A 53,354-nucleotide genomic window follows, 5' to 3' on the forward strand; every position below is an offset into this window, starting at 1 on the left:
TGCGTGTGTGTGTGTGTGTGTGTGTGTGTGTGTGTGTATATATATATATATATATATATATATATATATCTGTACACTTTAATGGGTGACAGATAAGAGTGGTAAGGCAAAGAAATCAAAGATAAGACAGCATTTATTGGGCAAGAAATATTGTTATTTGTACTTAGTCTCATCTAAACATTGCTCCTCTTTATGTTCTGTTCAGTCTCTTAGCTTCTTGACATTGACATGAAAAGCCTATGGACTTCCAATTTTGTGCACAGTGTAAAACTTAAAGGCAAAAAGGCCAGAGAGTCTCATCCATCCATCGCTAATCATTGTGAAACTAATTATTCTGATGTTGAGATTTTTTTTTTTGTCAGATTAACTTTCCCTGTTGTATAATGTGATGTTATGGTTGCCTGTGCCTAGACTTTGTGAACCACCAGCGGAAGGGTTACATACCTTCAAAAATGAAGTAAAAGTAGTTTTTAAAAGAAAATGCTCTGTCCCTCCATTCCGAAATGTAAAATAGCTATTGTGCCTTTTGTGGCAAAAGCTTTCATCCCCTTTTATTAATTACCATATTTATTATTATTATTATTAATATTATTATTATTATTAGAACCGCAATAAATAATGCATAGAATTTGGTATTTGTTTTGTTTTGCTACTTAATAGAATGATTACAGCTATGCACATGCTGTGTCTTTTTAAATGAAATCAAACGTGATAACTATTTCAAAAATGGTAACGGTGAAGTAAACAGTTTTTGAAGAGTAAATTTTTAGAAACATTTGATAGAGCAAATTATTTTTTCTTAATGTCTGAATGGCATTCAAGTTACAAAGATTCTCGTAGGAACCAATCATTTTGTAACTGTGGTGCAAAAACCCTTTTTTAGGCTATTCAAAAGTAGCATAGAAGCAATATTCCAGTTAGTGTGTGTGTGTGTGTGGAGGTGTGTGTATGAAGTCTTTTCCCCAATTTACATTATAATGATACTTTGTTTTTAAGTTTTAGCAATTATCTCTGTAAAATGGTTTGTTTGCATCTTACATTTCACAGATATGTATAGAAGAGTATTTTATTTTATTTTTTTGCTGTTTCAAAAAGTGAAGGATGTTTTTAAGCTATAAACATTTCTGTTGCCATTAACAAAACAGATTGGACGCTAGAGTATTATAAATTACAAGTCTGACACTGAAGTGGCAAGGAGAATGAAACTTGAAGGTTACTGCAAAACACTTGATCTGATCTATAATTCTTCACCATGGTAATCTCCAGTTTACATGTACAAAAATTGTTTTAATTGACCCTAGAAATCTGATACATTTTCTAGTATACTGTATATAGTGAGTTACATATGTATACAGTATATATACAGAATGTATATAACTACATTTGGCCACACTGAAACTGATCTATCAAGTAAGTCAGATTAATTCATTTTTCTGATTAATGATAATGTTACACCCTGCCTGAATTGTCAGATACAAAGAGACAACCAGGCCTCCCTCTCTGTCTCTCTCTCTCTTGGATAGGTTTGTGCTGATAACTCGAATGACATGAGAAACCATCACACAGCTCAGCGGTCTGGGCAACCTGAAATTGTATTTTCAGTTCTAATGTGGGAGTTACGACAAAAACAAAAAAAAACACTAGTGCACTGGTGCCGTTTAGCTTTCCGTTGACCTCGGCCGTCCCCTTCAGCAGCAACTCAATTTGTTCAAAGCCAGCATGTGTTTGAGCTTATGTCGGTCTATTTATTTATTTACTTTATTTATTTATTACCGCTGTTGTTTCAGTGAAAGGATTAGACATCGTCACTTTTTATACACCTTTTGTTGTTCTTTTACCGTTTCAAGATTCACCTGGCTAGGTTTCGATTACCGTTTTCCAAAAAAAGAAACTTTAAAATAAAATATTTTTAATATGTTACAAAGAAACAAAGTGTACATTGTAATTCTGTTAGGTGTAGGGAGAAACTAAATGGAAAGTGTGAACATTGCTCTGTGTAAATTATACGTTTCATGGTATGTGAGAGATTACGTTCTCTCGCTGTTTTTTTCCCCCCTAGTGGTCTTGTGTATGTAAATATTAAGAAAAAGTGGGAAAACACTGCCTTTGTATTATTTAGCAATATGTTGTAAATAGCATTGTTATGCTTTTTTGTATGAAAAAAATGATTTTGTGCAGTAACTTCAACTGATATTGTCATGATTTCATATTATATAAATATGATATATAATATGATTTGTTTCATATTTGAATACCCATATATAGCTAATGATCTGGATTGTGGATTTTTGTTGTCATTTTTGTCATGCGGATTTTGCATAATTTATTGGTTTAATTTATGCTAATTTATTTAATGAAGGTGTACATTTCTTTATTACCAACAATGTACTGTAATACCATACAGTAGAATTCAACAATATGAAGCCCTTGACGATTACGTAAGTGCAAGCAGCCAATGGAATTTTTTTTTAAAAAAAAGCTTGTTCCAAGATGAGCTTGGCAGCTAGTAAAGTCAAGAAGAAGAAATGTACAAAGTTTTTTTGAAAGTCTAAAAAGTTTTTGTGTTTTTTGTGTGTTTTAGGCTTTTGTATACTATAAGACTTTTTCCTTTGCTTTGTACCATCTACACAATACAGTAGTTCAATTGCCTCGTGTGCCTTCCATCTTCTCTGAACTGAATGTATGTGCAGTATATATATGCAAGCTTGTGCAAAATAAAAACAAATTCCAAACGTCTGATCTGCAGCGTTCAGTTTTTAAATAGCCTGTTCACCAGGTGCCAAAATCCAAGTAAGGCATTAAGACTCAATTCTTTATGAAAATCACAAGAATACAATACAAATAAAATCTTAAGTATTACAGGCTTCAGAAATGACCTTGGTAAAGTGTTTGATCAAGGCCTAATCACTTTATGTGAGTTAATTATTATAACATTTATAGAAGTGTCATAAGTAACAAATTCTCACTGTTTGCATTATTAAATAGCTTTGTTTTATCAGGAGCAGGGTCTGCTCTCTGCAAACCTAGAAATAGTAGAAGGTACAAATAAACACAGTATAGGTCAACATTTTGTAGATGTGAATTATTAATTTGGCAGTATTATCAAAGTCAACTGAAAAAACATGATCCTAGTGTTGGCTCAGCATTTTGAGTTCGATTATTGATACTATGTCACGGATCTGACATTTTCTTTATCAGGAAACTTTGTTGGACCTGCAAGTTTGGTTCATCTTCGAGATGGACCTTCGTTTTCTCTCTAATTAGTAAATCTGAACAATGGTCAAATTTGAGTACAGGAATCCATGTCTATTGTGACATCCTTCTGTTTTTACAATTACCGTACTGGGCTTTTAAAAGTGTAAGGGAATCAGAACATAATAAAATTGGTGGTAAGGCAAACTTTGAAAGCAAGTCATAACAGTGATTCGCATGTCAGCTGTGGATTTTCGCATCCAAAATCATCTGTCTAATACCTGATTAACATGTATAATAGTGAGGCAGTAATATATCTCTGACATCTGCATGTGGTGGCACAAGTGCCAAGAGAAAAATGGATTTATATATGGAACTTGAAGCTATTTTGGCAATACTTATATTGTATTTGGCATATATACATTCAGAACACATCAAAATGGTACAAGAGGTAATTTTTAAAAAGTAGCACATGTTGGATAGCATGCTGTATTATGAATGTATCTCAGTAGTGACACAAAGTATTTTTCCTATAATCTTTGGCAGCTATACAAATTTCAAAGGTAATGACTCATCATGATCATTCAAAATTCATCTCTGTGCCGACACTGTATACTTGGAGGATGATTATACACAAAACAAATGAGGGAATCTACACTGGTGCCATGTTATGTGACAAAGTATGTTGTGTGCTATTTGTTGTATATGCTGTCTTTTACAGAACTAGTAATGGGCTCAGTCACTGATACCTAAATGGTATATTTTGTACACTGCATAACTTAGAATATACACTGAATGTAAAAACACACGTCAGTTTCCTTCTGTACAATGTCAGCAAAATGTGACCTTTTCTTTGATTTCCATATTTTGAACATGCGTCCTCGCAAACTTATAACTTCAGACACCAAAGCACCAAGAGCAGGATTTTGTGGCAGACAGGGCGATGCCTCTGGGCGTATCAGAATCGCATCATCAGATCACATCGCAAAGCCTTTTTTTTCCGCGTTTCTTCAACCAAATCAAAGGGTTAAACAACTCGGAAGCGCCGCAAGAACGAGACCGAACAAAATGAGTAAATATTGAGCCATTCAGCTGAATTTACAGGGGGAAAAAAGGCGGATATAAAAGGTGAGCGAGGGAGAAAAGAAAAGAGCAGTGTGTGGTATTGTGATTGCGGTTGCTGTGGGAATGGATGGCCGGCGGTGTAATTTATAGGCCGATACAAAGAGGCACTTTAGTGGGCTGAGCTCTCCTGCGGTAGTTCTGAACAGGAGGTGGGGTCACAATTCCCCATAATGATGAGCCGGGCCGCTCGCGGTTCCCCTTCTGTTTGATTTCATCGCGCCTTTGAAAAACCACTTCTTAACAGCACAACAATAAAACAGCTGTGTTTGTGTTGGCCCGTTCATTGTTTAAATTTTACCACCCCCCTACTCCCCCCTCCTTTAAAGAGGTAACGCTGCTATAATATTCCATTTGTATTTCCTATAATTGCGACCAAATTTTTTAATTTTTTCTTTAAATGCATGCAGATTATATAATAAAACAGTCTCCGATAATCCATAGCTGTGTTTGCATGTATACATAAAGACTTGCTTCATAGTGTGCTGTTAGTAAAGAATTCAGTTAAGAGTCATTCATATTGCCATATAATTACTTGATTATTTAAACACAAAACAGGAAGAATCAGCAGGGAGTCATACAGAGAATCTGTGGGGAACCTCATCATGCAAAGGAACAAAGAATTTGCTTTGTAGTGGGTGGCTATACATTAACTTTGATTGTATAAATATCAGTTTATCATAACTGGTACATGTAACCAGTGTTTAGACTGAAGTAGTGGCATAACTTTTCTCACCCTTTAGAAATGAAGTAAAATCCGTATGTTCTTTACGGATGCACCTATGCAGACCCACAGGAACAGCAGCACATACAGTCATACAAAAGTTTTGTTTCCTATCGTATGGCCAACTTTAACAATGGTCCTGAGTCTTCATTAGCACAGATAAGGTGCTCGCGTCTTTGTCTTGAGGGCAGGCGGAAAATTCAAAAGTTATCTTGAGGATACATAAACTTCAGGCGTGAGCTTCTCCTCTTAATCTAAGGCTGTTTTGGCAGCTTATCTCGCATTCCTTGCTTAGCAGGATTTCATAATGAAAAACTACTTGTCTGTTTTAAGTATTATAACATAATTTTGTGATTTGTTTCTTGATGTATTTTTTACATTACTATTACATTATTTAATCTATCTATCTATCTTTATCATCATGAATTTTATAATATGTATTGTTTTCCCTGTGTAATGGTATTATTTGCACATAATTATTGTACTTATTATCTTATTATTGATTTTGTTATGAATGGATGGATGGATGGATGGATGGATTTTGCTTTTGTGTCCTCATAGTCTTAAGAGTTCTTCCCACTTATCTATATAAGTTTGTACAAAGAATTATCCAACATAATCATGGGTGCTCCTTTAATTATACTGAGAATAAAAATAATCCTGTAATGTCTGACCTTGTCTCTGGGAAGAGACACCATAACTTCATGACTACCCTCTGCTGTTACAGACGTCTGCAGATGCTGGTTCATCTGTCCGCATCCCGGGATCGACACTGCAGAATGTGGCGGCAAGCAGACATATAATATTCCATCTTTTAACACCAAATGTGACAGCAAAACAGCGCTAATTAAGCAAACTCGCATGGGGCGGGGTGGGGTGGGGGGATTTGGTTATGGGTGGTGTGCTGGCTTATAGTGCTACATCAGTCTAGATTTTGTTTCCCTCTCTCTAGCAACCTCTGGGAGCACCTGCCTTTTCCAGCATCCCTTGCACAGAGCGGACACCTCCTTGTGTCGCGCTGAAGCAGCATCTTTGCATTATACGAACAGGCTGCTTCATAATCAAATACCATCTGTCACTACATCTGAACCTGTTTTTAACATCTGTGCTTGCTGGTCTTAACAAAGCTTTAAAAACCAATTCACAACTTTCACAGCTCACTGGCTAGATGTATATATTTACTAGCTTTAATGCACGATGCTTGCTCTTGTTATGGAGAGACCCTCTCCCTGTCGGCCAGCCACCATTCCACCCCAGGCCTTGTAGGCTGTTAAAGGCCTGCTACTGGGAGAACGGGGGGCTCCTCAAGTGCTAATTGTTCTGCCATGAGTAACCAAGTGCAAAAGAACGTTACTTGCCCGGGCGCAGAGGAGACTGGCCGTCGGGAGGGGAGGACAACAGACAGAAAGCCGTTTTCCCGTGCCAGCACCATCGCCGCTCGTCCAATGAAGAGCCTGGAAGCAGCTTAGGCACCGATGTCCTATTACTCTAAATGACACTACAGACAGAATGGCAACCGGGGGTGGAATCGGCAGCAATGGCTGCTATGGCACTGAAGGGTATTTGAACAAATGGCAGCATGAAGGTCCCTCAGAGGAACAGGCCCACCACTTCTTCTCCCTTGCCCCCCAATGTTTTCCGGAGTGGTCCGCATCAACTTTAGACCAATCCAGTGCCAGATGTACCAGAATGTCACTGGCTGCAGTGAAATTAAATCCAAGATCGCTGATAGCTGGCAGCACGGATGCTAGCCTAGGGACCTCCATCCATCGCCTGCTTCATGCCTTCTTTTCTCTGGTTTTGGAAATTATGTCCATTTTGTTTGCATCCTGTCCAGGTGATGAGCATTAAGAGCTGCCAAAAACAGGCATTATGCAGTGTCCTAGAGCTACAGCTTCCTGGATTTTTCTTATTCGTTTAGTTTTTAGTCATATCTCACGTACTGAAAAGTTGATCTAGTGTCAACATTTTACTTAAATTCACAATTACTGCAATTCATGGACGAGCTTCATTTTAATTTCCTCTTTATCAGGAGGTTTTTCTGTCATTCTGAAAATACACACCAGACTACTTAGATGTTTGACAGGCATGTTGTGTGTTTGAAGCACACGAGGGTACCACACTCAGCTCAATTATATATATTTTTCCAAATTGCAAAATGAGACACCTCTCCAAGTGGTTCCAATTAGTACCTTAATTTAAAGGGTGGATGTATGTTCATGTGTGTTACTAAAGGCCCTTTGACATTAACACAGGTCTACAGAAATGTCATACGTAAATACTAGCTTACTTGTGTCTTATTGTTAAATTTCACCTTTGTCTCCTAGCTTTTTTTCGTTGTTATACTTATTTGCATCTAGCATATTTTAAGCTAAAAAAAAGCATGCAGTTAAAAAACACTCCTCCTGGGGGAGTGGTACGGTAAACCACTAATGGAACTGATATTAAATCAGCTAGTGACACCTAGTGGCAGGAGTGAGAGCACAGCTCGAGTCCAGCTAGTCCTCATTTAAACCACATTGGGGGGTGGTTAGACCACAAGCCTCCCTTTAATTAACAGCCCAGTAAGACCATTAAAAAAGTCAATAGAGCCTTTCTAGCGTGTGAGGATTGTCAGCTTGCCGGCACTCACTCAGACCTTTAAAAAAAAACAACTAGGGAAAATAGCCTTGAGCGCTTCCCTTTCAACTGGCTTCTGTTGCACTTCTGCATCCTTTTAAATTAGCATTTTCATGGCAGCGCAGCAGGATTCTGTTGCGCACTGCACCTACTCACAATTATGTATCGATTCATGGCGCGCTTATCTCGGTGTAAGTGAAAGAGGGAGATGCAAATAAAAAAAAATATATATATATATAAATATAAAAATATATCACAGCTACAGAGGCCCTTGAATGTTTCTCAGCTTGACATCTTTAGGACTGCTTGTGGCAACAAAGCAAAAAGACCCACTTGCTAAAGAGGCTTCGCCCAGGTCCGTCCCCCACCCACCCACCCCAGCCCCCCACGTTTCCACTGAAAGCTATCAAACAAACAAGCCAACAAATAAAGACGACACAAAAAACTATAACTATGATGTGCGTGTTAGTCTGTGTGCCTGTGGGTGTGTGTGTAGCAACGGTGAGAAGATTACAGGTGTTAAACGCAGCGTGAGGAGCCAGGAGCGATTAGGTCACATGACCTAATGCTAATCAACGAGGAAAACAGGATCACAGAACTCATGGACCCACAGGGGGTATGTGAACGGTTCATCTGACTGAGGCATGTGAGACAAAAGGGTAGAAGGGTATATTGCGTGCACAGGTGTGTCATCTGTTACCCAGAGGAGGACACTAGTTGAAATACTCCATCATTATGTACTAGATCAATCCTTCTTGAACAAAACACTGCAATGAAGATAAATGAAATCCATTGAGATTCGTCACTATAGTTCCAATTCACATCGAAAGATTCATTTTCCTCATAAATATATTCTTGAGTCTCTTAAAAGATTCCAGTATTAAAACGCGTTCAGTTTTTAGAAACATGGCATTATGAAAAGGGAATAAAGGACCATAAATTCGGTCACATGAAAACCCTCCTCATTCAGATCAGAGGATTTGTACAGCTAGGGTGAATTGGTCAGAGAATATTCATGGAGGGAAAAATTATTAGAAGATATTATATTTAGCTTAAACCTACTTGAAGCAGCTAGTGGTACTTTTACAGCAAATGGGTGAAGTCAATCTCAAAACATAAGGTGACACAAAGAAATTAAAGTGAATTGAAAGCCTTGACATAAGGATCCCTTAATAGTGCAGATTTGCTGGTCTTGGTGTCTCACATTGTAACCCAGCTTTTATTACAACTGAGTTCTTTAATAGGCTTGTATTTAGTGGTTTGTTTAAAAAATTCCTAAAGGACATTATTTTTTTATTTTATTTTATTTTAACTGGATATGTATTAGTTGAGGAACACTGCAATTGGTCAAACGACCTCCTGACACAAAATTTGCCTTTTTACATTATTTATGTGACCAATTATTCCAATGACTTGGTTACATTATAAAGTAGAAATAGGAATTTGGTCTCGTATTATGCTAATATAATAATGTGTGCTCACTTTATGATGATGATTATTATTATTATTATTATTATTATTATTATTATTATTATTATAATACACAACACCTCCTGGGGTCATAGCCAGACTCTTCATGGCTCAGTAAATATGCAACTATTGAAGATTGATGACTACAACATAACTATTAAATTCATTTATTAGCAGTCTGATTATAGCACAAACCACAATAAACTTTCTTTTGGATTGAACAGCCTAATTGTGAAGAAGAGTAATGCACATCTGATGTCAACTGACTGGACCATATGAGGACAACATGAAACTGTCAATATTAAACGCGTTGAGGAAATTAAGCTCCTGTTGTTAGTGATAACAGTAATGTTTTAATGTTACTTTTTAATCCATATTCCACAAAGATAGGAAAACACGATATGTTTATGTGGAAATATGAAGAGAAAAGTTAATTTTCCTAAAAATTTTGGAAAATTCAGATTAAACCCAAGAGATGAGGCGGTGAAACATAGAAGAAGGACGTGAGGATATACACACCAGGGGAGATACCAGAGATGGAGTACTGGGTTCTGTTGTGTCACATCATAGGTCTTGGGCTGCAGCCTTAAATCAAGTCCCTGCTATGAGTTTTATATCAGTCATTCTTATTTCTTGCTGAAACGAAATTCCCATCAGTGTGTGACTGTGAGTGAATGAGTTTCTACATAACAGGAACTGTCATGAGAGCTTTTGTATCTCTGTACCAATACTTGTACCTTTTTAAACTACAATAATCATTTATTTTTAAATCTATTCTCTATTCCTCTCTGTTCTGGATATTGTGTACAGGCCAGAATAATGTACAGATGATGCAATTCCCATACACACTCAAAGCACTGGGACTCTTTAATGATTGTTATGATAATCCCACTATCAGATATGTCAGAGATGTCATAGCCTTTGTGTCAAGGAAATCGTTTGACAGTTTATTTCCATTACTTTTGACACTTGTCACTGTGGTTTTCCCTCATGACGCCTGACATAATGATATGTAATACCACCTGCTTATTTAGCATGACATTTAAATTGCTAAAGCATAGCTGAACAGAGCCGAAAACAGTGTGAAATAATGAGTGACAGAGTGCGGCCAGCACACATACGCTGGACGAGTCTGGTGTCACAAAATCCCAGTCATGGCTTCACATTTACCTCCGAAAATGTTTTGATGTATGACTACAAGGTGAAGGAATCATTGCAAGTAACCCAACATCAAAACAGTAATGTGTAAGCCATATTAAAATGATTCAAATCAGGAGCGGTCCCCAGATGGCAATAAAATGATTAGATACAATGACGATAATTTATAATATAGTAAGAATGAGAACGACTGGTAGAATCCAAGGTGACTGATACCACTGTCTGAGTGCACGCCTGATATTAAATGTCACATTATAGTTATTGTAAAGAACATTGCAGTTCTTAAGCAAGGACGATGAGTGGGAGGCAATTAAAAACGTATGCGGCGCGCTCATGGATTCATATGATGCTTCATTAATTGAAACACACATGAATCAGAATGGGGAGGGGGTGGTGGTGACTCTATAGAACTGGGACCCTAATAGCTGGATTATGGAAACATTTTCTATAACATTTAACATTTCATATCACATAAATGCAATGGTTTCTTCGCTACGGTTGGGTTTTTTATATTTTATCTTTTCAGATGTTCTAAGACGGAAAAAAGCCTTGGTAACCGGGAACAAAAAACATCATACTGTATATGTCATTAAAAACATTAATGGGCCAGATCTGATATAATATGCAATAGAGATTATCCCAGGTGATAGAACAGAATGTCTTATGTGATGATTGTTTAAACAAAATAAGCCACGTACACCCTAAATCCAATTAGAATAACAGCTTTTATCTCTTGATCCATTTGACTGTGACTTAAATTCTGGACGTACAGGTAATGTACTAAATCTGTCTGTAATTCTGAGTAATTCTAGTATAATTACTTAAAAAGACAGTTAAAAAAAATACCCAAAACAGACAAAAGGCCAAAGATATCCACTTGTGATCTAATCCATGTGACCCAGCAAACAAAGAACAGAGGAGCTGAATAGTTTAATGTCGAATAAGATGCATAATCCTTTGGAACAGTGGCATCATCACTGGGCCCGTAAAAATGCAGATACTATATGCATGAGCTTCAATATGGAGCATCAATTAAGAATAAAAGTTGCAGATAATTCAGCAAAGCTTAAATATACAAGGGAACTGTCATTGACAATGTCTGGCTGCACGTATGCCAAGATTTAGTGACCTTTCAGTTAAACAAATAAAATCTCTTTAACTGCCAAAAGAAAAAAGAGAATGTAATGTGTTAATTAACACATCAGAGGAACAAATCCTAATCCTGGTCAAGCCCTGTATGCGTGTCAACTCTAAAAACATAGATGATTTGCTTCGTTATAATTATTTTGTCAAATGGGAAAAAAAAAAAAAAAATTTAAACTGCTTAATGTAAGACTTTAGTGGGACTTATTGTGGTGGATTTTTCTTAGACAAAGTCATACACAGACTGGAGGACTACAGTAGGCTGGTGGAGAAGTCATAAGGCAGGGTATGACAGCCAGTCGAACAGCTGCGTCACCCTAACCCTTACACTGGCAGCCCATTGTTCCTGGTAGAGCCAAAGAATTCCATCCATCACAACAGAAATACCAGTCACTAACTTGCCTCTTGAAACTTTGCTATAATTAACTGGTTGCTGCCTAAAGTGGCATCCAAGGCAAGATAAGGAAGGTCATGGTTGCAGCAGGACAGACTGAGGTGGGGTAAGGAGCATTTTTTGCTTTTGTCCACCTCATTGTAGTCAGTCATCAAGTCAGGAGTAAGCCACTGCATTGCTTGTTGTACGCCACTGAAGATGATTCACAGTGCATTGTCATAAAAAAAGAGGAAGATATGTCTGTTTAATGCCTTTTACAGGGTAAAAATCCTTTGGAAGAATGCTTGGAGAGTAGACCACTTGGTGTTAATCACATGACACATGAGTCATCTGTAACAATGGATTTGTCCTGGAATCTATATTAAAGCTGAATTGACAGATAGGCGGAATACACATTGCCTACTCAAGCCAGGTACTTAACAGTTGCTGGGTAACAGTAAATACAAAGCAATCCACAGAAGAAGCTAAATGCCACTTTTGGTCAGTCTTCCCTGGTTGTTTCTCGATCATTCAAAACTTTGCTCAGGCCATTAAAAAACATTAGCATTTCCCGAAGATGACCAGATAAAATCCATGTGTCACAGGATTTGTTTGAACTATGATTTAGGGATGTGTGTGGTTCTGCAGTCTTTGTGGCACATTTATTGTTATTAAAGTCCCTTAAGATATCCGGCGTCTTAAAATGCTGCAATTAAACTTTACAGTGTGTAATTTGTATCCATTTTATACATTTTCCTGTGTTTTTTGTAGAAAATTTTATTGTACAATTTGGATGTCAAAAACAAAGCCCATCTTTAAACATACTTATGATATTAATAACAGTATTTAAATCTAGAATTAAAAAAGAGCATTGAAGTGACAGATGGTTTGTATTATCAATGTGGCTATATTATTTTTTACTTATTAAAAATATTTATGTAGCTCACAACTTCAGAAAAACTAATTGCTCAGAGTTTGAAAGAATTTATGTAAGTTTAAAAAAATTCTGCCCATGTTTAGTTTTAGAGACTTTCAAAGTTAAATGCTTCCCCTGATTGAATTAATCCATTTCAAACAAAGAACTGTGGATGATTTTTAAGGGACAGACTGGTAGGATTGTTCAGAGAGGGTTAGGTCACAATCTAATACGATCTATCTAAGAGTCTGAATTATTCTTTTTGGCATAATGTTTATGGTGGCATTTAGTAATAGTGTGCCAAAGACTTTGGCCCCAAAATATGCAGTCAGTCCTGCTACAACGTAATACATGGTATTGGTGCTATGTGCATGCCTGGCCACATGGTGGCTGTGGCTCTCTGCTCCCAGCTAATGAAGGAAAAACAAAAACATTTCATGAACCATTTGCTGTATTTTCTGACCCCACCCCAAAGTAAACCACTAGTGGGGTCATAAAATACAGCAAATGATTCATGAAGCATTGTTTTGCCATTACCACTCCATACTCTCTACTATCAAGGTAGCGAGTTCAGCACGTTCTGTTGAAGTGGTTATTAGGCATGTGAACGTGAAATTCTGAAATCGTTAATGTCACACTAGAAGTAGCTACATCAAAAGTGTTGGGGAAGTCTGCAAACCCCACATACTGTTTACAAGATGCTTTCCCAATAACCTGGAAACCTTGAAAATTTCCAACTGCCTATTTCAAAAAGTATCATAGACCGATAAAATGGAATGGATTCGTAATGCAAATTTACACAAGCTAATGCCAATTCCGCTAGTGTTTGATGCTAACATAACACAGCAATTCTCTCTGACGTGGTAGCGGAAAATACCAAATAGTAATATCACTAGTTATATCACTGTCGTTCTACACCTTTACTGGGCTGATCCTTCTGCAGTGGAAAATTGAAGCGAGCTGGAACCGCAATGTAACTAGTGTCTCTTCATGGTATGAGGCAGGTACAGCCTGGTTCTTGTATCCCAGTAGAAATCCACCAATAGTGGACATGTTGAATGCAAAAGAAATGGGCAGGGATAAAGATCTAACTGACTTTGACAAGGGCCAACTCATTATGGCCAGACAACTGGGTCAGAACATCTCAGAAACAGCAAAGTTTGTGGGGTGCTCACAGTCAGACATGGACAGTACCTAATGAGAGTGGTTTGCAGAAAGAAAAATCACAAGGTTGGGCAGCCAAGATTAAGTCTAAGTGAGATATGAAAAAAGGCTATTCCATGTGGTACAAACCAACAGAAGGACTACTGTGGCAGAAATGGCAGATAAGTCTGATGATAATCATAGAAGTAATTTTTCACGACACCGTGCATGAAGCGCTGCTGCGTATGGGGCTATGCAGACGTGGATTGGACTTGTCGATTCTATGCATCCCCTGGATGTCCAACATGTACCCGACTTTCCACATGATGCAACAGATAATGGGATTCATCAGACCAGACGACCTTCTTCCATTGCTCCAAGGTCCAGTTCCAATACTTGCATGCTCATTTTAGGGACAGGGCCATTCTGACTGGCCTGCAGCTATAGGCTCATCAGTGTATATGTAGATGGACAAATCCTTGTCAAACGTGGCTGCTTTTTGCTACATTAATGCACCATTTAGTATCTGTTGTGAAGATTGCTACGTGAGTGACTATATAAATTTGGATAAAATAAACTCTTATGGACACAAAAAAGCATCCCACTTTGTACACATCTCCATATTAAAAATGTCTTTGAAATTCTCTCAACAAAATAAAAGTGCATCAAAAATACTTAAAATCCATCTTGTAACCACTTATCGTGGTCAGGGTCACGGGGGGGCACAAGGCTAGGGTACATCCTGGATGGGATGTCACTCCATCACAAAGTGAATACTTAAAAGCTCAAGTGAATTTCTAAAGATGAATTAGACAAATTGGAAACTGAAAAGAGCTTTCTATGTAATAGCTATAAGCAAAATAAACCACAGAGGAATAATACAAAGATGGTCTATGAACTTAATAGATGATGGGCTTGAGTTCTCATAGGATGCACGTGGATGTCATCCTCCAGGGGAAAAACATCACAAAAACCGAATCTAGACCTTAATACAATTAAAAATGGGCAATTCGCTCGAAAACCCAACCCCCGGGTTGGAAAATTTTGTCGTCAGGATCCCCCCAGCCCCCCCAAAGACTTCACCCCACACCATCCCCCTTTTCATGCAGCTTGACCACCGTGCATCCTTGACAAGTATTTTAACCCCAAAGAAGTTTCTGGTTCATCTTCTAGACAAACGTATTGTAGAAAGCTTGTAGGTCATCTTTAAGATATGGGCAAAATTGCTCTAAAAACTGAAATTCCGCCTTTATTGATAGCTTGCCGCCAGCAGAAACTAGCAGGGGCACAAACAAGAAAATCAACAAATTATGCAATACTCACACTCAGGGTTAGGCTAACAAAAACATGCACTCCCCGGCAAAACATTACACAGGTACATTTAAAATTTTCAACACATTGGCATATGATCACACATCTATTCACAAGATCCTAAAGAAAGCAACAATCACAGGAGCAAATAATTCCTGTTTTTGTCTAACATAATATGATATTCTGTTGTATTTTGTTTGCAGAGGGACTGAGATACAGAATTTTCATTTATCGATTGGATTGCTTTGTTCTGCAAGAAAACATCACCTGTGCAAAGTACAAAATGTTGTTGAACATAAGGAAACATAGTTAGCAGCTATGGTTTTGGGAAACACCCCCCAGGCTGGGTATGGATGTTGGGTGATCAGGTCCATTTCTGTGCATTTCTATGGCCTACCACTTCTCAACTGAACTTGTTCTCAGATGTTTCCACTTCACAATCATTTCATTTGCGATTGACCAATGCAGTTCTGGCATATCAGAAATTTGGCAAATTATTTGTCATCCTATGATGATGCCAAGTTGAAAGTCACTATCCTCTTCTGTACAACTGCTATTCTACTAATGTTTCGTGCTATACTGTAGATTGCAAGATGGTTTGCTCAATTATACACCTGTGCCCGCAATGAGTGTGGCATAATTAACTAATTTGTCTAATTAATAGGGGTCTCCACATACTTTTGGTCTTATAGTCTAGTTGTTCACGATGGCATGCTTGGGGGAAGTACTGACGACATGGAAGGGTGGGACATTGAATGAATACCATAATATTCTTCATAAATATATTTGTCCAATTAAGTAAATTAGTTTTATTGCGTTGACACCAAAAAGTCTATGTTTTCTATGTGGTACTTTTGCTTTATTAGTATTGCAACCATTTCTCAAAGTTGCTTTCTCAATGAAAAACCTTTTCTCTTTCAATCTTTTTCAGCTCATGAATCATTGCTTCAGCATTGCATAGAGAATAAGAAATCAATTATGAGTGCAGCAAACATTATGTTTAGCTTTGGAATCACTCAACAGCTATGTGTCTTTGTGTTCCACTGAACTACACTGCTTGGCAATTGTCTGCTTGCAAACAGGTAAGTACAGAGTTTCACTGTGAAACACTGGAGTACACAGGACACGGAGCTGACTGATGCCAAAGAAGAGTTAACAAAACGAGAAAGCATACTGTCAAATCAATGTGATACAGGCACCATCTTCTAAAGATTCAGAACACAGCCCTGGAATGTACTGTCTGCTGCACCCATCTGGTCTGAAACAAAGATGCTAGCAGACACAGCCATGTCTAAATGGTATGAGCTAAAGCAGAAGCAAGGAGCCAGACTACATGCATTGTAACTACACATCCTGTCAATTTCAGGAATTTTAAGTCAAATAAGCAACCACTGGGGGAGTACAAGAAAACTCCAAAATTTACTCAGTTAAAGCAGAAATCAATCAAGGAGGAAGACAGTGCAAGAAAAGAGTCTTTAGATCTCCTTTCTCTGTATCTTTAGTTGGACCAGTGTTTCTCAGCCCAGTTCATAAGAAGCCCCAGACAGTTCGCATTTTTCCTCCCTCCCAGCTCCGAACAAACCTGAACCAAACAAGCAGTCAAGACCACAGAGTACCTGGTACAAGTGTGTTGTTAATTGAGAGGGAGGAAGAATTTGGACTGTCTGGGGGGCGCCAATGGCTGGATTGAGAAACACTGAGCTACACAATTAAAGTAATAACAAAGGCATTTTCCATAATTATGAAGCATCATTTCTGAAAGCAAGAAATCAGACCAACATTACGGTCCAATCTGAATTAGCTCAGGGCACTGTTAAGCTATGTGTGCTTGCTGTGAGATTTAAATGTATAAAAATTGTAGCCCAGTGTTCTGCAACATTACAACATAGCAAAATCTCCTTGAGACCTAAATCTACTTATGATTACTTAGCAGTGCCTTTCATTCAAAATGTCAATCTGGACCATCTAATCCATCTTCTTGATTTATTTATTTGTTTTCAAAATAATATCATTACAAATGTTCCACCCTCTCAAAGGAAAATCAAATTTCGGCACAAGCTTTGGGGAAATTCCAAGTCTCACAGTGAGAGAGAAAAAAATCTCGTAATAATTAAAATGAGATAATCGTGGCATAAATTTTCTCAGAATTGAAAATATCCTGCACATGTGGCATGGAAATTTAAACAATAAGAAATTAATGTCTGTATTGGAAAGATTTGCAGCATTGGAATTAAATGTAAGACAAGCGGTTAGATACAATATTAACAGTTCAGTGAATGTGAGAGAATTCTTTGGAGTCATATGGAGGTGGTTTTATAAAATAGATTTCCAAAGACAAGGGGATTTAGAAGCAGGAATAATTCTTATGTTTCGTATTATTTACACTGACCGTAGCCAGGGGAGCCGTAAGGGGCGGGGGATTCCAAAGACTATTCCAAGGGCCCCTGAGTGACAGGGGGGGGCTAGAAAATGTGGAAAATAACTGCATTGGTCTGGACTGGAGGACCCAATATGATATGTCTTCATGGGGCCCAAAATCTCTAGCAAGGCCCCTGACCGTAGCATGTAGTACTACAGTAGATGTGCACTATAGTATTAAAGACCAGTTCTTTGTTACCACAGACACATACAATGGCCTCCATGATATTTGGCATCCCTGGTAATGATAAGTGTTAAAGGTTATAAGAAATTCAGCTTTTAGTGAATTATCTTAGTCTCACACTGAAAAAAAATATTGGAAAAATCCAATCATCTAATCATTTAGTTGAAGTAGATTTCTTCCAAAGAAAAAAATACCCTTATCAAGAAATAATATTTTTTTAACAAAACCATATGTGCCAGGATTATTGCAAAGGACTTTATACAACCCCCCTTTGCCAATGAAAGCATTCAGCATTCAGCAGTCTTCTCCTATAACATCTTATAAGGTTAGAGGTAATAGAGCAGGGAACCAGAGACCATCACTCTTTGCAGAATCTTTCCAGATCATCCAGGGTCAAAGCTCCTCTCCATGCTCATTTGAGTCTCCTCAACAGCTCACCTGATAGGTTTGGGTCTTGGGACTGAGATGGCCATGACAGAAGCTTGATTTTGTGTTCAGTTAACCGTTGTGTTGATTTGGACAAATGTTTCAGATTATTGTCCTGCTGTAAGATCCAACAATGACCCAGTTTTAGGTTCTTGGCAGAGGCAGCCAGATTTAGATGTAAAATGCCCTTGTATTTCATGGAGTCCATGGTGCCGTGCAGTGGTGGGCAAGGTTCTGTTAATCCGCTAACTGCTAATTAGCGAAGCTCACTTTTTCAATAATATACGGCTGCAGACTCTCAACGCCGCTCTCAAACCCCATCACTCTCAGGCCCCTTTGGGTTGATGCATGCGCAGAGAACATGGGCTGTTTCTCAATAATACCGAACTTCACACACCAATCGTATCACTGCGCAGAAGATATAGCCAGGGTGCTTGTGCTCTTATCTTCTGTAAGAATGCCATTCAGTCCCATTATATTCGAGAGAAGCCCAACATTTCTACGGCTGATATCGCCAAAACTAGGCAACACCCAACAGAACAACCTAGATGGATAGATAGCACTAAAACCCCTCTAAAACATATATTGTTTATCAGCCTGTAATCAGAAGGTCACCGGTTCAAACCCAGTCTCAGCATGTCTGCGGGCGGGTCCTTGAGCAAGGCCCTTAACCCCCAGCTCCCTGGGTGCCCCAACAGGTGGTTTCCCTTCACGGACAACTTACTCTACAAAGAGCAAGTTGAGGGAGGCATAAAGATAATTTCCCCACAGAGATCAATAAAGTATCAATTATTATTATTAAGAGCCATAATAAAAGTTAGTGGTTAGCAGTTCTCCTTATAGCTTCCAATAAATTTTTGTGATTCATCGGTTTAGTGTAATGGAATTACACCTTGGAGTTAGCGGATCAGCTGTTATCGAAGCTAACTTTTCAGTTAGCTGTGCTCACTACTCATGCCATGCACCATACCAGCCCTACAACATCACAGAACCTCCACTGTACTTAGCAGTGGGGAAAAGGTTATTTTCAGTAAAACCATCCTTTACACCACACCCACCATAAAATTTGGTTCTAGTCAAAGTTCCAGTAGCATTTAGCAAACTCCACATTTGTGGTTAAATGACAGGAAAGACTTTTTTCTGGCATGTTCTTCCAAATAATCTGTTTGCATGGAGGTGGCATCTGATGATGGTTTTGAAGACTTGGTGACCCCAAGATGCTACATTTTGCTGTAATTCCTTTGTTAATTCCTCACTGTCCATGGGGGCAGAAATAATCTTGGGTATTGCAGCAGGTAAATTTGTCACAATCTCAATTGATTTGAGCTGTTCAATTATTGCCAACATGGTAGAAACGGGAATTTTAAAGTAAGAAACTTTTTTTTCCCCATTCCTTATGAAAGCCAAGACAGCTCTCCCTCAGCTGATTGGTGTGTTCTCTTACCTTTCACATGTTGATGTGGAATTTGACCCATCACCTCATATTTATACCCCAGTGAAACAGGAAGTCATGGATTACTGGCTGAAAGTTTCTACACACTCTTCAAAATGTAGGACATAAATGGGGGGAATGGTTCAGTTACATTTTGTTCATATTAATTGTTAGGGGTGCCAGAAATTGTGGCACATGGATTTGGTTAAAAATCATAATTTCGAGATGAAGGATTTTTTCAAATAAATAAATTTACTTGAATTAAAGAATGGATTTTGCTCATTTTTCAAAGTGGGATTAACTATCTTTACCAGAGGTGCCAATAATTGCAGAGGGGACTGTAATTCATTCTTTCATCATAATCTTTAATATTTAAAGCCATAGTATTATCCTGACCTGTGTGTCTTCAATATTAACACATTCACAGCATTATGAAGTGAGATTCAGATTTCATCTTACAGGTAGACTGAAAATAAATTTAGAAATGTTCTAAAAGAAGAAACATACCATAAATAACATGAACCTGGAGATGTGAAAATAGGTGTCTACTTCATAATTTTTTAATTCTGATGTGTCAATAGAAATCAAGGTATTTACGGAAATCACTACTTCGTCTAACTGTTTATTCTTGGACAGATACAAGTATGCAGACCCTCTCATACAATCACACTATATGGGCAATGGGCAAAATGGTTCCGCAGCAGCAGCAGCAACAACAACAATAATAGTGGCATTTCCTTTTACTTGAACACTAAATTTAAATTACACTTCAGGCAAATTAAGCTTTATGAGCCGCGCACAATAAAACTATGTAAACAGAGACCGTATTCAAAATTAATAATAAGTAAACTTTATGTCACGTTCGCTGGGGAGGCGATCCGGGAAGCAGGGAAACGGAGCCGGGAAGAAGGGTAAACGGGGTTTATTCGGATGGGATCCACAAGACGGGGAAGAACGAAGGGTAACATCAATGACAAATCTAGGGAAGACTGACTCAGACGAGGACTAAATACACAAGACTAGGCAAACGGAACAGGCAACAGGTGAGAACAATCAGGGATGAACACGAGGTAACGAGGTGGGCGTGGCACACATTAGGATCGGACGGAGCTGGGCGTGACACTTTACATTGCCTGCAATTACTTGGTGTCAAAAAAGCATGAACAGTGAATTCAATCATCCAGAAAATGTTTCTTCCTTATGATCACCACTAGATGGAACCAAATCAAAATAAATCGTGTACCAAGCTATTCTTCTGAGCTAATATCTGGCTTTCATATGCAGAAGTTCTACCAAAACGTATTTTCGTTGTCAGAGAAGTATCAATTATATTAATATATTTAACGTACTGAAAAAAATATATTTGTAACAAATTAAACTGCTCATTTGAGTTTTGCTTCAAAAGATGATAGCAAATTTCGACATATTGTAGCCTACTTACGGATATCAGTAATATTGCTATATTGCTGATGTTGTCCAATGATGTGAATTCTGTTTGCAATTGGAGCGGAAGTGATTTCAAGCATACAAGTAAAACCTCGATAGTTGAATATGCATTGTAGATTTGTTACAAGTTATTGATGTTTTTTATCAAAATATAATGCTATTATGTTAATTAGCCAATGCGTGATAAATACGGTTCCCAAACGTGTTCGGATACAACGGACCAATTCCCTTCTTGAGATCCAACTTCACCCATCTACCCATTGACTACAAACATAATTTATACATTATTTATACCGAGCCAGCCACTCTGCGTGTAATGCTTCCATACACTATTAGCTTGATAATCACTCTGACTTCAGCATTGCTGATTAGCGTCTTACTTCGTCCTTGTCCGTAGCCTATACTTAATAGATGCAACCAACTTCTTAATAAGGATGAGCAATTACCTGTTCCTTACCAAGTACTTCCCATGAGATATAGCAGTACATCTGCACAACAATCATAGCATAAATGCCCGAATATGTGTGTCTGTTTATTTAAGAACTGAGTTATATATCGTTTGACTGCATTGCAAGTTCAAATTCAGTACGAGAACAAAAGATATTTTCACTGATATTTGAAATTATTACACTGATGGAACTATTGTATTAAGCTTTATGTTATTTATTTTAATGTTCTGGAAACAAAAATGTCATTAGACTAATACATCAAAACATGTAGGCCTATACTTTAATGTTTTAGTGTTTTAAGATATAACAAATGTGTACCTAGGTCATATCCGTATGTTTATACTGTGCATCTTGATTCATGTATTCGGAAATCAGTCACTGTGACGAAGAATTATTAATAACGATAAGGTCCAGAAAAGGGTCCACCCTAGAACAATGCGGCAGTCACGCCATGAAAATGTGGCCATGATAATTAAACGGGCTCTAAGACCACGCGGAATCCTTCTGTACTGCCGTAGTAGAGTGAGCTGTCTGAAGCTACCATTTATGTAGTTCATAATGAGGGCGAAGCTGGTCTGGTAGTCGCCGAGGGTATTTAAATTGTCCGGATCAAAAAAAGGATTCCTCGGTCAAACCTTTATTTTATTTTATTTTCTATTTTATATATTTTTTTTACAAACCTCGCGGTGTCAAGTTACCTCATTTCACTTGCATTAAACGCCAGTCCAGGAAATCGAGGCAAACACGAGGAGAAAAGAACCGCAAGAATAAAGAAAAAAGAACAATGAAAACAGAAGGCATTGAAGGAACGGAGCGGTTCATGAGCCCCGGCAAAGGGAGAGGACTGAGGGCTTTGAAACACTTCAAAGTTGGCGATCTGCTGTTTTCCTGCCCGGCGTATGCATACGTGCTGACTGTCAACGAAAGGGGCAGCCACTGTGAATTCTGCTTCACCAGGTGAGCCTGAGTCCGCAACTTTCAGACGTGATCGCCGGTAAAAAGGCTTACTTAACACCCTAAGGAAGTTACTGATTGTGTTAGGGGGCGCTTCCTGTTTGGTTTCCCATTGCATTTCATGTGTGCATTGACGGAAGATGGATGAGACCACGCTGAAGGAATGAATCAAGAACCCCCCGTGCTTTGCAATGGATAAATGTAGCTAAACTTTGCTACTGGAGGGGGGTGGAGACTCAGATCAAGTTAAGCACTTTAGTTGTGGTGACATTGTATCGCGATGGCGTGTTGCTTCACGCTTATCTTTGCATTTTGTTTGCCACATTTATATAAACATAATTTGTATAAATATATTTTGCTACACTTTTTGTGGTTCAACAACCCCGGGGATCGTAAACTGCAAACACTTAGGCGACCCTTCTGCATTACGATACGACAGCTTAAGGCTTGGTAAAAATAACCTCATGCACGACACATTTTTAACTAGGTAGCCGGACTGCGTAAGACTTTAAGGATCCATGCCAGAGCTGACCTGCGTTCAACCTGGGCCTGTGCCGTACAGTGTCTTTCATCATAATCTTTAATTGCGATATGCGAAAGGCACCCCCCAGCTTATTTGACATACAACGGCTTGTCAGCATTAATGATCGACTTTAAACTTCTCTAAGTCGGTTGGTTTGTTTAAATCGGGAACACAACTGTGCAGTGACCTGAACCTGATCTTTTCAAATTTAGTCAAATAAGAAACTGTTAGCACCTCCCTATATACAGTGTTCAGTTCGTATTTACTGTAAAGATTACAGAGAGTTTGATATTTGACTTTGTATATGATATGGCAGTTCAGATTGGGCATCCATTAGTTTTTTTAGTAGCAATTTGTTAGGCCCTCTTATGAAGGAAGCTAAAAATGAAATAGTTTTTCAAGTGATGTATGTGGTTTGTCTGGGTGCTGGCGTGGAATGGTTTTCTGGGATAGTATACATAAGATACAGGGTTACCACCTAATCCATATCAGTAAAGACACTGAGGTGTTAAGACTGAAAGGCTCTGGTGTTCCTGGCTAAATAGTTGTTCTTGTGCTTTGACTTGTTTGTTTCCTTGGCTGAAAGACTCATCCAGCTGTTTCACATTAAATTAATGACACGTGTATGATTATAGGAAATGGACCAATCAGCACACAAGAACTCAGTGCTTAAGTGAAATCCAGGACCTTTTCTTTTCTTTTCTTTCTTTTGGTTTACAAATCCTGTCCTAGATCGAAGTGTTCTCCCTGATATGGATTAACTGATCAGACTAGCACCTGCTCAAACTGTAGATGAATGTTTTTCATAAGTTGACTTGTTACTCATATAACTCAACAACTCGGTGAACAATTTCTTTAGGGCTTATCAATCATTTTCAGAGCAGAGTGGTATGATTTGTGAAGATTTTCTACTCCTAAAGTTCTATAATGTTTTGAAGTTTCATTTATAGCCATGTAGCATATTTACATATAGAACATAAGAACATAAGAAATTTACAAACGAGAGGAGGCCATTCGGCCCATCAAGCTCGTTTGGGGAGAACTTAGCTAATAGCTCAGAGTTGTTAAAATCTTATCTAGCTCTGATTTAAAGGAACCCATGGTTTTAGCTTCCACTACAATAGCAGGAAGACTATTCCATACTCTGACTACACGCTGTGTAAAGAAGTGCTTCCTCAAATTTATTTTAAAATGTTCTCCAGCTAATTTCCACTTATGGCCACGAGTTCTAGTATTTAGACTAATATTGAAATAGTCATTTGGCTGAACAGCATCCAGACCCGTTAGAATCTTATATACCTGAATCATATCCCCCCTTAGTCTCCTTTGCTCAAGGCTGAACAGATTCAGTTCTGCCAACCTCTCCTCGTAAGACATTCCTCTAAGACCAGGAATCATTCTCGTAGCTCTTCGTTGCACCTTTTCTAAGGCAGCAATGTCCTTCTTGAGGTATGGTGACCAAACCTGCACACAGTATTGTAGGTGGGGTCTTACCAAGGAATTATATAAGTGTAACATCACCTCCCTTAACTTAAACTCCACACATCTAGAGATATAACCCAACATTCTGTTCGCCTTTTTTATTGCTTCCCCACATTGGCGAGAGTGGGACATGGAAGCATCAACATACATACCGAGATCTTTCTCGTAATCAGCTACCTTTATTTCAGTGGAACCCATAAAATATCTGTACTGTATATTTCTGTTCCCTGCATGGATTACCTTACATTTATCTGTGTTAAATTTCATCTGCCAAGTATCAGCCCATTCGCTAATTAAATCCAGATCCCGTTGAAGCCTCTCTGCTGCTAGATTAGTATCTGCTACCCGGCCCACCTTAGTGTCGTCTGCAAATTTAACCAGTTTACTGTATGTATTCGTGTCAATATCATTAATGTAAATTAGGAACAATAGTGGTCCTAAAATTGAACCCTGCGGTACCACACTATAAACGGAGGCCCACTGTGACATAGTGCCTCTAATAACTACTCGCTGCTTCCTATCAGTTAGCCAGTTTTTGATCCAAGCTGCCACAGTTCCTAAAATTCCTGCAGCTTTAAGCTTTAACAAGAGCCGTTTGTGGGGGACAACATCAAAGGCTTTCTCGAAATCTAAGTAAATCACATCATAGGCCTTTTTGTGATCAATTTCACTTGTATTTTCCTCAAAGAACTCAAGCAGATTCGTTAAGCAGGATCTACCTCTCCTAAATCCATGTTGGCTATCCTTTATAATGTTATTTGCATCTAGGTAATCTACCATTTTCACTTGAATTATAGCTTCCATTATTTTTCCAGTAATGCTAGTTAAACTGATTGGCCTATAGTTTGCTGGATTACTTCTATCCCCTTTTTTGAATATGGGTGTTATATTAGCATGCTTCCAATCTGATGGTACCACACCCGCAGATAACGATTTCTGGAATATTAAAGTCAAAGGTTGGCTAATAATATCCCTCATCTCTTTCAAGACTAAAGGTAAGATGCCATCAGGCCCCTGCGATTTATTTATTTTGAGTTTAGCTAGGCTTAGTATCACATCAACCTCAGTTATACATATATTGGTCATAGACGATGCTGTATTCGTATTAATTGGTGGTAAGTTACTTGTGTTCTCTATTGTGGACACCCTTGAAAAATAATCATTAAACTCGTTTACCATATCAATTTCGTTATCAATTATAAGGCCCTTACTATCCTGCAAATTAGTGATTTCAGCTTTTAGTGCTCTCTTGGAGTTAAAATATTGGAAGAAACCTTTACTGTCATGCTTAGCCTCCAATGCAATTTTTCTTTCTACATCCCTCTTTGATAGCCTAATGTCATTTTTTAACTCTGCCTGTAGACTTAGATACTCCTGCTTGATTTTGAAATCATTAGTTATTTTCCAGTTGTGGAACAGAGCCCTTTTCCTCCTGACTTTATTCTTAATTTCCTTAGTAAACCACCTTGGTTGTCGTTTCCTAGATTTAGTTTTGCTGGAAACGGGTATAGATCACCCCTGAGAGGTAATTTGTTTGCATACAGAAGCAAAGTGCACAGAAATAACCACATAGCATGAACGCAAGAATACAAGATGTGCAAGAGGCACTTTCCTGAGGTGGTTGTTTTCATCAGCTGAACTGATCTTGCTTTTCTCCAGTAGACCACAGCCTATATAAGTATACTGGCTATTGTGGACTAGGAAAATATCTCAGCAGCATACTCATTAGACAGCAAAATCTGCTCTGTTTTCTGTTGTTGACCACTGTGTGGTCCACCCAGTCCAGTGTTCTATTCAGGTGAACCCCTGGGTCCTTGATGGTGACTGGTCTGAAGGGCTCCTTGACATACCAGAAGTCCACCACCAACTCATTTGTCTTGATCCTGATCTGCCGGTGGTTCTCCACCACCTTACTATATGCTCTTATTCATCACCATTGTCAGTGGACCTTACAAAGTGTGATGTTGTACTGGATGTTTTTTGTGTAGAGTGTGAACAGATAGAGAAATGGATTAGTTTCCTGAGGTTCCAATGTGTTGCTCAACACTACTTCCCATACACAGTCCTGGAGATCTCTTGATCAGATAGTTAATGATCCAGGAAACTGGGGGCATCAAGTTGCAGTGGCCTTAACATTGTCCCCAGTCAAAGAGGCTGGTGATGTTGAAGGCACTAGAGAAGTATAACAGGATACTATGTGTGGTGCCAGGATTGTCCATGTGGGATTAGGTTCTGTAGAGTATGTAGACCAGAGCATCATCTACACCTATATGTGCCCTGGAGGGCAAATTGCAGGCGGTCCAGGTAATCTTCGACCAGCAGTTGGGCTGTTTCAGGAGCAGCCTCTCATAGATCATGTGTGAAATGAGAACAATTGGTCTGAGGTCCTTAAGGGCATTCTAGAGTGCTTTCATTGGCACCAAGACCACACAGGATGTCTTTCAAGGAGAGGGTGAACAGGTACTGAAGGGGCTCATTGAACCGGCTGGCACGTGACCCTGGGGCTGATTCCATCATGCCTCACAGCCTTGTTTAGGGTGGAATTTCCCCCATTCTCTCCTCACCTGGTCAGCAGAGACAGACGGTCTAGGAAGCGGAGTGAATATGAAGACCTCATGTGTGATGTCCCCAATGGGGACTCATAGGGAGGTGTGGAGGTGGTAGAGGGGGCAGTGAATAGTCAAAAACCCCTCAGGCAGTACTCTAGGACTGGTAGTACTGGAGGAGGGCTGGACTGCTACATGAGTGTCAAATCTTGCAGCCAGTGATGGTCCAAACTGTCTTCACACTGTTTTGCTGCAGCTCACTCTCCATCTTCTCCCTGTAGTGGTTTTTCATCTCACAATGCTGAGTCTCCTCTCTATACACTTGATCACCTTCTAGTCTCCAGACTTGAAGGTCCTCTTCTTCTAGTTCAGTATGTCCATCAGGCCATTTGTGGTCTGCAGTTTGTAACTGTCATCCTCGTGTGTCTCACTGAATATGTGCTAGTTCGTCACCCCCAAGCCATCTTCTGAAGCTTTCTCAGTCTCCTTCTCTCAGACTGTGGTCAGATTAGCCTTAACATTAGCATTAGCATTAACAGGTGCTAGTTCCTTTTTGCTTAATTTACATTTCACAAACTGGTCAAGAACTGACGAGGGTGGAGGAGAGCGTATCACGACTGAAGTCCCCAGAAGTTGCAATTAAGGAGTATTCTTGGCGATCACTGATCATAGAATATATAATCTCCACTGTGCCTGCAGCATCTGCCGAGGGGGGAGTCGTGTAGAGCCAAAACAATGGCGTGTGAAATCTCCTGCTGTATGTAATATGGCCACAGTCCCACAGTGAGCAGCAGCTGTGCTTCTATTGTGATGTGTTCTGAGTTTGTCATTCACAAAAACAGCACGTCCGCTTTCGTTCTTCCTACTGCTTTCGCCTGTTCTTCTGTCCTTCACGCGTGATATGAGATCCATCCAGTGTGACTGCAAAGTCTGGAGTTTCGGCATTCAGCCAGGTTTCCATGAAGCACATGAGACTACAGTGTTCCTGCTCCCCATGACTCCCGGTCAGCACCCGTCTTAGCCGCCTGTCATCTTGCATTGCCCTTCTTTATAGACGCTAGGTGAGGCCTATGCATTCACCCTTTGTTAGGGGGATGGGCTCCTGTTGTCTTCCCCTGGTGGTCCCCCCCCCTGACTGTGTCAGTAGCTCGGCCAGTAACACTCACTTCAGCCCCCAGGGAAATGAAGGATCCAATTCGAGCAGTTTTTATCGCATGTAGGTTATATCCAGTCCCTCCAACACTGCAAGGGACTGCACACAATTTTCGTTATACCTTTGTATAATGACAATAAAGTTTCTGAGGTTACTGAGGTTACTCCTGTCTGGCTGAATATAGTATTCTGACTGTGCGAAACAGCAGAAAAATAGCTCTGCCCATGCCTTGTTAATATGGTAACTGCAGTATAGTATGTTTTTTAAAAGTCTTGGTATACATAATATATAGAACAAAAACAAACACAAGTCATGGGAGCTGTTGTGGCCGGTTGGGCAGCATTGGATAGATGAAAGTGAAAGAAAGATAAAATTAAGGATATAAAATATGATTTGCATCACACAGATGAGCATTGTGCCGTGGCATCAGTGAGAATTAACACGCACTGGGACTATCTAGGTTCCAAGCCTTAATCCTGCCTGGGCCTATTCCAGCCAGCATAGGGCACAAGGCTAGGGTACTCCCTGGACAAGATGCCAGTCCATTGCAGGTTATGAAGCAACCCCTTACATGAAACGATGAAAACCAGTAACAGTAGGTCAACAACAACAGTAAAGTTGAGAATACGCAGCGTAAGCATTGTGGAAAGCCTTATTTACGCCGTTGTCCCAAAGAATTTATTGAAATGCCATCTTAATTTGAAAACGTGTTAAAGGATCTATGTGAATTTAGTTTAAACCCTTGCCTTTGCTGCAAAACTGCACTCGTCAAATCCCTGCCTCCAGTGAGCAAATTTACTCAAGCTGTATGAAACGGCTGCGTGTGGTGAATCTAACAAATGGGTTGGTGCACCAGATCCTTGTGGTAAAAGTATCTGTACCACTGCTTGAAAGGGAAGTGAAATGTAGTTTAGTCTGGTGTGAGGCTTTAAAGACATCTGCAATGCAGGTTTAAGTTTAAGTTCTTCAGCTGCAGACAAGTGACAGTGTAGACAATGGTTAAGCTATTGACTCTGCTATTCCTTCAAAGCAAATCCTCCTTTTGAATATAAAAATCTGTTAAGAAAGAGTAAATGTCCTTCATGCAAGAATCTGGTAGGGCAGATTAATTAAAGATATCTTCACAATATTAAATAAAATCATAGCTTTTTATTTACTCACCTGGACACTGCAGTACAGAATTTTAGCTGTGTTTCAGTGGATCTGACTTTGTGTGCATGGTTTTCAAATTATTCAAATATGTTCTGGCTGCTTGCTATAGTTGCTTTCATTGCACAAACTTGACCCCTTCCTCACTGCTGAAGTAACTCAGAAGTGTCTGGCTTAATCCTCAGTGTTTGTTAGGTTCTTATAGAGCAAAGCTTGATTATCATTTAATTCTCAAGAGGCTTCACTGCCATGAATCAAACTATTTAATAACCACTCATTATCAGTTCTGTGGTATTGCTTAATACTTATTCTTTGGCTTCAGAAAAATATTAATCTGTAAAATATTAATGTTGATGAACACATAAAGGTCATACAGTATTTTATGGTACAGCAGAAGTGCTGGCGATTTTTCTGATTTAATGAGACGCTATGAATGAAATTGTGTTCTTTAGCGCTTACATCTTATACAGCTAATACTATATTATTTGTAAACAATATACAAATGTATAGATAAAATCAACTGGCTTCGTTTTTTGTATTATTTATTTGCATATCTATTACTGTATGGTTTGGGTGGAACAATGTATTTTATTTTCTGCTCTTCATGCAGGTTTTTGTTTTAGTAGCTTTTTGTCTGAAAGGTCTATCACATTACTTGCTATAGTTGCTAGAATAGACCATGTAAATGATTACTGAACTTGCTAGCAGCGCTTTGCATTTTTATTTATTTTTTTGGCCTGAATTTTTAGTACTTTCTTCGCTAGTGGCATCCAGATTGAGATTTGATTTTGGGCTGTTGTTATTTGTAATTTTAAGTGCTAAAGCTGACTTTTTCACCGTCACCTTCCGGTGTAGTTTCACTGTTAAAAAATGTGATAAGGGTCATTCCATAATAAATAAAGATTTCTTATTTTAATATTAATAATAAACCATTAATACATTTAATTATAATAATATTGTTGTGCCGAACGGGGACGGAACGGAGACAAAGGCGCAGACGTCAGGGTATCGGGGAATACGGGGTTTAATTACTGGTGTAAGGCAGGCAAAACGCATTACGGACAATACAATGACCGGACTGGGGAAACAAACTGAAACGCGGACTAAATACGCAGGACTAATGACAACAACCAGAAACAGCTGATCACACGGGGATTCTACACGGGGTTAACGAGGGGGCGTGGCACACGGAAGGAGCGGACGATCGGGGCAGGACACATTTTTTTTATTTTTTTTTAACTTTACACATTGTTTGGATACATTTATTTTCTTACTTTACAAACTACTGTTTTGATAAATGTGCTTAGTACAGTATATGCTCTTCTTGTTTTATCCTGTTCATTTTGTGTTTAAATGCTAAAGAAAAAAAAAAACATTTACCTGTAGGTGTAATTTTTTTGGGGCCGGGAACCAATTAATTGGTTTTCAATTATTTCTTAGGGGGAAAATTTGTTCAGAACTCGAACTTTTTAGGATTCGATCCGGAGTTCTGAAGGGATTAATTTCGAGTTCTGAGGTACCACTGTATATGTGAAAGTTCACTGCCGCTGCTTTTGCATGAGCTCTGCATGCGCTATCCCAGACATGGGCCTCATCATTCTCGTCCTTGCTGTTGGACTCACTCATAGATCTTGTGCTGCATTTGTGAGAAATAAAGGAAAAGCGAACAAGAACGGGTCACAAAATGACATTTGTCTCCTACTGTATTGAAATATTTTGTATTGCATAGAGATGATATTGAGCAGAACAGATTTGTCGGTGCTGCTTGGTGTATGCTGGCACAACTCAAGACACCACCAACTTAAATTCTGTTTGGCTATATAGTTAGTTTTCAACTCCTAAATAATCGCAAGAACTTCAAATATCACAATGTGAACTTTTGGTTCTATGTAGTGTATTTATGTAACATGATGTGGCTAAGCGACAGAGCTAACCTTTGTTTTAGCAGCAACTATTTGAGCTTTGAGAGACTAAGTGGCGCCTATCATGGGGTAACCTCGCATTATTGGGAGAGGTCATCAAAGCACTGTAGCATTCTTTGTCTGCTGCTGGTTTTGAAACACGGTGCATCAGCACATTTTCACATATTATAATAAAGTATTGGCAAAGAAACGTTTTTTTATAACACTGATTGTTGTTTACTCCTGCAAGAACCATATACATAGTGTAAATAAGGTGTAATAATCAAAATTTGCATACATATGCATTACAGCACATATAACATCAGGTAAGAACAATAACGGCATATATATTTTTTTAATGTCAGTGTGATCCATAATAACTTTATTACATATTATGTATGTTCATATCTTACACATTTCCATCTTCTCCACATTTCCATGTGACTTAAGGAAGTGTCATTCTTGTGGAGGATTTTTAAAAATTTTAAATGTAAATGATTTTTATGATTAGAATTTAAATGTGCTAAAGTCGGATCTATTTAATGTAAGTTTTAATTAAAAAAAACCCAAATATTGGCCTAATTGTCCCAGTGTGGAGTTTCCTTTGTCACTTATATAAACCTGAAATCATGTGGAATATTTAGGATTTCTTCAGTTTTAAAGAAATAGGCTGGCTGGTTTCACCGCTGGTTTCACCTCTGCTTTCTTCAGACAACCTGTAGGACATTCATGGAAACATTGAACGCTGTCTGATTTAGTGTTAGATGGGACCACGAGAGAATTGTGCTTCTTTCATCTTCCCTTGAGTCTTGTTGCTGCAAATTTCCATCTGCTACAAGTATCCTCAAATTCCCTGATTCCTTGCTATCAATAGCGGAGCCAGAAATCATCACGTGGTTGGGCCAGCAGAAGATCAGGTGGCCCAGTCCCATAACAATTTCCTTGGTGACAAAACCACACTACAGACGCAACTACATATTTTGTCAGTTGTTAAAAGACCCGTGGCATTACTAAGACCAAATGAACAAAAACTTTTCTTCCAGTTGATCTAAGTGTGCACACACAGACAAAACATAATACTGTATTGCACGCTGTGAGCCCTAAATGGCCTCTGCTGGCACGGTAGCTCAGGGTGGATATGGATATTTTTCTATTATGTTAAATCTTCTTTTTTAACTCTCCTAATGAGAAGTACCTGTAACATTTAAATCATCAAAACATATTCTAGACAGGGGAAATTAAATGAATCCTGACAATGGGGGAACCTTGTGACTTTCCCCATAAACTCCACGTCCCCCGCTGATGGAACTAGCAACACCAACCAGCAATATGTCATATCGGCAGATTTTAAATGACTCGTTGTGGGATTAGGGGCAAATCTCAATCAGGCGCCACTTGCTAAGACTGCAAAAAAAAAAAATTGTAAAGCAAAAGCCTGCCAACAAGTTCAATATTTGTATCCCTGGAATTTTCTCACAGTTTATGACAAGACTGTGTCAACAGGCAACTTTCAGACAGCAAGTTACCAATAACATAATTATGCAAGACGATCATATACGTTGTTGCACCCAAAATGTACAATAATGAATATATAAATTAAAATTGTACTTTCTAGTTTAATTTTATGTATTTTTATACAAATAATATACTTTTAAGTATACAAGACATAAGCAATAAAGAATGGAACTGTTTCATGCATAATGTTTTGTTAAATCACAATCACCGGCACTTCTGCTCTGCCATCAGAAAAGGCATCAGAAAATATTTCGATATTCATTTGCATTGATTTTTAGGGTTAAATATTCTCTGAAGACCAAAGAATAAGTATTAAGATGTACCAGAGAATTTAATTTATGAAGTGTAATCTGAGTGTAATTATAAACTATGTTCTGGAGCTATGCTGCTTGAAAGAATGTCCCGGTGTTTCATACCGGTCACTTGCACATGCTGCCTGCTCTGTGGATGTGACCCGCTTTGTTTTGTTTACCTGGCTGTCTCCAGTGGCCTGTACTGCGAAGTGGGGTTACTGGCTTATCAGGGTAACTTATCGGATTTAAGGTACCACAGTTTAAATGGACTTCATATTCGTTCACATACATTTTGCCCAGACTACCTTAAATCCGACAAGTTACCCCGATAAGCCAGTAACCCCACTTCGTAGTACAGGCCCCAGGTGCTGAGTATCTCCTTGCTGTATCCTAAGCCTGTTCTCTTTCCCCACAGGAGAGAGGGCCTTTCCAAGTGTGGGAAGTGTAAGCAGGCTTTCTATTGCAATGTGGACTGCCAGGTAAGCGAAGGCTTGAACTGGACGACAGTATAACTGTAGATATGAAACATGATGTTACATTTCATGGAGCAGCAAAAACAAAACACAAAACAATATTTTGTATATATTTATATAACCGCAAATTTAAAAGGCTGGATTCTGCTGTTAATTATTAAGCTTGATGATGGATTGGTAGGGAATCAAACATTTAATTTTATTATTTTTCTTTGTCTTAATGCCAAAACATGTAGTATGTAGATATGAACATTTACAGATTGATGCCCTTAGATATTTCACTGCTGTGTAACATGAACTGCAGTCAGCTTGTGATGCTGTAAAATATAAAATACAAATTAACTGTCTTAATGAAATCCTTCTGAAAATGAACATTGTCACTGAACACTACTAGTACCAAAGTACAATAGGGACTCGCTCTCATACTTAGCCCTGCTTTTTATTGTCTTTGTATTGGAAGAATGGGTCTATTCACTGCTGTGTCTTTGATATTAAAGAGGTCATAATTAGGTTTAGCTGCCTTTAGAAAGAACACAATGGAAATATCCTTTGGTGGGTTTTTGAATTGAAAATGTCGGTCATCCCTCCCTGTTAGTCATGTCTGTATATCTGGATTTTAGCACGTGCATGAGAAGGTGACATCACTGAAGACAGATTTCAAATGCAGGCAATTCAAAAGCTATTTATTTCAGTGAGTGTGTTTGATTGTGATCATGCTGTTAATAGAGGTTTTCTTTTCATTTTTGCCCTTTGGGATTTGGTTCTGGACTGTGCTGTGCATAAAGGCCTTGCTTAACACCATGTATTGAACACGAGTGAATTAAACACTATGAAAATAGCTAAAATCTTGAGTTGCACATCAACTGAGAACATATCTGTAAAAAATAGTTCGGTTATTAGTTAATTTATGAATTAGTTTTTGCAATTAAACATTCAGGGAATCCAAATACCATATGGCACGAGCAAGAAAATGTCTTGCATTTAATCATAGGTACCATTAGTGCTGGGCAATAAAACGATCTCGATTTATTTTATTTTTTTTATCGATAGAAATGAGGACGATCACGATGATACACCCAGACTATAAAACTTGATCGACCAAGTTTGCTCCGTTTTAGAGAATGCGCTGAGACAGACAACTCGATGGCCTATCGAGCAGAGGTTTACTGAACGCCAGCACAACAGCTAATCACTGAGTACGGTGTAATTTTGCCCATCCTCCCTTAAAGACACAATGGGTGCGTTCGACTTGGGCTTTAGGTCTGTCTGCAGCTGACGCGACGTGGAGCGCGGTCTGCCGGTGGCTGCAGGGGTGGAGTATAAACTGACTGCAGCCAAGTCGGACAACTTCTACTCCTCGTAGTCTGCGAGACCTGACTGCAATGACAGCACTGCCAGAAGGGTGTAGATAAATCTATACAAATATCACCTGCATACACATTACTTCTTTTACAATAACCAACTTCTGATACAAACTGTTAGCAGTTAGAGCCACTATACACAATAGTTTTATTGTGTAAAAAGATAGCTGCCACGAAAAAGATCAAATACATGTATTTCAGGGATTCAAAGTTTTTATTGTCATGTACAGAGTACAATGTAATTCTTACTTGATTGCCTTCTTCACAGACTGGACGATTAAACAAATAAAGCAGCGCAACATTACAGTAACTAACAATAAATAAAGCACTAACTTACATGTACTGTTAGAGCATTTATGTAATGTATTTAAACTTTATTGTACCAAGTAAATGAACTGAAAACCAGTTTACTTGCTTTTCGGGAAGAAATAGCAGATAACGCATTGGAACTTCCTGGGATAGAAACGTCATGTGTGTGACTAAAATCTTCAGCCAATAAGGGGAAAGTTGTGTCGTCACGGAGGCGGTTCAAGTTTGTGCTCCAGGATCTGTCTCAAGTTCTCTTGCTCTTGCGAGGATTTTGTACCTTGTGACGTGGTGACGCGTCATGACGTTTTGCAGCGCTGGACAAAAGAATCTAACCATGATTTGGCATTTTTTTGAATGTGTTTTTTGCTTGGTTTAGATACTTTTCTACCTCAGAATTTTAAAAAGTTTTTAAGAGACCAAGAATAGAGGAAGATACTTGTTGCTGTCCTGCTTTATTTTATGTTTGCCCTTTAACATATTTGCAATATTATACAGTTTTGCACATTGTTACATTGTTATATGGTTTTGTTCATTTAAGCTATGTTTTTTTTGAATACTTGAAAATCAATAACCTTTTATAATTTTAAGGGAATTTTTTATGTAAACAGTAAAATTTGTTGGAAAATAAATATTTGTTTACTAATATTGTTTATTTCAATGTATTCATTCTATTTGTTAGAATAGGGTTATTTTTATTATTTTGATTATTACATTATTACATGGAACAGCATTGTGAAACTATGATGTTGATAATTATCGATATCAGTCAATACAGGAAAAAATTTTGTGATTTTTTTTTTTTTGCCATATCATCCAGCTCTATTTACCATTGCAGTTTGGGATTACTTGATTTCTGTACAGATCTAACTGTCTAATTTAAGCTTCGTAGAGCAATGATATAAGTGCTGTTTTTGCCCCTGAAAATCATGTTATTTAGAGTAAACTTCCCACAATTTGGTCTCATAGCTTCCGTTACCTTCGTTAGACTACTTTCCCTCAAGTCAACTTAATGCTTTTAAATATTGCAACAGCAGTGGCGATTCCAACAGCACGTGTGGGCTCACGGATGCTGCAGTGCGGTATTGATGCACCTGCCTCAGCTGTGCATTCCTAAGGGTAATTAAGTGCTAATCGATGCACAACAAAATAATGTAATTGGTTGACATCAAGATGCAAGCCTGTCTATAATGGATTATTTCGTAGGATTTGGGGTAAAAGCAGCAAACACAGAGATAGCCACTATGATGTAAGCTCTTAGGTACAATCCTGTTCTAAAAATTGAGCTGGGAATATCTTGTGGTCTCTTGCTGTTGCTATGACAATCCATTGTATAGCACAGGGGATAAATTGCTGTCTCCTTGCCAAGACAGAAGATTTTTTATGTCACCCTATTTTCAGCTGCAAGGTAATGCTAATGCATTATCTAGTCTTCCTTTTGCATCATTCATGGTGTATATCAGGGTATATCAGTCTTAATTATTTCATTGACCAAAAAAACGAGCCAATTGCATTTGGTTTTCCTGCATGATTTTAAATTTGCCTTTACATGTACTGCAAATAAGACTAGCATATAGCATAGCCATAGTCATGCTAATAGTGTAGCAGGATGAGGTAACGAGCCGTGTGTTTCTTCACAGAGGGGGGATTGGCCCATGCACAAGCTGGAGTGCTCCTCCATGTGTGCCTTCGGCGAGAACTGGAACCCGTCAGAGACTGTAAGACTAGCTGCCAGGATCATCGTGAAACAGGTGAGGGGAGGGGGGGGGAGGGGAGGTGCCAGGATGGTGGGGGAGGGATGAAGCCTGTAGATTTCGACTGGGGAGTAGCGAGGCATCATGCATCATGATGCCTGATGAGATCTGTGAAATAAAGGGCACCTGACCAAACCTCGGAGCGTGACTTTTCTAGCTGTGTCATACTAAGCCACTACAAGGTGCCATTTTGTAACTTCTCCATGCTGGTCAGCAGAGATGGTGATTCGGCTAGCACAAAAAAGGCAGTGTTGTCAAAAATCACACTTTTGTACTTAAACACAACAAATCAGTCCTACACATTCTGCACTTGATTCACCTGGCCAGACTGACCTAAGTGGTATTTTTGATATTCCTATTAGAACATACCATGATGCATCACCTTAATGTTTCAACTCTTCACTTCAGTTCTGCCACCACCTACCTACTAATGCACTATTTTAAGTAAGCCATTCTACCAGTGGGAGTCAGTACAGAAATAAAATGCATATGTGTCAGGAGAGGGGAAAAAAAGTCATTTATCACTATTATTTAAATGTAGAGGCTGACACCTTCATGGAGAGTCCGTTTTGCCTTTGTTATATTTATTGGTTTATACCACGCTAAGTACTTTTTCATTATAAAAATTCCCTATTTAGAAAAAGTAACTTGGCTGTCATAGATCTAAGATCTTTATTGCCATATTATTTGCTGCCCTCCAACATGATGCTGCATCTCATGGCATTTCATTGGCTTTGTGTGTGGTTTTTTTATCTGGTCTATGGTGGACTTCTGTTCGTCTTTTCTGAGATGCATGTTTGTATCTTCACCCGAGGTGAGGAAAAGAACATGTCAAAACAAAGTGTCATAAATATAAGCCCTCTGAAAGATATATATCAAAACATCTGAGAAAAATGCCCCCACTTTCCTGCCTTTGCATTCTCTACCTTGTTTTGTGGGTTCCAGAATGTCACGTTCTATGAACCACAATAATTCAAACAAAGTTTTCTTCATAGGCCGGTTTGGTGGCTCAGTGAGTACCACTGCAAGTCGGAATCGGCATGGTTCTGGATTCAGCTCCCACCTTAACTTGTGTGTGTGTTTGTGTGTGTCTGTCCATGTCCAGTTTGCATGTTCTCCCCATGTTTCACCTTGTTTGTGTGCTCTGTGATGGACTGGCATCCCATCCAGGGTGTTCCCCTGTCTTGTGCGTTGTCCTACATCCTAACAAGTTTTAGGTCTCTTTGTGTCCCTGTAGTTACAAATCATTATGGATGGAAATTTGCTTAATGGCCAAAAGTTTGGAAAAGCCATTTTCTCAGTAGCACTGAGTGACATGGGGTCCTATTAGGTAAGGAGAGGCTTGACATTTTAATACTGTTGTTCATTGTTTTTTTTTTCTTTTTCTTCAGTAAATTAGGCAGCGTATGAATGTAGGCACTGCACACTTATTGGGTCATTATTTCAAGTGAGGAGAAGGTCAGTATAAGAGTTAGCATTTGGGTGCAGCCTGTTCTGTAGCATCACTTGACAGAGTCTGCAATCAACCGGCTGTTCTGATCCCTCGTAAAGTGCAGCTCTGTGGCTGAATTGGCCTCTCCTGGCTTGATGGGGTGTAGCTGGAGTGCATTCAGTGCTGCGTGTCTGTGCCGAAACACCACACGTATTCCCTAGCTGATCCCTCTGCAGGTAGCTGGGACATCGTGTACGAAGTGTGTACGAGCAGCCGAGTGTGGGCAGGGTGGGGCGACACCAGCAGCCGGGTTTGTGCCAGAGGAGAATCAGAATCAGGTTTATTTGGCCGAGTATGTTCTCATACGCAGGGAATTTGTCTGTCTGTCATTGATCGCATGCGTACAGTCAAGACAAGACAACGGTCACATTCGGTTCTGTTGATTTTAGTATCTAATTACATTCAGTTAAATTCAGTTTAGTGCATGCTACTGGGGAAAAAGGGATGGGGGAAGCAGGAAAGGAAGGAAGCCAGAAGACAACAGAGGAGAGGGACTAAAGTATGGAGGAAAAAAACTCTCCTAGTCTAAGGTTAACTGGCTGCCCAACACCCCCCCATCCCCCCCCCCCAACACACCACTTGCTTACAGAAAAGGAGACAAAAGACGGTTCACTTACTTTATGATGCGCTATATTTCATGTAATACTAGTTGCTAATTTTGCTAATTAAAACACCTGCATATGCAAGCGACAGCATTACATAGGCTCAACTGTCACCCTGAAATTACCATGTAATGCGCAAAATTGGCTTGCATGTTAAATGGAACAGAGTCGAAGGTTTCATCACATAATTAAATGCCTATCAAATACCAAGGACCAATCCTTCATTATAAAGGTATCATTAATAATCATGATGGTAAGCCTGGAGGGTGTATTTTTTTTCCCGTTATCTTAAATCAAATTAATTTCAGTTTTGAGACATGACCGTGACCAGGATGAATTTGAGGGATGGGATGGATGTGTGTTTTAGCTGAAGATAAATGGGAAAACACCAGACTGTCTGTGAAAGATATTTCCAGTAGCCTTAGCTAAAGGGTCAAGAAACCTAAGAGGCTACAACTGCATTGTTTAATATGGTGCCTCTTGTTAACTTCCCCCATGGTGAAATAATGCCCTTCGGAAGAACATAATGGTAAATAACCCTACAGTTAATGCCCCCCGTAACAGCCGTTTGTTTTCTTGTTGGGGTTTGTAGCCTCTGACTGAAACTTTTTATATTTGCATGAAATGTAAAGCAAATCAAACAACTTGCTGCAACTTCAATGACTTGAATTGAATCAAACTATATTGATATATATTGATATACATTGCTCAAATACAATAAGATTAAGTTTTCAGCTTCCATGCATAGTGCTATAAAAGACAATAAAATAGAACAAAAATAAGATATAAAAACAGCAATAACGTAATAAAGCAACACTAGAGCAATACAGTACTGAAAAATAGAAATGAAATGACAGCAGTGTAAACAGTATATGACAGTATAAACAGTATGAAGTGTTCAGCAGTAGTAATACTGAGAAACAAATGTGAGCAACCATAAGTAGTATAACAAGTCGGATCGTTTGTAGCTACTTGGATAGCATTAGGAGGAACATGCAAACACAGTATAACTTAAGGCCTTAACTGTGTAAACAAGGAATAAACCTGGCATTCAATGCTCTGATTTTATTGTTTATCTTCTATCTGATGCACTGGAGCATATTGGATATCAAAGTTGAAGAGTTGCCAATGCCTGCATTTTTTGCACAGCGCAAAAGTAAAATATTCTCATATACAGTATAATAAATTTTTTAGTTGTGTATCGCAGAAGGGAAACACACTGCAGTGAAAAGTCAACACTGTCATAAAAACACGAGTCTGCCTAATATTACAAGCTAATGAACAGCAGCAAAGGACGGCGCATATTGTCTTTGTAAATCTCCTACGGACGTGCTCATCAGCTGTTTCCCTTTCAGAAAACGCAGACAAAGAGGACCGAATCTGAAAGAGTGTTGGCCTTGAGGGAATTTGAAGCACGTGAGTATGACCTTTGACCATCCTTTGCCAGAATGATCCACTCACCACAAATTGTACTCAAGGCTTGGTAAACAATGCAAATACAGCCTGTTCAGTTCACATCAATCAAATTTACACCGTCGCAAATTTTATACATTTTTTTTTAAATGTGACCCACAAGCATGAAATGTGGACAAGATGCATGGTAAGCATCTTCTCCTGGGAGACAGCTTAGACATCGCAATAAACCCCTTCTGTATGTGGCACCCAGGTTCTGGTAAGATGTCAGGGGTGTCCCTACACCGCAGTAAGGCTTACACAGCTGTGGACTCAGAAATGCTTTCCCCCCCCCCAGTGATACACCTCGTAAAAGATCTTTACATGCTGTTGAGAGTGATTGCTGTTTAGTGAATTCAATTTGCAATTATGTATATATCGGAAACAGGTTGCATTTGGAGCATGCAAAACAATGCATTATGCACATTGTACCCAGAGGTCACTTTAGTCTTTCAGAATAGTTATCTAATTGTTTGGACACTTGTGGTGCGTATCTCTCCCTTTCAGACGATACACTTCTAGGGACATAGTCTGTGATACAATATAAAAAGATAGTCGTTAAACACATAGCGAGTCGATGGAGTTTGATTAGACTTGGCTCTGACTGTGATTTAGATCAATTTCATATTTATTGAAGTGTCCTACTTTTAAAATATAAATATTTTCAATTGTATATTTATATGATATTCTCGGTAACTGAAGTTGATCATATGATCTTAACATGAAAAAATATTATAGCGATAGGCAGTAATAAGGAAATGAGAGATGTATCGATTTGTGATAGATAATCAGTTTAGACCAACTATTTTTTTCTTTCTTAAATCGGAATTGATACAACCATATTGTGGACACTTAAATTTCCAGTTCAAATCAGTTTTTATTCCACCCTTTGACAGCTGATGACGACGGTACATGGACCATGGGATTAATTCTCTTCTTCCCTCATCACCCAACAAGCCCCCCACCTTAACATTTTGTCCTTTCTTCATTCTCGTAATGGCCAGTTGTGGGGCAGTCCTAGTGTTCGCCTGTTTAAAGTCTGCCTGCAATTTACAGGCCTGTTCAGTTAGCCGAAAAAGGGAAAGTAGGCCTGCTGTCCACTGTAAACTACTCCAAGCATTCTCAGGGTGCTCCTGTAGCTGAATCTTGCGAGGCATCACAGTGAAAGGTCAGCCCAGAGCTGTGATATTGATGTAGCCACAGACACAAATTATTTGCAGCATACTTATAAGCATATGAATAACACAAACCTGATTGGAAAGGTTCCTGAAAAAAGCATGGATTGTTTGGTAGACCCACTGCTTTTTGGTAAACAAAAACAGAGAAGAAATTCGGTAAAGCAGCTCACAGCCATGTCGAAGCTTTCACATTTAAGTTCTTTTGAATGCTCAAGTGAAATAATTCACCTACATTGCTCTGCCAAATATTGTGTTTCTCACTTAATTGTGTTTTGGTGCTCTCCATGTAATGTGATTTCCACTGTGGCACCTTCGCAGACCTGGACAAACTGGACAATGAAAAACGGGAGATGAACCAAACAGACATAGCTGCCCTACACCACTTCTACTCCAAGCATCTGGACTTTCCTGATGACGATACGCTCATCGAGCTCTTTGCCCAGGTGAGGGTCTGATGCGGGTTTATGATGTCACTTCTCATTGCCCTACAATGGACTGGAATTCCATGGACTGTCCCTGCTTTGGGCTCTAGGAACCTAGAATAGGTTCTGCCTACATGCCACCCCCAGCTCCGCTAGCAGACTAGTACTGGAGAAATGAAAAAAGATGGATAGGGCAATCAGAGCACCTCCAAATAGGACTTAGTCTGATCATACTGCTGTTTAATGTTTGAAACTTTCCTCGAGAAACACTTGTTGGAAAGAGAGTTAAGAATATTTGCTATTTTGTTATGATTTGCATTAATGTCTTTTCAGCAGAACCCTTAATTTAATTAATTTAGTATGGATGAATATTATAAATTTTCCCTTTAATTTTTTAAATTTTCATACTTGGACATAAAGTTAATTTAAAATAGCTTTATATATGGCTTACTGTAACAATTCCATGGATGGTTGAAATATTGTTTTATTCATTTAATTTATATTAATTCATCTATTAATTAATTGAATTATTTAAGGTAACATTTATTCACACCTAAGCTATGATACATAGTATCATAATTGCTATTTGACTTGTATTTTGTTTGGTTACTGATGGTTAAGGTTAGGGCCGGGTAGGGGTTAAGGTCGTCATTGTTGGGATTAGGGTTTTTCCCATAGAAATGAATAGTTGCATACGAATACAAACGTGTGTTTATGCATGTGTGTGTATATAAACAAAGAAATATTGTAGTAGTTTTCTTGTATATAAATTCCTCACCAAAACAGATGTTCTAAGACCATAATAGTTTAAAATGGGATCTGTTCACCTGCTGCCTGTATGTCACGGGTTAGAATTGTTTTTTTTTTTTTTGTTTTTGGTCTTAATATCCCAAATTTCACAGAGTAATTGCCAACCTTGTGGAAATGACATGGAGTGTGTTGGTCACATGGTTTGGTTGTCTGTAATGGTCCATGGGTTTCTCCTACTGTTTTTTTTTTTTTTCCCTTTGGGTGGGGGACATTAGTTGCCCTCAGCTGCTCCCTCCCTCACAAACAGACTCCCACGTGCAGCTGCTTCTCCACACAGAGCTTCGGACCCTTAAAAGGAGAACCTTCGGCAGCTTGCTGAAGGTCTCGCTCTCTTGTAGATCCCTCAGATGCTCTATTATACCTCGCAGCTGTTTGACACATTGGATGGACCCGGTACTTTGTGGAGGAAAACAAAAAGCTTTCTGTATAAATACATTTCTTAAGGTTCAAACAGCCTGTCTTCCAGTGGACAGCACCAAAATATCTGAACCACGGGTTTCAGAAACTGTTTCTACCCGCAAGCCATGATGGTACTCAGGGGTTGCTACTTAGGTGGAATAAGGGAATTAACTACAGGTTTATGGAAAGTATTTATCCCCTGCTCATTCGCTATTGTTTACTGTGATAAAATCCTGTTTTTTATCCTGTAGCGTTACTTATTGTTTGTTTTCATTGTTTAAGTTATTATTCATGTTGTCATAGAACTGCTGTTCTTTATTGTTATCATTTATTAACGTTCCTGCTAACTGGAAGTCTGACTAAATATGAAATAAACTAGAACTGAACTAGAAAAATATATATATATATATATATATATATATATATATATTTAAAAAATATATATATATATATATATATATAAAATTAGCTAGGGCTGTAACGATGCACTCGGCTCACAATTCAGGTTGTTTCTCCATATTGGGTAGAGAATTCAACACTAGATAAGGCTGCACGATATCATATCATGATATAATTGAGATTATATGCCGCATATGCATTAATCACTGGGGCTTTAGATGAGGGGCGTAATCATTTGTCCAATAACCGGCTTTTTGGTACTATACGGACGTCTACTTACGCCCACAATTTGGTAAGCAGATTAATAGTGGGCCTGAAATATTAATGAGAGGCGTATTGTGACGCGACAACGTAAATATCTGCATAAATTCCATGTATACTCAGGTTTATTAAATTCAGTTAGTGGAACATGCCTCGTGACTGTTTTGGTATATCATGGAAGTAATAATTAAGCACTGAAGTGGCGGTGAAGTAAGGGACAGCTCAACTGCCACATCTTTTGAAAGAGGAGATATTGTGGATAAACACAGTTTAAAAAAAAAAAAAAAAAAAAGATGTTGGTGGTGTGAGGGCAGTTTAAAGTCCAACACGTATGTTAAACGCCAGATACGCTGAATTTATGTGTGTGTGTCCATGTGTGTCCAGTCTGTATGCACATGTGCATTTATAATTGTTTGTATTCTTTTCCTGCATTGAAACATTAGTTTCACAATCCATGTTTTCTTGTATTTCTCCAGGTCAATTGCAATGGGTTCACCATTGAAGATGAGGAGCTTTCGCATTTGGGCTCTGCTGTGTTTCCCGAGTAAGTGAGACATCCATCCGACACGCACTCGTCCCTGGGGGTGCTTCCCGGGGTTGGGTGGCAGCTCAAGTTCACTGTCGGCACAGACATGTCGCACTGATAATTGTGTCACTTAAGCTCAGCTGTAGGTCAGCTTAGAATCAGACAGGGAAACGTGTCTTGTGTCTCATTGCATTTGTTAAACCCCCTGGGACCGGTGTGCTTCGTGAATACATGGAGAAAGCTCCAGAAAAATCAGGCCAAAACAGAAACCATTCGTAATGATGTATAAAACTACATCTTGAACATCAGTGATATACTTTTTATAAATTATTTTCATAAATTTTTTTAACTGTTATTTTTCTGTTATGAAGGGAAAACATTCATATATGCATATTTTAGTTGTATTTGGGTATTTTCCGTATAGGAGGATATGAGTCAAGTAGAAATCTTAGCCATGCATCATCAAGGGGTACAGGTAGCACCCATCTGAGCAGCCCCAAGCGAATATTTCATTGGGTGATGCAGGTTTCTGCCAGCCTCAGGTGCTCAGGTCTTTAGCACATTCACATACTGTACCAATAATGAGAAAAGCACAATAAAAGACCAGCATTAGCTCTCCAGATACAGGGAGGACTAGTACTTCCAGTTCTAGTAGGAGAAACGTTGTTTTATAAATACCAGTTTTTTTTTTTCACAAATTAACCTGCCAATTGGTAAGTTGTTTTTTCTTTGTAATCCACACTGGGCTTGTAGCAGGTTCTCGGGATATTCATGTTTGGTGCTGATTTTAGTTTTTTTTATACATTGGTACCTCAGAACTCGAACTTAATCCGTTCAGAACTTCGGATCGAATCCTAAAAAGTTCGAGTTGTGATCGAATTTTCCCCATAAGAAATAATGGAAAACCAATTACAGTGATACCTCGGTTCTCGAACTCACTAGAACTCGAATTTCTTGAAAGTCGAACAAACCAGTTTGACCTAGAACTCGATCTGAATATCAGAAGTCGAACTGTGAACGCTGACCTAATAATAATTGTACGCGCCAGGAAATGACTCATACTACAATGCAATTCTTACTTGAATGCCTTCTTCACAGACTGGACAATTAACCAAATAAAGCAGCGCAACATTACAGTAAATAACAATAAATAAACCACTAACTTACTTGTACTATAAGAGCATTTGTGTCATTTATTTAAACTTTATTTTACCAGGTAAACTAACTGAAAACCAGTTCTCACTGCTTTACGTGATATTCGGGAGAAATAGCAAACTATGCATCGGAACTGCCTGGGATAGAAACGTCATGCGTGTAACTAAACTCTTCAGCCAATAAGGGCAAAGTTGTGTCGTCACAGAGGCGGTTCCAGTTTGTGCAGCCGAGTGAGAGGTCGCAATTAATCTAACCGTAATGCATTGCGTCAGGATCAGAATGCGTTGCTTTAAGCCAGGGCTGTAAGCAAGTCGAACACACCCAATGACCGGACTGGGGAAACAAACTGAAACGCGGACTTAATACAGAGGACTAATGACAACAACCAGAAACAGCTGATCACATGGGGATCCCACACAAGGTTATCGAGGGGGTGTGGCACACGAAAGGAGAGAACGATCGGGACAGGACAGGGGTAATGTTGGGATAAGATCTTTATCGTTTTGGAAGCCATTAAGAAAAAAATGCTCTTCTTGTTTTATCCTATTCATTTTGTGTTTAAATGCTAAAAAAAACAAAAAAACAAAAAACAAATTTAGGTATAATTTAGGGGGCCCGGGAACCAATTAATTAGTTTTCCATTATTTCTTATGGGAAAAATTTGATTGGAACTCGAACATTTTAGGATTCGATCCGGAGTCTGGAACGGATTAAGTTCAAGAACTGAGGTACCACTGTAATTGGTTCCCGGCCCCAAAAAATTACACCTAAATATGTTTTTTTTTTGTTTTAGCATTTAAACACAAAATGAACCGGATAAAACAAGAAGAGCATATACTGTACTAAACACATATAAGCACATTTATCAAAACAGTAATTTGTAAAGTAAGAAAATAAATGTATCCAAACAATGCGTCCTGCCCCGATCGTCCGCTCCTTCTGTGTGCCATGCCCCCTCGTTAACCCCGTGTGGAATCCCCGTGTGATCAGCTGTTTCTGGTTGTTGTCATTAGTCCTGCGTATTTAGTCCGCGTTTCAGTTTGTTTCCCCAGTCCGGTCATTGTATTGTCCGTCTGCGTTTTGCCTGTTTTACCTGTAATTAAAGCCTGTATTCCCCGATACCCTGATGTCTGCGCCTTTGTCTCCGTTCTGTCCCCGCTCGGCATGACAATATTATTATAATTAAACGTATTAATGGTTTATTTTTAATATTAAAATAATGAATAAGAAATCTTTATTTTTAAATGTATTTTGTTATATAATAATAATTACTGTTACTGTCTATCATTGTCTAAATGTATTTTTACTTTATAAATATATGTATTCAGGTAGTGTAAACATGCACAATGCTATCACAGCAAATGCGAGGCTGAGACTGAAGCGTTACCCATTGTTACCGCTGAGAGACCTGCCGCGTGACTCATTTCCCCGCAGATACAACTTATCTTAGGTCGGCGTTCATGGTTTGATTTCTGAGATTCAGATCAAGCTCTAGGTAATTTTTTTTTTGAACTGGTTGGTTCGACTTTTAAGAAATTCGAGTTCTAATGAGTTCGAGAACTGAGGTACCACTGTATTGTGAATGTGTTAGTGAGAATTTTTTTAATATATCTTAAGTCCTTGTAGTTTCTTGAAGTGGCTACAACATTTGGCTGACTGGAAAGCCATTTTTAAAGTAGCTTCCTTTATGAAGTTGAGAATAAGATGAGTGGAAGATATGGACAGAAGTGTAACTAAAGGAGGTGTCATATTTTGAGAGGTTCTTGGAATTGTGCTTTTGGGTTTGTTGAATAATGCAGATATTTGTGGAGCATCTGCTCCTTTTTTGATGTCTGGTCTGATCCTGCCTCCCACCTTGTGGTTCTGCAGTGTCGCTCTAATGAACCACAGCTGCAACCCCAACGTCATTGTCACGTACAAGGGTACTGTCGCCGAGGTGAGGGCTGTCCAGGAAATCCACCCAGGGGAAGAGGTGAGACACTGGTTCAGGAGCCTTCCTGTGGGGGCGGTTTGTGCGGGGTACTCCATATTGTTTGCTACATCAGGAAAATTTTCATTTTTGTCTTCCTTAAAGTCAATACCACTGTACTGTAACAAACAACAAAATGCATCGTAAATACTAGTTACCTCCCCATCATCCGTATATCAAAAGAAAATGTAAAAAATATGTTACACTGTACTTGTACACATTTTAAGTGTTTTGAATTTTAAGGTTTGATTTGGTGGTCACCTCTGTCTTCCTCAGATTTTCACAAGTTACATTGACCTCCTCTATCCAACAGAAGACAGAAATGAAAGACTAAAAGACTCATACTTCTTCACTTGTGAATGCAAGGAGTGTATCACCAAATCCAAAGTAAGCCTTTGTCTGTTGTGGAATAAGTCAAGCTTTGTGGCACAGCTGAGAAAACAATATAAGGAAGAACCGGAATTAAACAAACAATGCTTGGCCTAAATAATTCTACAGAGTTTCCTAACATGGTATTATAAGAAATCAATGAACCTATCAATCAAACTAGGCCTCTAACTAGCCAAGTGTATTGCATGTGAAGGTAGCAGTGTTGAGAGAGATCGGGCTATCCAGTGTGCATTGCTTGTTTTATTTATTTATTTACTTTTTAGGATAAAGCCAAAATGGAAATTCGAAAACTGAGCACACCCCCGAAGCCCGAGGAAATCCGAGACATGGTGAAGTATGCCAAGAATATCATCGAGGAGTTCCGGAGAGCCAAGCACTACAAGAATATCCTTGTCTGTTCTCTCTCTACCTCCCACTGCAATACTGTTCTCCCAGCTGTCAGTTTGTGGGAAGGTCTGTTCATAATTGGACAGAGTAACAATAGTAATATAAAATAATCATATTAAGTGTTTATACATTTTTACCCAGATGCACCATGTATGTTGTGTGCCCTAGCATATGCTGGTCATCAGCAAGGTGTAAGATAATTTTTAAATTGTTCTCAGCAGCAAAATGACGTTCTCTGTCAAAACTTGTCATCTCAGATCAGAACTGAATGAAGGAGCATAAAAGCAAGTTTCTGACTCAGTCTTCTCATCTCTGACACAGAGCTAAGAACGGTGGTTTCATTCCTCAGTGCCTTTTGTAGTGAAACCAACATATCAGATCACAGTGTGATTAAACTAATTTTCATCCCACTTTTCTGCTTGAAACAAAAACCTTCATTTGAGGTTCATTTTTGGATTCACAAAGGCAAATTCAATCTATTCTGTATCTGTATCGATAAAAATAGAAGTACGCTACTGGTAGATTGATTGACAGTAGCAAAAGAGAACGCATGCAATTGTTCACGCTATCAGGTTTATGGTGTCTTATTTCCTTGACTCTATAGCACCCCCTAGTGAACTGCTGGAGATTTGTGAGCTCAGTCTGGATAAGATGGGCTCCATGTTCGAGGTGACAAATGTATATATGCTGCACATGATGTACCAAGCTATGGGTGTCTGCCTGTACATGCAGGACTGGGATGGAGCCATGAATTATGGAGAGAAAATAATCAAACCCTATAGGTAAAATGCATGATGCTTTTAAATGTAAATTATATTTAGAGATTATATGTATGTCTGTAGCTAACCATCCCTTATTCTAAAACATTCTTCATCATTCTGGGTGACATGGAATTTAATTCCACGCAAGAGTAGTTCTCGGCAAAGCTGATTGTTACTTTAGTGGAAAGGCCAGTTGTATAGATAAATGGGTATCAGTTTCGTTAGAGATACGTTTATTTGGTTCTGGTATAAAGTAAAAGAAAGAAAGCTTTCTCATGTTTACTTGGAACTGAGTTCAAAATCAGAGCTAGATGTTGTTTTTGTTGTTGTTTTTATTTGTTGTTTGTTTGTGTTGTCATCTGTATCAGTCCATCTTCTGTCCATTCATCCAGTACAGATCCCAAGGTCTCATCTGTGTGCAAATGACAAAAATCTGAAGGTGCTCGGTTGAGGAATACAGATTTATGCTTTACTTAATTGAGCATAAAAGCTTTTGTCAAATATGCAGTTTACACAAGTTGAATTTAAACCTTTGATTCTCCTTTAGACAAAAAACATGAACAGAACTGCAGACATACAAATAGAAACAATGTATTATTGTGTAATATATACATTTTATCTGGAGAAACATGACTGTGTAAAGTTAATTAGCTGTCCTTTGTTTTTAGCATGCACTATCCCGCCTATTCTCTCAACGTAGCCTCAATGTATCTCAAGCTGGGCCGACTGTATTTGGGACTTGAGAAGACATCCTTGGGTGTGAAAGCATTAAAGCAGGTAAAGTTACACTCTGGGGTGAATTTGATATTTTGCATGGTCTGTCTTGGATCTTAGGGTAATGCTTGAATACTTCCAATACAGGCACTAGCAATCATGGAGGTGGCACATGGCAAGGATCATCATTACCTAGCTGAGATCAAGAAGGAGATTGAGGACCAGAAGTGAAAGCCAAGGAAGGACTGTTACCATTTTTCCCAGAAGCTTGAGTTGAAGCATGTATACAAGTCTACCGCATTAACCTTTCTCCTATTGCCCATCCCTTTCGAAAGATAGTATCTGCTTCAGCTGCAGACCACAAAAGCATTTACAATTTGTACTTGGGGATTTTTTTTTCGCTTAATGGAAGTGGTTACTTATAAAATATTTTGCATGGTTATGTTGGCATGTGTCTCCTACTTTGTTTTGAATGCCTTAAATGGTCTGTATATATAAAATATTGTTCAGTTGTCTTCAAAAAAACCAAATTAGGCATGGGCTTTAATGACTAAGTATAGTTCTGTGTTTATAACTGATTCAAGGTATCTGCATACAATAAAAAAACAATCTGGAGTTTTAACTGTGGGTTTACATCTTACATCTCAGTTTACTGAGACCTCTTACAGGCCATATTTTACAGTATTTTTATGTGAATTGAAAAATGTTTTATGTCCAAAGCAGGAGCTTATTGCATGATTCTTTTTTTTCATTTCATTCTGGCTAACCATTATTTTAAGTCAAAGTAATGTAACGGTTTCTTATGATGGTTGATTTTTTTTTCTTCAGTTAATGTGCTCAACAAATAAGTCTTATTCTTTAGCGTAATTTAATTTAATGCATAAATAGTACCATATATAATGTCATCTTCAGCCCCATTCATTCAACTTGTCTTATATACAGAAGGAGAAGGGTTAAGGATTATAGGTACCTGTCAATACTTTGATTGTTGATTTTATATTTGCTCTGTTTGTATAGTATGTGTATGGTTTTGAGGGTATAGGAATGCTTCCTTAGCTTCTGTTATGATTTTTCTTTTTGAAATTTACTGACAGCAGTACAATAATAAAGTATGAATGACTAACATTCTTTGTATATGACAAGTAAAACAATGTAGGATGCAGAATGTAATGAAATTACTATTGACAATTCTATATCTATCCTGTATAATGTCATACAGTATATTAACTTATCACACAATCTTGCGTTCTTATGCTTAAGTACGGTCACTGTAACACTGCCCTTTGAGAGGGACTTTTATTGAGAATCTTTTACTGAAATGTCTAAGACACAGAAAAAACAATTGCAAGAGGAATGCATTTGCATGATTACAGTTTTTATTGAAATATGGGCAAATATTCACAAGCCGGCAAATACGTTATGGGAATGCATTCAAATACTGTTATACTAAATTCAAAATACATATATTTGGGTATAAAAGACATATTTTAAATACAAATTTAACAAGCAAGCATAGAGCGAAAAAAGCATTAATACAGCTATATATTTATAATATGCTTGTATTTAAGCTCAGTAATACAAAATAAAAAGGCAGACTGTAGGGTTTGTAGATGTTAAGCATTAAATAAAATCTTCATTGTAGATGATGTGAAATGATAATGCCGAATGTTTTCAGTCTTGAAGTAACATGCATAAACATCCTCTACTCCAGACTCCCTTTTGGCTCTTATCCAAACCGATTACACAACATATTCTCTGAAGGTCAGATCATAATGTGTGAATTTTAATAAAGTCTAGTCCAATGTGTTTCAGGTTCAAGTGTTTTTGTGTTTGGAACAGTCAGACTTAAAGAAAAAGATTACATCAGGTTAATGTTAAAGAGGAAAAAAATAAAAGTAGAAAACAATGAAATGTCTGGATAGTCATCTTTGTATTTATTCGTGTTTCTTTAGCAGGAACTTTTATCCAAACCGACATGCCAGTAAGGAGAGCGGCCCTCCTGCACTTGGGGTTGAGCCGTGCTGTAGGGCCCAGTGGTGATTTTATTATTCTCCTGTTTGCTGGCTTGTACCCAAAACCTCCATACATGGACACAAACCCAAGCTCCACGCCTTCGTTATTGTGAGACATTCTTGTTAGGTGCCGATTTAAAGGTTCGTTTTCACTTGTATGCTTCTCTTTTCTGTGACATTTTCACACACTGAAATGGAAACCAAAACATTTTTAAAATGTTGCCACTGTGCTCACTGCAGTGTTCATCGTTAGCTCATGCATTATCCACTTATAAATCTTATCGGTTTCCTGTTCAGTGTTGTGAACCAAATGTCCCAAATCTACTCACTGCTAGACTGCTGGCTTCTGAATAAATGATGCATTCTATTAAAGATTATGGATGTCAAGACCCATTTTAATATTAAGGAATACTAAAAAGTAGGGCAAATTTTTCAAATGACTATAATTTTTCTTTCCAAACAGAAATAGGTCAGATTTCTCAGATTCTTATACATTTTGTAGCATTTCTGTTTTGGATTATTTCCACGGTTTATGCTTTATGGTTTAGTGGGAACCCACCCACTTGCTCCATCACTTTGCACTGCTGAAATCATCATCTCTTAATTTTCAAGTGGCACAAACAGAATGTGCCACAATGCAAAAACAGTCACCATTTCGTAAGAACATCACATACTGCACCTTTGTGGAATCTCTTAGATTACGATGACTCTGACTTTGTAATGTTTTGTGGCTTTGTTAGTTGGTTTATTTTTTACCAGGTTTCTGTAATGTATTATCCCTTTGTTGTTGCTGTTAGAATGTATATTTTGGTAGGTAATGCTTTACAATAACTGAATCATCATAACATTTATTTTGCATTCATAAGAAGCATATTATATTCCTAAACATAATTGTTTAATGATATAAGAACTGTTATTAATATAGATTAAAGCTGTCAGGGTATTTAGGATCTTAAGGTATACTTACATGTTGCTTATGAATGTTCTATGAATGCATTATGAAGGTGCACTGAGTGGTCTACAAATGCATTATGAAGGTTTAGTTAATGTAAAGCATTACCCTTTGCTATGTTCTCTGAGGGTTGTTGTGATGTGTGTTGTGGTATTTTGTGAATATATTGTGACTTACTTGTGCAGTTTTCTGCCCAAACCCAAGGGCATTGGAGGAATACCATGACAGATTCAGGGGGCCCAGCACTTCGTAGGGCTCCAAATTCCCCCCCCCGAGTGAATGAAAGTGCCATCCCGGGCCGGGATGTCTAGCTACTCACCTAACCAATCCCATTAGAAGTTACTGCTATAATATTTCAGAATAAGCAGAGGCATTTTTAAATCTATGTTCCAGCATTTTTAAGAATTGACTCAAGGGCACATGAATGCATTTCTCAGAGACATTTAACACCCAATTCACCCTTTCTAAATACTGTTTTAAGAGGAACGATCACCCGCTCACAGACAGAGCCCTTGGTGTGGTTTGGGTACGCCTGGT

General features: G+C 38.5%; 1 protein-coding gene across 2 annotated transcripts; it reads left to right on the top strand.

Moving 5' to 3' along the window:
- The first annotated feature begins 22,050 nt into the window (after positions 1 to 22,050).
- smyd2a (SET and MYND domain containing 2a) lies at positions 22,051 to 51,764 on the top strand. 2 transcript variants are annotated; one of them, XM_023791815.2, is made up of 12 exons: positions 22,051 to 22,483; positions 33,458 to 33,521; positions 36,823 to 36,933; positions 40,386 to 40,446; positions 41,979 to 42,103; positions 44,428 to 44,495; positions 47,502 to 47,604; positions 47,878 to 47,988; positions 48,255 to 48,375; positions 48,986 to 49,160; positions 49,808 to 49,916; positions 50,001 to 51,764. In XM_023791815.2, the coding sequence occupies exons 1-12, from the start codon at positions 22,311 to 22,313 to the stop codon at positions 50,082 to 50,084; spliced, it is 1,305 nt and encodes a 434-aa protein (XP_023647583.1). In that variant the 5' UTR covers positions 22,051 to 22,310; the 3' UTR covers positions 50,085 to 51,764. The 2 variants fall into 2 exon arrangements, with proteins under 2 accessions (XP_023647583.1, XP_023647584.1); XM_023791816.2 differs by lacking the exons at positions 22,051 to 22,483; positions 33,458 to 33,521 and adding an exon at positions 36,486 to 36,590.
- The last annotated feature ends 1,590 nt before the right edge of the window (positions 51,765 to 53,354 follow it).

Source organism: Paramormyrops kingsleyae, chromosome 14 (genome assembly GCF_048594095.1).
Source record: "Paramormyrops kingsleyae isolate MSU_618 chromosome 14, PKINGS_0.4, whole genome shotgun sequence".
Lineage (NCBI taxonomy): Eukaryota > Metazoa > Chordata > Actinopteri > Osteoglossiformes > Mormyridae > Paramormyrops > Paramormyrops kingsleyae.

Excerpts from the sequence above, each read along its gene's own strand:
- smyd2a (XM_023791815.2), top strand. The coding sequence starts at position 22,311 with ATGAAAACAGAAGGCATTGAAGGAACGGAGCGGTTCATGAGCCCCGGC. Across the intron at positions 22,484-33,457 it reads TGTGAATTCTGCTTCACCAG|GAGAGAGGGCCTTTCCAAGT; the intron begins GTGAGCCTGAGT and ends CTTTCCCCACAG. Across the intron at positions 40,447-41,978 it reads CTTGAGGGAATTTGAAGCAC|ACCTGGACAAACTGGACAAT; the intron begins GTGAGTATGACC and ends GCACCTTCGCAG.